General features: G+C 37.0%; 3 protein-coding genes across 3 annotated transcripts in view; all 3 read right to left on the reverse strand.

Moving 5' to 3' along the window:
• Positions 1 to 7,998: 7,998 nt before the first annotated feature.
• Positions 7,999 to 46,102, reverse strand: LOC125662165 (putative mediator of RNA polymerase II transcription subunit 26). Its single transcript, XM_056147830.1, has 5 exons — positions 45,892 to 46,102; positions 19,013 to 19,130; positions 13,607 to 13,693; positions 12,832 to 13,104; positions 7,999 to 12,364 (listed from the first exon to the last, which is right to left on the reverse strand). Exons 1-5 carry the CDS (start codon positions 45,931 to 45,933, stop codon positions 8,622 to 8,624), a joined length of 4,263 nt encoding a protein of 1,420 aa, XP_056003805.1. The 5' UTR covers positions 45,934 to 46,102; the 3' UTR covers positions 7,999 to 8,621.
• A 1,553-nt stretch (positions 46,103 to 47,655) lies between these two features.
• LOC125660949 (eppin-like) lies at positions 47,656 to 50,780 on the reverse strand. The gene is made up of 3 exons (XM_048892800.2): positions 50,648 to 50,780; positions 49,431 to 49,505; positions 47,656 to 47,866 (listed from the first exon to the last, which is right to left on the reverse strand). The coding sequence occupies exons 1-3, from the start codon at positions 50,709 to 50,711 to the stop codon at positions 47,676 to 47,678; spliced, it is 330 nt and encodes a 109-aa protein (XP_048748757.1). The 5' UTR covers positions 50,712 to 50,780; the 3' UTR covers positions 47,656 to 47,675.
• Positions 50,781 to 70,393: 19,613 nt separating this feature from the next.
• Positions 70,394 to 72,089, reverse strand: part of LOC125660946 (riboflavin kinase-like) — a 21,872-nt gene continuing 20,176 nt past the window's right edge. Inside the window, exon 4 of the mRNA XM_056147953.1 lies at positions 70,394 to 70,602. Coding sequence (XP_056003928.1) covers positions 70,421 to 70,602 — 182 coding nt within the window. The 3' untranslated portion in view covers positions 70,394 to 70,420. The remainder of the gene's footprint in view (positions 70,603 to 72,089) is intronic.

A 72,089-nucleotide genomic window follows, 5' to 3' on the forward strand; every position in this document is an offset into this window, starting at 1 on the left:
TATAGATAAATAATCAAAGATACGTTTCAAAGTATTGAATCCAAGGGCAATAACTCTGTTTCTATTGATTTCTTTATCAAGTCTATTATGCGATAGATTTTCTTTATTTTTTATAGATATTTTATATATTTTGGTGAAGATACAGTTTCATGAAATTGTTATGAATGTTACTATATGGTCATAACCAGTTTTTATGAAATTTTGATAACGCTGTTTAAGGAAAATTGCAATTTTCTGACGGTGATATATGATTCTTTTATGTATGTCTCACATCTTAAAAAGTGTGATGACCTATGTATTTTATTTGATAATTTGTTAGTTTTAACTGTAATGAATGGAAATAAATACATTTTTCAAACTTGTATCAGATAAAACTGAGAGTATGGAGTTACCTTAAAAGCGATACTTGCATCTGACGAAATTATCGTAAATATATTATCAGTGTGTTGTCTTATTTATCCTAGAGTTGAATGATAATTATAATAGTGTTGATAAATTTGAATGAAGCAATTAGTAGTACATATACATGTAAGTATTTACCGTTCATATCATTTGGACTCAAAGTCTCGTTAAAGTTGAATATTTCTTAAACTTTTTGGTTCTCCAAAGGGGAGGGGGGGTCCAGACGCCCTAGACCCCCCTTTCTGGATCCGCCCATGTCTTATGTGTTGTTTCTGCTAGGAACTTTCATTTGCGATTACAGTCACTTGCCCTTTAAAACCATCCCAATGCGAAGTAATATGAGCCCCGTCGGTTTTATTGACAACGCAATTTCTTTCTTTTGAAATGGGAAAGAAGTTCGAGTTATTGACCCTCTCTCTCTCTCTCTCTCTCTCTCTCTCTCTCTCTCTCTTGTAGGCAGTCGAAACGGTATGTAGTGAAAATGTAAGTTTAAACGATGAATTCAGTCATGTTTTGAAGATTTGGTATATCGAGGTTTGGCTTTAAGTACGTACTTTGTTTTAATAGCGTTAGGCCTAGTTGTCAAATTACTGAGTCAACTTCTTCATCCCCTTTTGGAACTGAGAATGCAATGACGTAGCCAAATCACACTGTGGCTTCTTTGCTAGTTAAACATTATAGGATTCAGCGATATAAAAAAAAAAAAGGAGGGGGGGTCCAGGAATCCAAAAAAAGAAGGAAAAAAATGAATCGATAAAAATAAATATACGTGTATCACCCAGTGCTAGTTTATATTTAACTTGTACATTAAAAATAATTGCCTACAAATATTAGCAGTATCATATTAAAAACAAACCAACTACAAAGATGTCCCAAAGAAAGGGGGGGTGCCAATCCCCGGATTCCCCTCTGGATCCGCCATTTGGACAGAGAGTACATTTAAAGGCAAACATTTACGTGCGGGTATTACTGTCTCATGACAGCATCTAGTTATTTATTGGTTATATACAACTATACCCATATAAATAGATCGGGTTCGGAATACCAAACATGAATCTTTGAAAACTGATTTTGACAGGAATAAAAGAAATAAAATAAATGAACAAATAAACTAACTGTAAATTACAAACAAATACACCAGGATAAGTACATATATATTATTTTCCTTCTACATCCTTATCTTCTAATGAAAAGGTAGTGTAACGCGATCATTTGGGAGAAAATGCCACGTACATGTAGTTGAGTTCGATTCTGACATAAATACATGTATAGAGAATATTGGAATAAAAAACCTATACACAAGATAAATCAGAAATATATGTATACAAAGGGATGCCATTGAGTATCACGTCCTTATATTTTTTTATGAAAAGGTAGATTAAAGCGGCTATTGAGGAAAAATGTCGAGACCGGGACCGGCTTTTAGCATTGTTTTTATTTCTCGGTCCCACCGGTCCCGGAGTTTTCACATATTATTTTACAAAAGAAGAAAATAATATGATCAATTTACTATCAGAATGCAGGCATGAGATGTCATACCTAAGTTATTGAGAAATGGGGCTCAAATATCCTGATATATTCTATTTTTATTGAATAAAAGTATATGGGACCGGGACCGAAGACCGGGTTTTAGTCACGGGACCGAGACCGAAGACCGGGACCGAGACCGGGTTTTAGTCAGTACCTCATGTGACTACTCATAAAGATGTAGATGGAGCTTTATGATAAAAAACGTAATTTTTCGGCCCCTATTTGCCCCCTGGGGCCAATATGAAAATTCCAAAACCTTATTGCACATCTACAGGACATTACTATTCAGCTTCTTGAATATCATTTGACTATTCCTAAAGATGTAGATGGAGTTAAAGTGACAAGTTTTGTGATAGAAACGTCATTTTTCGGCCCTTATTTGCTCCCTGGAGCCAATATGAAATTTCCAAAACCTTATTGCACATCTATAGGACATTACTATTCAGCTCCCTGAATATCATGTGACTATTCCTAAAGATGTAGATGGAGTTAAAGTGACAAGCTTTGTGATAGAAAACGTTATTTTCGGCCCCTATTTGCCCCCTGGGGCCAATATGAAAATTCCGAAACCATATTGCACATCTACAGGACATTACTATTCAGCTCCTAGAATATCATGTGACTGCTTCTAAAGATGTAGATGGAATTTAAGTTACAAGCTTTATGTTAGAAAATGTCATTTCAGGCCCTATTTGCCCCAACATTTGTTGGATAAAAACTGAATCCAAATCAAAGCATTAATACTGTACCATACAGAAAAATGCTATTCCACATTTGATTTACACCACAAAACATGTGAGGTTTCTAATTCACTTCATTAATATGTCAATGGAAATGTGGAGCACATACTGTTGGATGGTGCGAGTATATATGCAGTGTCATTTGGTACCTTGGGTACTCTAACTCCAGGCATCAGTGTAATTATGTGTGTGTTAAAAGCGTGAATCCTGGCGACACATCCCTGGGAGACTTGGTTCGTCTTGAATGCTGGTAATACTGCATTCGGTCGACTGCGTCCTGAACTGTCTTGGGCTGGTCGTCCAGGGCATAAAGTCCTGCGTCTCTATCCTCAGCACCGTAGCACAGCCGTGGGATGGCATACACATGAAAATCCAGCACAGACGGGAAAGCCTGGGTAGCCAGGGTAAGTACCCTGTCTGCTCAATGTCGCAATGACTCGCCAACATCCTGCGATGTTGATTGAAAGTTCAACTGATGCGTGAAACCTGGAGCAGATGACCCAAAACGTTTCTCACAACGCCCAATGATGTCAGCCAGAGAGAGCCTGTGGTCGGTTTCCATCAACAGGGTGTAGTAGTCGCTTGATGTCCCCTCCAATGAAAAGCAGAACTGGTCATGGTGCTCCATCTCATTCCATTGTTGGCTGCAGGCCAAGCGAATGAACTTGTGCAGGTAGAACTTCCAGCTAGACTTTCCATCGTACCGCAAATCCTTGTACTGGGGTGCGTTTCTACTGAAGGCTATCGACTGCTCCTCTACACAAGAGTACTGGGGGTCCTGGTACATGGTGTTAGATACTGGAGCTAGTTCCTGGGCAGAATGCTCAGAGAATGGTGTGTGTCGTTCTGGTTCACCTAACTGGAGATGAATGTGCGCTACTCTACCCCCTCCCTACCGCCGTGGTGGCCGAGAGGTTAGAGCGTTCGCCCCGCATGCGGAAGGCCGGGGTTCGAATCCCGGCCGCGACATACCTAAGTCGTGAAAACAGGTAGTGACGGTTCCATCGCCAAACGCTCGGCATTAGGTGTGAATGTCACGGGTCCTCGGAGATGACCTTAAAAACGGATGACCCGTGTCACAGTAGGTGTGGTACGCTAAAGAACCCTCACTGCTCAATGACCGTAAGCGCCGAGCATAGGACTAAATTTGAAGCTCTTCACCGGTCTTGGTGATGTCTCCATATGAGTGAAAATTTTTCGAGCGAGATGTTAAGCAAGAAACAATCGATCAATCAATACTCTACCCCCCCCCCCCCCATCCCCCAACCCACAAGCTGTGGTGCCAAGGTAGGCGGAGGGCCCTTGTTGTTGATAGGGGGAGACATCATGGTAGGGTAGGGTATAGGTATGCTAGCGTAACCGCCAGGCATGGGAGGTATCAAAGGCTGGGTGTGGGGGAAATCTCCCAGCCTAAGGGTCTTGCACATGGGAACGGTAGGCATGTGAGACTGGGGACCCTGTAAGCAGATCATAGCTCTGGCTGGGCTGTGGGGGCTGCTAAGGGGCTGGCGATTCTCGTAGGTAATCCCTGGCTCCTAAAATGGAGCAAGTGGGTAATACGGTCCAGGAGTGGGGTGCTGCAAGCGTGAACCCAAGTCCATCTTGGGCAGACAATGATGATAATGTCCTTTATTTATACAGGATAGCACAATTAGTTTAAAACTAGTTTACATTGTAGTCATGAAAACATATGCAGACAGCAGTATTATACAGATACAACATAAAATAGTATATGAAGGTATGTTGAAAACATACATGTACGCTATTTACATATTTAAAACTGAAAATAAATAGACAAATGAAAAAATAAAACTGAAAATAATAAAATACAAATCTATATGGTTTTAATTACCCGAATGAAAAAACTCTAAGATAAGCGGATTTAAATGTTTCCAATGTTGGGTAATATTTTTAAAATTCTGGCATATTATTCCATAACTATGAACCGTAAATTGTAAAAGATCTTCTAAAATATTGTTTTTGCTCTCTGGATATGTAAAACTTATACGGTGCCTGTCCTTTGATGTGTTTCATGTTTTATTATGACTTATGCCATTTTGGAAGGTTATTGTCAGTTGTAATGTATAACTTATACGGCACCAATTTTGATGCACCAGATGCGCATTTCGACAAATAATGTCTCTTCAGTGATGCTCAACCGAAATGTTTGAAATCCGAAATAACTATGAAGTTTTAGATATATAATGAATTACTTTGACTTAATCTGGTAGATCTACTGCTAATTTCATGAACATACTGAAAAACATCTAAATAATCGGGGGTTAGACCATTTAAAACTTTGAATACAAGAATGATGGTTCTATATAAAAATAGTATGACAGAGGCATCCATCTAAGTTGCTGCATCATTTCTGTTGTAGGTATATAAAACTCTCTATTCAAAATCACTCTAGCAGCTCGCTTTTGACGTTTGCATAATTTTTAAAGACCGTCCTTGTTTTTCATATTGCTCCAAACCGTACAACAGTAGTTAAAATGAGGAAAAACAATTGTATTAAAAATTTCAGTAATAATTCAGTTGACAAGAATGAACGCAATCTAGATAACACACTTATTTTGCTTGCAAGTTTTTTGGATAAAATTTCAACATGTTCAGACCACGTGAGACATCTGTCAATATAAACACCAAGTAGTTTTGCACACGATACATTTTCGATGGCGATATCGTCCACTTTTATCGAAAGTTTTCTACAATTTTTCAATCTTTTTCTGTACCAATTATCATGCACTGCGATTTCTTGAGATTGATTGTAAGCTTGTTTTTATCCATCAATTCCAAAGTATTTTTAAGATCCATACGTAATTTGTTTTCTATAACATTTATACCTTTATCCGAGACATCTTGAGTTGTATCATCCGCATACATATGGGCTGCAGAGTATTGTAAGCAATCTGGATAGTCATTTACATGTAGAAATAAAAAATAAAGGACCAAGTATTGATCCTTGAGGTACTCCTATTGTAATATCTGATTTGTCGGACTGAATTCCATTCCATCTAACACATTGTGATTTATATGTCAAATAAGATTTAAACCAATTGCATGGATTTTCACAGTAGTTTGTGAAATAATACGTCATGATTTACCGTGTCAAAAGCTTTACATAGATCTACAAATAAGGCACCTGTAAGTTTTCCATTATTAATGTTTCGTAACCATTTTTCAATTATGCTATAAAGAGCTGTTTCGCATGAATGCTTGGGTCTGAAACCAGACTGTTTTTCATTGACAAGATTGTGACGTATTCGGTATATGTAAAAATAATTGTGAACATGCCTTTCAATAATTTTGTTGAGAATAAGCAGAACAGACACTGAGCGGTAGTTATTGACCAAATAATTCTCACCAGTTTTATACAGTGGGGTAACCCGTACATCTTCCCACTCATCAATAAACACATTTGACTTAATTAAACAATTTATATGCATGATATGTGTCAAAATATCTCCTATTACATGATTGCTATTTTTAGAAGTTTAACAAAGACATCGTCTAAACCAGTAGATTTTGAGTTAGACATAGACAAAACCTCAGAACTAACAAAATGTTCGCTGATGAGAGGCATTGAGAATGAACGTTTCGGCATCTGTTGGTTAACACTAGGTAAAATATTGTCAAATTTAGCTGCATACTTGTGCCCGATATTAGAGAAAAAGTCATTAAATTTATTTGTAATTTCATGAGGGCACGTGATTGTCTCTCCGCCGACTTCTAAGTGTGATATTGAGGACTGAGTTCGCTTCGAAGGTAGAAATTCCTTTATACGGTCCCACAGGGGCTAAGCCCGCTTTGGGCCCGAACCCTGTGATACCATAAATATAGAAAGGGGTCTAACTTTGACCCAGATTAAAAAAATAACCACTCGCTTCAAATGCCTCAACATTCTTGAATTAGGTACGATATGCGTAATTTGCCGGTCTCCTTGCATATATTAATGTTTTAACTACTTGCATGCCAAATTTCAACTCACAGGTTCTTAAAATAACAAAGATATACGTCATCGTTCTTCCGATTTCACTTGTTTATTTTTACTAGAACATTTACCGGTCCAGGTCAAGGAGTCGTTTCTTGCCTATGACAGCAGTGGAATTCAGACTAGTGTGGAAGATTTCGGACCTGTCAATTAAAATTTCACATCAATTATATGTTTGGAAAACCGAGGTTCTCTGTGTCTAGGACATTTTAGAATAAGTGATTTGAGGTCCTCATTTTCAACGATATCAACATCACCAGTAATGACATGTCCAGCTGGACTGTAGTTGAAAGACAATGAAGAACAAGAACACGTTGGTGGATTACGTATAAGATGGTCTATATCTAGGCACTGCAAAGTTTGTTTATAATAAAAAAAAAATGGATGTAATAGTAGAAGTATATTTGTTACGAAATACAGAACTAGACCCTTTTGTGACGAAGAGCGTTGCTTATGTTGACGGCATCTATTTCTTTGTTTGTAAATTTGAGCTTAAGGAACTGGCGGCATGATTTGGAAGGAATATCACCTATGACCCGTGCTGGTTTAAAAAGCCTGTGATTGACAACATCCATAATCATAGAGTTCAGTCTATATTCAGGTGTTGAAAAATCCAATTATAGACTAGCTGTGGCTTCTTCAAATAACGTATGAACTCTCAAAGGAACAGAGTAAAGTTTTGTACGAATATGATGTGAACCTAATTGTCTGTTGACGTAAGGTTAGAGTGAAACAAACGTGACATCATTTATACTTGGTCTTTTATATGAACGATATCTATCACTGCGTTTTCGTCTTTGAGTATTGGGAAAGAGTCCACTCACATTCACGTTATTTCATTGTGAACTAGTCAGATTTCCCTCAACATATACATTATCATTGCATTCATATGGAAATGCAGTGCCTAGGGTCCTGATCCAATGGTATTATCGTTGTCTACGAAAAGCTGTGCATTTATAATAGATTTTTGTATGCATTTGTAATAGATTTTTGTATGCATTTATAATAGATTTTTGTATGCATTTATAATAGAGTTTTGTATGCATTTGTAATAGATTTTTGTATGCATTTGTAATAGAGTTTTGAATGCATTTGTAATAGATTTTGTATGCATTTATAATAGATTTTTGTATGCATTTATAATACATTTTTGTATGCATTTGTAATAGATTCTCTATGCATTTGTAATATATTTTTGTTCGCTTTTATTGATGGACTACCGTAGTACTTATATCACTATCAAGATTTAACACAAAAAGTGAAACGCATGTTCCATTAAAGGCAGTATTAAAGAATAGAACACCATAGCAACCAAAACACCAACACAACTGAGACGTTTGTATCATATTCCTCTATTTCATAATCTAACTGGATAAAGTGCATGCGTCTTCCATCATCATGAATATGCAGCAGAATTTCACATCAAACAATATCCTTGTGTTCTGTGCTTCGTTGAATTCAACAAGAGACTTCAATTGATAAGGTAAACACTGTTACATAATAGTTGATAATACAACACTGTTAACTCACTGTTGGTGATAAAAGAAGAAATATCTATAGCGAAAAAAAAACTCACTCCCTGTTTGGGGAAACAGTAGAAGTAGAAATTGAAGGCGTGTAATATTATGAATTATACATGAAAGGAAACACAGTTAGTCGTGTGGTGTATCATTTCATCACTGCATCAAGGAAATAAGCTCTTTGAGACCAGAGACAGACAATGCAATCTACAAACAGTCTTGGTCTATCGCCGACATTTACAAACAGAAAGAGACAATGAAATTTACAATCTTGGTTTATCGCCGACATTTAACAGAGACAGACAATAAAACCTACAAACAGTCTTGGTCTATCGCCGACATTTAACAGAGACAGACAATAAAACCTACAAACAGTCTTGGTCTATCGCCGACATTTAACAGAGACAGACAATGAAATCTACAAACAGTCTTGGTCTATCGCCTACATTTAACCCTCCCGTTTCTCTGGCATCTACATCGCTGTCCTTTGTTGTTCCTAAATCTTTTCCCAACTTTATAAACCTTCCCGAAATAAACACACTGTTTATTTTTCTTTTTTCTCTGCGATCTTGACGGAGGTTTTCTTCCCTTTTTTGGTGCCCGTCCTGTGTTTTTCGCAGCAGGCTTTTTCTGTACATCAGCGGCTTGTTTTGCGGCAGATGTTTGTTTCTTTATGTTGGGTTTTGATGACTCTTTGATGTTTGCAGCAGGATGTTCAAAAAAGGAAAACTCAGTGGCTCCTGTTGGCAGTGTGGGCTGTTCAGTTGTCGAGGTGGTGGTGGTTGTAGTGGTGGTGGTAGACGGTGGAGATAAGGTAGTTGTTTTGGGCACAGGTCGATCTTTCACAGTGTATAACTGCGCAACATTTTTTGCGGCCATGGGGTTTTGGTTGTTCTTTGGAAGTAATTTTATCAGATGAAGCATGTTAGAAGAAGGATTTCCATATTTCTGCAGAGCAGCTAGCGGATTCTGTCTCACTTCCATCTGACGTTTCAGATATATAATCCTTTCGAAGAAGGTTGCATTGGCGGGTAGAGTGTCTTGATTGCTAAGATTTGTAGGACGTTGTCTAGGAATTTGCACCTGATTCGGGTCAGTAGCTTTACCATCAACATGGGATGTTCTGGAGTATACAACTGGTGTTTCTTGATACCATTGTTCAGTACTCGCTGGTACAGCCCTTGCTGTGGTAGGACCACTATCCAGGAGTATATCCTTTGTTTGGTCCACCACATCCATTCGTTGGGTGGCGCTGTCCGTGAACTGGAAGTGAGAGAAGTGGGAATTAGTCGTCCCTCTACTTCTCTCACCCGCATGTTCAAAGTTCGGTGTTATCGAGGCAGAACTGACGGTCGTGTTAACCATGGTAGTGGTAAAGATCGGAGGTGTCGTACCCTCGGTCATGATTTTTATGCGCGGTGGTTTTGTTTCTGTTGAAGGCGGAGGATTTTCCACCAGGTCAGTTGTGGACCCACTCTGAGAGTCAACGTACTTAAATGTCGTAGTTGCTGGCGAGGTAGTTGGATTGATCTTGGATTTAGGAGTAGCATATATAATTGTTGTCTCACCCCGTTGGGATCCATCAGGGGAAGGCAGGATTTTTATCTTAACTGTGGTATGTTTCTCTATTCCGGCTAAAAGAGATCGAAGTGTGCGAGGAGTTTGATCTAAATCCAGCTTTATGGTCGATTTGTTTGTATCTCTGCGTTTTGTTGTTGCAATGGAATCGGTTATTGTTGTTGTGTAAATAGCTGTAGAAAATGAAGTAGTAGCAGAAGATGTGGTAGATGGTATTGCTGATGTCACTGTCAGTGGTATTGCTGACGTGGAGGTAGTCGTTGATGGGGCTTTTGTTGGTTTCTTGTGCGTTGTTGGTGATTCTGTGCTTGGCGACGTTGAGAGTGTTGTTGCTTTACTTTTTCCCATTTCGGTATGGTCCTCTATCGGAGATACTTCCATTTTACTCTTGACTAACTCCCTCTGCTCCAAAACTTCTTTCAAAAACTGTATGAAACTTTTCGTTGTAGTTGCTGGGGGGACTGTAGTTTCTATGATGATTTCTTTCATCAACTGTTTCCCCTGAACACCTGGTTTTGTCTTCGTGTACTCATTCTTACTAGAGTGTTTCACGGAGAAATCTAACTGAGAGGGGTCTTTTTGAGGAACGGAAACCGTATGATCCATTCGAGCCGGATTACTAGACTCAAAGGTTTTTAAAGAAAATGGGGTAGCCCTCGATTGTTGACGATTAAATATTCTTAAGTCATTCTCATTGCGCATAGCTTCAAAACTAATCGCTTTGTTGATATTGGTTTGCGGTCGTCCATTGTTAAAAGTGAATGTTTTCCTGCTGTTGTCGTTTAACATTTTATGTGCACTGATTTTGGAATTACGTGAAAATATCCCTTTCTCAGATTTTTCAATCACTTGGTTCACCTTGTCTGAATTCTGCCACGGGTTTCCAGTCTGGGGATTTGCAACCCTTCTCATTTGACTAAAATGTTTTGCATTATCATTTGCAGGGTTGGTCTCCCTATATCGATCATATTTGGACTCCAAACTCTGTTGTTTTTGAACTGGCTGACTCTGTGACATCTGTGGATAAAAGGGTTTACTCGTAAACTTTACATTTGCATTCAAATTATGTTGAAAATTTTGCTTTTGTTGCAGACGGTCGTTTTCACCTCTGATCTGACTTTCGGCATTGCTTGTATATGGTTTATTGTTATTAGGAATGTTGTCCCTTACTTGGACAGCTTGATTGTGTCCGGGAGTAAGGGATAACTGCTGAGTATTTCGAGGTCTCGATTGCATTTGTCCTTCTGTGTTTGTTCCAAAATCACCGAATGCAGCTCTGGAATCCTGCTGCATTGAATTGAAGTTTGTCTGTGCGTTTTGACCAAGTCCAGCGTTTCCCCCTGGTGAATAATTCTGGAACTGAAAGTTATTTGATTCCCTCCCACTTATTGGTTGGCCTTGATTGAGATCCTGCCCGCGTCTGGGAGGCTGGCCTTCTTTACGAACATTGTTGTGGTTGAAAGCCTGACCTTGGTTGAAAGTCTGACCTTGGTTGAAAGATTGGTCTTGGTTGAAAGATTGGTCTTGGTTGAAAGATTGGTCTTGCACCAACGTTTTTAAAGGCATTATTTCTTGTTGGACCTCTTGACGATTCTGTTGGTTTGGTGATTTAGCATGAGTTAGACTATTCACCTTATCTTGTTGCTGCTGAATGTTAGAAAAAGCATTGTTAGACCCAGCCTGCCTGGTTTCTAAGTGACCCTGATTGGATCCTGTCTCGTGTATACTTTGTTGTTGATTGACTTCAAATCCAAAACCGGAATAAGCTTCGGATTGTCCTGGTTCCTGAAGTCTCTGAATTTGCTCCTCGGGAAATCCTGAATTATGATTATGTTGTATGTGATTATCTTGATTTTGACCTTCTAGTAAACCAATGTCTATATGCTCCACAATATTTTTACTAACTCCTGTGTTGAGGTACCACGGTAAGGGAGTGGTGGTTCTTTCCCAGGTTTGGTAGTCCTTACTCACGCCGACTCCACTCGATTGCAGGTCCCCGCCGCCTGAGATCACAGTAATATCGGTGGTGAGCGGACCCTGGAATACATTTCCTCCATTCTCACTGGGTAACCCAAATTTTATATTTCCGTTCATAGGTTGATACATCCACGATTCTCCGTTCACATCCGATTTGTGCTCATTGGGTTGCACAGAACCAGATTTGTCCGACCTGGGGAAACCCTTTTCATACAGAGATTGCTGCAAACTGGCTGATCCATAAGGATTCTGAAAATATGATTGACCGTTTATAACGCTATTAGCTTGAGCCTCTTTTACTGGACTCGCTTGAAAGAAGGCTGGGCTCTGAGTACCAAGTATCTCCTCCACATTCTGGTATGTATTCCTGGAACTTTGCTGTGATCCGCTAATAATCTGCTTATTGTTAACATCTTGAATGTAGATTTGTGCCTGTTGGGGTGTAGCCTCCATTTGAGGGAGGATATTGTTCCACTGAGGTTCTGGAGTTTCCCATTGAGGTACCGGAGTTTCCCAATGAGGTACCGGGGTCTCCCACTGCGGTGCTGATGTTGTCCATGATTGCGGTGATTGCCATGTGTCTGGCCCCATACGAAAATTTGACTGGATCGGATTGGACATTTCTGTAATAAAAGTAATAACGATATTAATGATACCGGTATGATTGATACATACAAAGATGTGTAGTGATACAAACAAAGATATGTAGTGATATATACAAAGACGTAAAGTGGTATATACATTGTTAGACAATCCAGTAACCTCAAGAAATATTATTACAATGTCATTTATTACAGTTATTTAGAGAGAAGAAAATTAAAGATGAACGAGATTCTACACATCAATGAATCTAAAAACGTGATGTGGTGGTACGTGTCATCAAACAAATAACGTAATGTGCGGAGCCTGCGTGAGGGAACAACATGGAAATAGAGAATCAAATACTTGGCACTTTTATTCAGTGAGTGAAACATCGATACATTGTTCTCTATGATTCCCTAGTAAATGCACAGATTCCGAGCTATGTCGAAAATCTCCTATGATATAAAAATATTGATGGTAAGTGTATGTCATTTAATGAAGAACATACCCTGGGCAACGTTTTTGACCTGGTTGTTGTTGTTGACATGATTGTTGTTATTGACCTGGTTGTTGTTGTTGTTGTTGACATGATTGTTGTTATTGTTGTTTCCTTGTGAACAGACGATCTTGTCACGGTTCATACAGGTACAAACATTACCCTCCCTGCTGATCAGATTCTGTCCTGGATAGTACCACTGACTGTTGTAGTAACAGTGGTCAGGATATTCCACTGCAGTATCCTGCACAAACGACACGTGCAGCTGTTCATGGGGATGACTTACTGACAAAACATGAATAGTTGTCAATATGAAGTTATATTGTTAAATGTGACGTTATATTGATAAAGGCAAATTTTGAAACTTGAACCTATACATGACGGGTATAATCGTGTCAACTCTTACTACGATAGAGAACCTACATTTCAAAGCTCAAATCTGAAAGATCTTTGACTTGACATCAGATACCAGGCGGTCGATGAATATACCGTCTTTACCTATCTAAAATGTTTGTCATTACCACCATTACCTATGTAAAATGTACGTCATTACCTAAGTAAAATGTTTGTTAATACCTATGTAAAGTGTTTGTCAATACCTATGTAAAATGGTTTAAGTTTTACACAGCGTCGGAATCAAACACATGTGACGTGGGTAGGAATGGAACATTATTTTAATTTTTGTGTTGAATACATTAGACTTAGGCTGTTCGGAACTTCTCTGTATGGATAGATAAGATATTTGTACTGCTCAAAACGTTTTGGTATGAAGACATTAGATACTTACATTGTTCGGAATTTCTATGAAATTGTTCGGAACTTCTCGGTGGCATACACATAGATTTACCGCATTTGTTGGCGCAACATTTCATTTCTGTCATAAATGAATGAAAAGGAGATACTTAGATAAATTAACAGATACATAGTATATACTATGTCAATACATACTGGGTAATTTTTAAAATAAATGTAGATTTCATGAGAGCAGAAATTGTATTATTCATTCACTGCATCCATGCACGATCGGGTTGTAAACATTTTTTAAATTCTAAAAGGATTGTGTCTCCAACAATTGAAACTTCTGGATCTAATGTTCTAGTAGACTTTTCTAGGATTTATTGCAACGTCTACAAAGACATAATATAGTTTGAGTATGCAATTGTTAACAACAATTTTCATATTAAGGATTTTTCTTTCTTTCTGATTATATCAAGACAAATAACCTGGTTACCCGCATGAACCTCAAATTTTGTCATAAGTAGGGCCTCTTGCTGTTTTCCAAACCTAGAGTGTTACATGATATCATAAGGAGAATTTACAGTAGCTCAGTTACAGTCAACAAGGGTAGTGTCGTTTCAGTGTTTAACCCTAACAAGTCTAATGAGACCTGTTAATTTGAGGTGCAATTTCAGCCCATAATTATTGTGCATTTGACTATAAAAGCCCTTAACCTAGCTGCATAACGAACAGTAATTAATCTCGTAACTACTACAAAGGTGAAGATAACGAACAGTGGTCAATCTCATAACTCTAATTAAGGTGAAGATAGCAAACAGTGATTGATCTCGTAACTTCTATAAGGGTGAAGATAACGAACAGTGATCAATCTCATAACTCCTATAAAGGTGAAGATAACGAACAGTGATCAATCTCATAACTCTAATAAAGGTGAAGATAACGAAGAGTGATCAATCTCATAACTCCTATAAAGGTGAAGATAACGAACAGCGATCAATCTCATAACTCTAATAAAGGTGAAGATAGCAAACAGTGATTAATCTCGTAACTTCTATAAGGGTGAAGATAACGAACAGTGATCAATCTCATAACTCCTATAAAGGTGAAGATAACGAACAGTGATCAATCTCATAACTCCTATAAAGGTGAAGATAACGAACAGTGATCAATCTCATAACTCCTATAAAGGTGAAGATAGCAAACAGTGATTAATCTCATAACTCCTATAAAGGCGAAAATAACAAACAGTGATCAATCTCATAACTCCTATAAAGGTGAAGATAGCAAACAGTGATTAATCTCATAACTCCTATAAAGGCGAAAATAACGAACAGTGATCAATCTCATAACTCCTATAAAGGTGAAGAAATCGAACAGTGATTAATCTCATAGCTCCTATAATGGTGAAGATAACGACAAGTGATCAATCTCATAACTCCTATAACGAAAAGTGAAGATAACGAACAGTGATCAATCTCATAACTCCTATAAGCAATACAAAATAGAATAATCTTATTCAATTCTTTACAATTTTGTATCTTTGTGTATTTCATAATACGAGAAGTGTTGATAATCTCAATGCCTATAAATGATGATCATACCAGTAGACACACACGGACCCCTGGACATAACAGAGGTGGGATCAGGCGTGTAGGAGGAGTAAGCATTCTTGTTAATCGATTACATCTGCCGTTGACTTAATATCATCATCGGGTAAACGAAGTATTCCGTAATTAAAATTAGTATGTAAGAAACACCCAAACAATTGGCTTGAAACATCCTAGAAAGTATTCTACTTAAAGATAGGTTGTAATTAGATTGTTATGGCGACCATAGAATTTGCGAAATGTTGAGCTTTGAATACGGCTGTTGAAACTCCATCAACTTGTTTCTCAGTAGCTTGCCTCGATTTAAAACCTGACCATACGCAGAACAAGCTATTGTGTATCGAATCAGTTGAGAGATATAAACACCATATACATGTACAGGTGATAATGGAATATTGCTACATAGGTATGGGAAGTAGATGATGGAGAAGCTAAATCTTCCCGTTTATCATAAATTTGAATTTTACCGTTGATATTTACTTCTGGATTGAAAAATTGGCCATCCCGATCTGTGACGTATGATAATGGAATTTTACTACATGAATACTAAATACTGACAATTGTGATTGTTGATCTTTTTGATGGTTTTGTGACTAAATCAGTTGCTAGTGACCAGTGAAACTCGACCTATGACGTAATCTGTAAACATCGTAGTGACGTGGGAGGGGAAGCTGTAGATACATGTGATTTGTTAACATTAAACTGTAACTTCATCATAATGTAAGATTTTTCAAAACCATTGTATCACAATACAAGATTTCCTATCACACGTCAGAGTACCAGGTTCCCTAATCACACAGCATATTATCAGTTTCTCTAATCACACAGCATAGTATCAGTTTCTCTAATCACACCGTATAGTATCAGTTTCTCTAATCACACCGCATAGTATCAGTTTCTCTAATCACACCGTATAGTATCAGTTTCTCTAATCACACCGCATAGTATCAGTTTCTCTAATCACATCGCATAGTATCAGGTTCCCTAATCACACCGCATAGTATCAGGTTCCCTAATCACACCGCATAGTATCAGTTTCTCTAATCACACTGCATAGTATCAGTTTCTCTAATCACACCGCATAGTATCAGTTTCTCTAATCACACCGCATAGTATCAGGTTCCCTAATCACACCGCATAGTATCAGTTTCTCTAATCACACCGCATGGTATCAGTTCTCTAATCACACCGCATAGTATCAGGTTCCCTAATCACACCGCATAGTATCAGGTTCTCTAATCACACAGCATAGTATCAGGTTCTCTAATCACACAGCATAGTATCAGTTTCTCTAATCAAACGTCAGAGTACCACTTTTCCTAATCACACACCATAGAACCACTTTGCCTGATCACACGTCATAGTACAACTTTCCATAATCACACATCATAGTACCACTTTCCCTAATCACTCCTCAGAGTACCAGGTTCTCTACTCATAGATCAGAATACCAGGCTCAGGGATCATGTAACTGTCTTAAAGTTAAGAGTGATTGAAGCGATAATTTTATTAAATTCAATGCCTTTCTTTATTTTGTCGACTGTGTGCGTAGCAAAGAAGGATAACTCTAATTAATTTCAAATTCGGGCTCGAACTGCATATTATTCGTGTGCAAATGCAGACTGCAAGTAATGATTGTTTTCTTCTTTCACATTGTCAACAAACTCAGTCAGGTAAATACATGTACTTTTGTAGTCGTAACTTTTTAGTGAAACGACCATACGTGTACGTGCTACTTTCACGTTTACATCTACTTTAGGAACTACGATTAGGTAGTGAAACGGACAATCGGGCGATCAATCCTGCGATATTTTGATCACATAAGAAGTCATATTTATGCCTATATGTTTGAATACACCCGCTCTCAATCTTTCTGGGCTAGCGGTGTTACTTTTCGATTACAGGGATTTGACTTCTTTTCCTGTAAACAAACTTTTTACGTGAATACTTTGCTTATCGAAAAACAATTTTTTTTCATTATATGATTTTCAACGTCAAGATCCTGTGTTTTCGATGTACCGACGGTATATTTTTTCTTAAACAAATGACTTGTCCGCTTCTTGGTCGGGGCAGACGTCCTCAACGACGGATATTACGCTCATTTTCTCTTACTCGCCTCAAAAATGCAACCAGCGCGGCCATTTTGAACGAACTTAGCGACAGTCTTAGAAAGTTAAGACAGCTTAAAATTTAAACCAAAGTACCAATCTTAAGTCTAAGTTATTATTTTTTTTGTGATCCACTTTAAGACCAGTCTTAAGATTTTAGGGCAACTTTATTGATTTAAGACAATCTTAAAGTTTAAAACAGTTTCATGATCTGTGACCAGGTTCTCTAATCACAGATCAGAGTACCAGGTTCCCTAATCATACGTCAGAGTACCAGGTTCACTAGTCACAGGTCAGAGAACCAGGTTCCCTAATCATACGTCAGAGTACCAGGTTCCCTAATCATACGTAAGAGTACCAGGTTCACTAATCATACGTCAGAGTACCAGGTTCCCTAATCCTACGTCAGAGTACCAGGTTCCCTAATCATACGTCAGAGTACCAGGTTCACTAGTCATACGTCAGAATACCAGGTTCCCTAATCACAGGTCAGAGAACCAGGTTCCCTAACCATACGTCAGAGTATCAGGTTCCCTAATCATACATCAGAGTACCAGGTTCCCTAATCATACGTCAGAGTACCAGGTTCACTAGTCACAGGTCAGAGAACCAGGTTCCCTAATTATACGTCAGAGTACCAGGTTTCCAAATCATACGTCAGAGTACCAAGTTCCCTAATCATACGTCAGAGTACCAGGTTCCCTAACCATACGTCACAGTACCAGGTTCCCTAATCCTACGTCAGAGTACCAGGTTCCCTAATCACAGGTCAGAGTACCAGGTTCCCTAATCATACGTCAGAGTACCAGGTTCACTAATCAAACGTCAGAGTACCAGGTTACCTAATCATACGTCAGAGTACCAGGTTCCCTAATCATACGTCAGAGTACCAGGTTCACTAGTCATACGTCAGAGTACCAAGTTCACTAATCACAGATCAGAGTACCAGGTTCCCTAATCATACGTCAGAGTACCAGGTTCCCTAATCATACGTCAGAGTACCAGGTTCCCTAATCATACGTCAGAGTACCAGGTTCACTAGTCATACGTCAGAGTACCAGGTTCCCTAATCATACGTCAGAGTACCAGGTTTACTAATCACAGGTCAGAGAGCCAGGTTCCGTATTCACTAAGCAAGATTGATACATACGACATGCATATCTGAAATAGCACTGTTTATGGAAGTATCGAATCCACTGTATTTTTTTTATATTTAATAACTCAAATGTTTAACATAGTGGCATGCTATATATGCTATGTAAACATGTTATTAGTTTCGGTTATGGATCTATCACTGAGCTACCGAAACAGACTATAGTTAATTAGTGAAAAGAAAATCACATTTATCTGCATGATTTGGAGTTGCTTAATCTGTATTTTACAATTTGGCATTTTCATATATAGATATGGAAATATTTCATGCAGTTGGGTTTGCTTTTTTTCTGCTGACTGTAAAATACTTTTAATTTGTAGCGTCCCTTCCAGGTATGAAAATACAGGGACCTCCCTTAAACCAAGCGGGTTTATATCTTATCTTTCGATATCCTTGTTTAAGGAGAATAACTCATGACCTCTCTTCCCATTTGAGATATTTCATTTTTCTCCCTTCTCTTTTTATTTCCATTCTCTCTCTCTATCATTGCCATTCTTTCTCTCTCTCTCTCTCTCTCTCTCTCTCTCTCTCTCTCTCTCTCTCTCTCTCTCTCTCTCTCTCTCTCTCCTTCTTCTTTTTCTTCTTACCTCCAGGACAGTTCATATCACTCTGGCAGCCATTGTCGAATACAGACACACAGATATTTGTAGGACAGGAACCGGATTTCACAGCGTATTGCAGTTGACCATTCAGCTGTCCATTCACCTATAAAATATACTAGGGATAAAGTATCGAATCTTAAAACCAAAAATTGAAACAAATACAATTAAGATAAACCAATCGTAACCAACACACAGCTCCACCAAGATATAACCTGTCACTTGGTTGGATGATGTCTGACATGTTTTATACTAATTGTTAGGCGATCCTTTGTACACTGAGCCTTACATACTGTCTTTGACTACAGAGTTCTCCATTTTTATTTAGAGTAGTCATGTAAATATGGCATGCATAGCTCTCATCCTTAGACGAATTTGTCTCCTTATTTTGGCACTCTGTTTTCCCTAAAATAGATCTAGCAAGTGTATTGTTATTTCGGATTTCAAACATTTCGGTTGAGCATTAATGAAGAGACATTATTTGTCGAAATGCGCACCTGGTGCCTCAAAATTGGGACCGTATAAGTTTTACATACTTAAGCGCGTATAATTGTCAGTTTATGATAGAAATGGTTCTTTTGTAAACACCCAAAATAGTTTTTAAAATATAACATATTCCTTCCGTTGTGGAATTTAATTACTGAACAATTTACGTACATGGAACATCATTTCTTAACATTGATTTTGACTACGGATTATCCGTTTACCTGATTAAGATATAGGGCTCACTGTGCGTGTGACCGATCAACAGGGAATGCTTATTCCTCCTAGACACCTGGTCCCACCTCTGTTGTTCCGGGAGATGGGCGTGTCTGCCCAATTCTTTATTTTGTGAATGGAATTCATGAAACTGATCACTATTCGTTAACTTCACTTTTTCATACACTATTATGTACTCACAAACAAAACTAGAGAAACTGGGAAAATACATAGAAAGGTCAACCGTAACGTGCAGTTGATCAACGCAAACAAAAGTTAGAAAAACTAGCAATCGCTTGCATGCATTATGTCCGTTAATAAACAGGAAAACACAAACAATAAACAAAAGAACTAGTTTAGCACAAGTCAGAGGAGGGAACCAAGCAAATTAGAAACTGGAAAAACAGAATAAGTAATTCAGCGTGCTGAATCATGTAAAATATGATTTGTGGAAATTAGTCTGACAGGCATAACAAGCTGTCATTTGCTGTAATCGTACTACGCCTTTCAAAATTTTAATATTCTATTTTTGCCATCTGCGAGATTTAAAGTCTCATTGCAGAGGCGGATTAATGGATTCAGTACGGAAGGGCGCGTCATCATAGAAAACGCCTGATTGTCTGGATTAATGGATTGTTTATATTCCTAAATGGTTGTTATAGGGGACCACGATGAGTGTTCTTTATATACCCCATGGAAGTTTCTTTGCATGAAGACGCTTTAAAGACTGATTTACCCTCTGTATTGCCCTTAGCCATTTTATTTTGCTAGAGCTTGTCAAAAGTTTTCATTCTCCACAAGCTTGATGTCAATAAACCCTGAGAGAAGTCTGTGTATCCAATCAAAAAGCGTCTAACAAAATGTAAACACTGATATTAGACAAAAACTAGCAAATTCTGTCGCGAAACTCTGCTCGTGAAAAACACTACTTAAGCCCCTTTCACACATTTACAGATGAGGCACTGGGTAATCCCGAATTGACAAATGTGATGGTCCATGACAATCGCCCATCACCATGTGCAAACGGTAGATGCATCCGGCGACCATCCGGCTTGTTCAAACTAGGAAGAAAATTAAAGCCCCTTTTACACACGGGATAGATATTAACGGGGAGAAAATTAAACTATCTTGATATTTATAGTCAGCAATAACCGAAAATGAAATTATCTCAATATTTAGAGTCATTAACAAAAGAAAGTGAAACTACCTCAATATTTACTGTCGACAATAAACAAAAGTGAAACTACATCAATATTTACTGTCAACAACAAACGAAAGTGAAACTACCTCAATATTTACTGTCGACAATAAACGAAAGTGAAACTACATCAATATTTACTGTCAACAACAAACGAAAGTGAAACTACCTTAATATTTACAATCAATAACAAACAAAAGTGAAACCACATCAATATTTACAATCAACAACAAGCGAAAGTGAAAGTAACTCATTATTTACTGTCAACAACAAACGAAAGTGAAAGTACCTCAATATTTACTGTCAACAACAAACGAAAGCGAAAGTAACTTAATACTTACATATATACACTGCGACATTTACACTTCATGTACACCTAGGTCAGACCAGACATGTTAATGCATGTTCTAATTTCTAATGTCTCTTCTGTACAGTTTACATACGTTTTGATTCTTTCTTTATAATTGGTATATGAAAGGTGAAGATAACGAACAGTGATCAATCTCATAACTCATATAAGCAATACAAAATAAATAGTTAGGAAATCATGGACCCCTGGATACATCAGAGGTGGGATCAGGTGCCTAGGAAGAGTAAGCATCCCCTGTCAACTGGTCACACCCGCCGTGATATCTATTGCTTTATTTCTTTACAGTTTGCGTAAGTTTTGGTTGATATTTCTTTACAGCTTGTATATGTTTTGATAACCTTTTTATAGTTTGTATATGTTGTGGTATATTTCTTTATAGTTTGTATATGTTTGAAACATTTCTTTACAATCTGTTTATGTTTTGGTTTATTATTTACAGTTTGTATACCTTTGGTTTATTTTTTACAGTTTGTATATCTTTGGTTTATTTTTTACAGTTTGTATATGTTTTGTTTATTTTTTACAGTTTGTGTATTTTTGGTTTATTTTTTACAGTTTGTATATCTCTGGTTTATTTTTTACAGTTTGTATATCTTTGGTTTATTTTTTACAGTTTGTATATATTTCGGTTTATTTTTTTCAGTTTGTATATCTTTGGTTTATTTTTTACAGTTTGTATATCTCTGGTTTATTTTTTACAGTTTGTATATCTTTGGTTTATTTTTTTCAGTTTGTATATCTTTGGTTTATTTTTTACAGTTTGTGTATATTTGGTTTATTGTTTACAGTTTGTATATCTTTGGTTTATTTTTTACAGTTTGTATATCTTTGGTTTATATTTTACAGTTTGTATATCTTTGGTTTATTTTTTACAGTTTGTAGATGTTTTGATCATTTCTCTACAGTTTGTAGATGCAAGGTGAAGATAACGAACAGTGATCAATCTTATAACTCCTATAAGCAATACAAAATAGATAGTTGGACAAACACGGACCCCTGGACACACCAGGTGCCTAGGAGGAGTAAGCATCCCCTGTTGACCGGTCACATCCGCCGTGAGCCCCATATCCTGGTCAGGTAAACGGAGTTATCCGTAGTCAAATCAGTGTGCCAAGAACGGCTTAACAATCAGTATGAAACACGTCAGACAGCATTTGACCCAATGCGAGGTTGTATTGACGAACTAGATCGTATGCATATGTCTTGTGTACGGCGTGTAGTTTTAATATCCTAGCTAAGCTAATGCTTTTGCAATTTGTTCTATCTTTACCGACTCGAAATAAACTTTGTTCACCTATTTACCACACAACAGGAGTTATTATACAGCGTATTCGTAATGTATTGTCCTTTAGAAATTATTTATTCAGGTTTAATTGATATTTTCATATCTATCTATGCTTCAAACCATAAATGTATCGCCATATATGAAATCTGATTTTCATATTCATACATGCAGTCCTCTCAGAATATCCTATACTAATGAGAATTTGAAATGTACCTTTTCCGACAGATTCTGCATTTGAATTAGATTTATGTCAAACTTGGTGACAAGGCCTGAAGTCTTAAACAATACAGGCACATGTAGGATTTGACACGGACTTTAATTTATAGAAAAATATTTCGGTCTACTGACATTTGCCAAACTGTAATGATAATTGTAATAATAAGAACTGCTATACAAATGGGAATTTACTTTTACTGTGGCATTTCACAGTTTGGGCTGACCAGAGTTTGCTAATATATGTCTGTCCACATATCACAATTGTTATCATTGATTACAAGCCAAAAGTCATCGCGGATATACCAAGAGATTAGCATTAATATATCACAAATACTTTTGATATTTTTTATTTTCTCTTGTATGCTCCATAGGGCACCCTTAATATATTTTCTGTAAAATAAAGATGCAAGAAAAAAAACAACATATTTATCTGTCCTTATCAAGCATTCACAAGGAGAACAGTACAAACCAGGATAAGTATTTGTAGCTCTTGACTATGCAGCATTTTCATCAATCTGTTCACTCTAATGCCATAGGCTATCCTTTTAAAAAATGTATGTTTGCTATTACGCGACCGACCCACTCAAAATATTGCGACTCATTTTTATGGCTACTTCAAGATAGTTTTTATCATCGAGATCAAGTTTCGAGAAAACAATTCAACATGGCGGAGAAGTCCATGGTCACTTCTTCATAAAACTGTCAAATCAGCAGGTTATGTCGATTCATGAATTAATGTCTTCCTGACAGTTATTCGTGTTAGTAATCACCGATGTGCATTAACCTCGGATGTCCTCAGGCTCAGTTGCTGCCAACCCACAGTGACCCACACACTGATTCTACATGTTCAAATTAGATTCGTGACGGACTTTGAAAACTAAATTAGAAATATACACCACTGTAAGGGCCTTGATTGGGTCATCATCTGTCTAAGTTAGAACTAGACCTAGAGGAAATGTGTTCAACATCGTGATGCAGCCGCCAAGTATCTAAAAAGCGCCTATGGTTTGGGTTGACAAACCGCGATTCACAGGTGAAATTGAAGGTTTCTAAACATTTGAATATATATGAGATTATTTCAGTATCCGGTGAAGACTGATAAGTATAATTACAATAGTATTAGCAATCCTTGTCTATTGCCTATGTAATGCTCCCCATGTTTTGTGTACTTTCATTATGTAGCAGTAAACACACTCAAAGTGAGATTTAGCATTTACTAAGGATGAAACGTTATACCGATACTAGACGCTTACACGGGCCATAGGGGCATCGTATCCGCTCCGTTCTCTATCACACATAAATGAATATATGTATTTATACATGTGTGATAGATATAATGCCTGTATATCCCTATATAATTATAAAGTCTGAATGCTGTCCTTGTCTTGTGTACTTTCAGTGTGTAACAGTAGGCACATTCAAAGTGAGATTTAGTATTTACTTAGGGTGAATTGTTTTACCTATAAACCACAAAACACACAAATGTAACGTATCACATTACAAATAAGGAATGCCTGTCTTCTTTGAGTGGGTTCTGAGTTCATATTAAACATTTTTGCGTACAAATACCATGTCCGACAATCGTTTTATCAACTCATCACCCTCTCTAACAAGACTAATAGAATCCTTCATTAGTACGAGTGTGGGATAGGAAAATTCCGCCGAGGGTACAGGATTCGCAGCCTAGGACGAGGCTTTGCCGAGTCCTAGACAGCGAATCTTGTTCCAGAGGTGGAATTTCCCTATCCCACACGAGTAATTAATAATGAAGGATTATTTTTCTCACATTTTATCTACAGTTTAGTGCATAAATGTAGGAGCTTTGAGAAAATTCTAAATTATCAAAATCCTCATTTGAACTTCGATGCAAAAACTAATTAGATAGGCAGAAAGAGCATACCCGAAAATGGTTTATACTGTAAGTGTAAACTAAAAAACCCAAGGTTGTCCAACATAAAGCTATATACACTAAAATTTAAAGATAACGATGCAAACTTTTTACTTCACCGTGTAACGTAAAACGTCAGCGTGTAACGTAAATCATAGAAAATATATGACGTCACAATCAAATGACGTCGTAGCAGTGTGAGACATATATATTATTACTACAGTAACTTGATCCGAAGAGTCGGATCACGTGGAGTTGACAGGCGCGGATCATCAGATCACACGAGACGCGAAGCGTCGAGTTTGATCTGATGATCCTCGCCTGTCAACGAGACGTGATCCAACTCTTCGGATCAAGTTACTGTAGTAATGATAAATTTATTATATACCCCCTATGCATTTTAAATCCACATTTATATGATACTAAATGTAATCCAAATTATCAAAAATACAGACATACAGTGAAATTATGTTTTGTTTGCAGTTTTGTTTGTGACGCGGCCAATATTTTAAGCAAAAACACGTTGCGTTCATGCATTGTGACGTCATTGTGACGGCATCAGTTTCAGAGGATACTGATACAAAATCAGAAAACCACAGTGTGGTGATCCGGAAAACTGGATCACACGGTGTGAAATCCACAGTATCAACAAACGATACATTGATGGGTATATAATAAAGAAAAATCTCACATGGCTGGCTCACGTGGGTAAAGTCGATCTCACACTGGTGAAAATGTGAGGAAGTTACAACTTACATTATACTCTAAATATAGGAAATTTCAGTAAGGTTTATTTATAATTCTTTCTCGATTAATGGTAAAATTTGTCTAACCTTCGGCTGAAGCTAACTTCAGTGACGTTACAATGGCAATCAACAATGGTGATTTGTGACGTCATAAAGCCATTGTCTACTTCGTAGTGTTATACAGTTACATGTACATGTATATAGAACAGAACGTAAATATAAACATACATCGATACCCGTTTATCTGTATTGAGGACTTTCCTCGACTTAAATTCAGTTCTTGAAATCTTTGATAGAGTGTTTTAGTATCCATCACAATTTTGTTTGTTTACAAATGAAATAGTAAGTGGTTATAAAAAAAACAAAGACCTACCTACCTACTCACACTGAAAATTCGCAGTTGTGTTACAGCAAATTGTATAAGTTTTAGGGGTGGCCCTATATAAATTGTTGCTTAAACAGCCAAATATATCAAAAGTTGGACTCACCAAAATCAATAACCAAACCACAGAACAAATATAATCCATAATTCATTTACAAATCTCCCAAAAAGGTGGCGTGCTGGTCTTGTTTAGAACAAATTTATGTGCGACATCTGACTTAAATATTCATAAACAATTCGTTAAAAAACATTTGGTAGACCGAAAACTAATTTATGTCACATATTTATGTAGATTGAAATAACATATACACACAATGGTTTAGTATGTTGTTGTTAGAATGGGGGATGCTTGTTTTAGATGGTTTCGTTTTATAGAAAAGCCTTACATCAACTTATAATTACATGTCCAGGAGACAGACGAATACAACGGACACAAATCCAGATAAAGATAAACAACGAAAACCAGTCCAAGCAAATCCAGATAAAGATAAACAACGAAAACCAGTCCAAGCAAATCCAGATGAGAATTTTTCAAGAAAATCATTCCAAACAAGATAAATATAATGCAAAAGAATTAAGCCAGATAAGACGAAAACAATCAAATCAGGCTGATTCAAACCAAATAAGAATGGTGCAAGAAAACCCCTGTAAATGAATACAGAAAGGGGGAATAAAAAGAAACTAAGCTGATTTAATCCAGGTAATCCAGATAAAGATGGTGCAAGGAAACCCCTTCAACAAATCCGGAAAAGAGGAATATAAAGAAGCTAAATTATTATAATCCAGATAAAGGAAATCATGATAACTAAATACAGATAAGAACAATGCAAGAAAGCAAATCCAGATCCAGGTAGCGAGACATGCTACACACACAACTCTAGTCATTCATTGATCAGTTCTTGTGGAAAGAAGCTTAAGATCAATGAAACATTGCATATTGAGAAAAAAATCCATTGTAAAAGGCTGAAAGAATACTTGATCAATAAATTGACTTGATGTTTGCACTGTGACAAAGATTGAACAATGACTTGATGATTGAATAATGACGTAATGTTTCAACTGTGACGAAAATGTTTATACAGTGATTTCAGAATTGAATAATGACGTGATATTTCAAACGTCATATATTTATATGTAGTACGACTCATTTTCCCTAGAATGCAACATTTTGTTCCAGCTACACATACGTAGATACACTACAGGTATTTTGAGAAAATATATTTAATCTTCTCCTTTTTCTGTTTAATGTATTCATGAAATTTACACATCATTAACATATCTAGCAGCATATACATTACATTAAAGTGCTAAACATTTGTGTTTAAAAAAAACCTGAATTAAAGTTACGATCGGTTCGATATCCGATATAGATATCCGATATAGATATCCGATATAGACAGTGCTATTTCGAATACCATGAAGTAAATATTATTCTTTTTTGGTTCCTTTGTTTCATGTCTACGAACGCATTTCATGTCCTTTATACCATTGAATCGTTGATATGTGTGTGAGTTTTACGCTTCAGCTCTAGGTGAAATACACCATTGACCTGTGCATATCGGTTACCGTAGTAAAGGTTCTCTCTTGTTTTCACACAAACCATTACAAGGGACTTCCGTTTTAATCAGATGACCCAATTGTAGAGCCCTGCCCCTACAATGGTCGCGCATCAAACCTCAGACAAAGCTTGTAACAACATTGTCTAAACAAATCAACAACACCAATATGTAGGATTTTTCAACACTTTACACGACCATTCCTTTTGATAATTTAAAGACTAGACTTTGTGACATCATAGACAGTTGCTTCTTCAACAAGAACTGGAAAACGGAAAATTTCATATCTAGTGATGAAAGGTGAAGATAACGAACAGTGATCAATCTCATAACTCCTACAAGCAATACAAAATAGATAGTTGGGCAAACACGGACCCCTGGACACACCAGAGGTGGAATCAGATGCCTAGGAGGAGTAAGCATCCCCTGTCGACCAGTTACACCCAGGAGCCCTATATCCTGATCAGGTAAACCGAGTAATTCGTAGTCAAAATCAGTGTGCCAAGATCGGCCTAAGAATCGGTATGAAACACGTCAGACAGCAATGATCATTCATCTAAACTTGGTTAAACACCACTCTGATTCCACGCACAGGTATTCTGAAGTTGAAATTAAAGATATGCTGGAGATCCTCATTAACAATATATTCGCAGGCTTTGGTGATCAGGTCTTCCAACAGTCTGCTGGAATTGTCATGGGAACAAATTGGACTCCTTTGTTAGCTGCCCTGGTTTAATATACTTGTGGCCTTTGCTACGACATTATGTTTCATCTTCGGAATTGATAGACCCAATTTTAAAGTTTACACCCCCACATTTTACCTGCATTGTGATCAATGGTAGGCCGCCTGTCAATCAAACTTTTAACAATATATCTCAGGTGGAGTAACATTTGCTGAGGCTATGGTCTGGAGCTACCCAAGAGAGGTATTTAATAGCAATAACTGCCAATAACTTTTTTTATAGCATTGACCTGTCCACAGCTGCTATTTTCTCTTAATTCAAAATTTTGAGAAAGACCCTTGAACAACACAAGTTTAATATAATTGTATCAGTCCCCTCTATATACATGCATTATAAATTACACAATCAAAAAATAATTTCCACATTAATTTGTGAAAATTTGTAACTTATTGAAATAATTCATATTATCAATTTATGATGCCTCTGTATATCTAAAAGAAATTATTCATTGAGTCAATCACTGAGAGTAAGAGAGAGAAATAGGGTGGGCGGGTGTAAATTGTGTGTCAGCTACCCTTAGTAAAACAACCATTATACAATCACTATGACCACAGAAACTTTGCAGAGCGCCCTGAGACATGCCCTGTGTATGTCAAAGATGCTCTCTTGAACAGGTAAATTCCAGGTAAATAACATGACCATAGATGTACTCCGCCCACCGTACGGTATTTTGGGGGTCTTTAAGTATAAAAGGTGAAGATAACGAACAGTGAGCAATCTCATAACTCCTATAAGCAATACAAAATAGACAGTCGGGCAAACACGGACCCCTGGACACAGCAGAGTATGTATTTTAAAAAAAACTTAGGTACTTTTTCCTTCTTATATTTACAATGTTAACTCAGTTTCAGTATTATTTTAGGTCCTTTTCTGTGTGTTTAATGATCTTTGTTTTTAATTCTTTTGGAGTTTTAGCTTTAGAAGTATGTCTTAATTAAATGAAGCTTAATTAGATGAAGCTCAATTAGATGAAGCTCAATTAGATGAAGCTTAATTAGATGAAGCGCTATATAAATGTACAAGAATGATTATAATATACTCAATAAGTTTAGATGATGCACACAAATAATTCATTAAATGTTTAAGAGCAAGTGACAAAAAATCAAGTTCTGCCAATATTCATTCTCAAAACTGAAAACTATAAAGACAAATGTTTTAGAATGACTTTCACCTTCATCATTTGTTAATCGATTTGACAAACTTACGTGCTTGGTTGGAGTAAGACATAGAAATGCGTTTGATTGGCCTAACAAGGACTCTTTCACCTTTTCATTGTGATGCAAATTACCACCAGTTTTTGCACATGTCACAGAAAAGGATGAAAATCGCAGACATATAGATGAATATGTCAAGCTGGAAAACATTCGTTGAGGAATATATATTTATCAAAATCTGTTTGCCAACAGTATACGTAATCATTCATTTTTTTTCATTATAAAAAGAACCTCAATCGATACTTTACTTTACAATATAAACATGACAACACACATGAGATTTTGAGCAATCATCGTCTATCTTTCTACGTAGGTCACTGATCAATAGCACGAATACCGAAGTAAGATATGACCTTCACCTTGTCAAGCAATAGGTCGTTATTCTTATCCGATTACTGTCAGAATAGACCTGTCAAGGTGTGCGTCTCTCGTGCGTGTCTTTTCTTTAATGAGTGTATGAAGTTATGATCGAAGTTTAGGATTTTTCTACCAGTCACAATGGAAGGCATGCTTAGATTCGGGTTCTGTACCTCCCCCCCCCTCTCTCTCTCTCTCTCTCTCTCTCTCTCTCTCTCTCTCTCTCTCTCTCTCTCTCTCTCTGTAAATTGGTCTACTGTATACAATTTGTTTCGTGAGTTCAATCTCCGCTCGTGCCTTGATTGTCTCAAACTTAAGACGTTAACATAAGAAATAATTGTCCCTTCACCAAACACTCGGCATTTAGAGGTGAGAACTAATGGGGATTACGGAGAGACGTTAACAAACGCTGGGTATTCAGAAGTGAGAATCAGGGGGAGGGGGCACTGAGAGACGTTAACATAGGAAATGTTGACTCCTTCACGAAACACTCATCATTTAGAGGTGAGAATTAGGGGGAGAGGTTACAAGATTACTCAGGAATTACCTTACTAACAGAGTAACTGTGTGGCGGCCTAACCGTCATTTTAACGAAATCCTAACATCTAGCCTAACACAGTGTATATACCAGTTAAGGGTTGATATAAGGGTATTGCTTATAGGAGTTATGGGATCGATCACTGTTTGTTATCTTCACCTTTTACCAGTATGCAATGTACTATGTTATAGCAGACAGGTTGCTTCAGGAGAGAGGTATCTCCCTTTTTTGATAGCAAAACATTTACTGTTATTTTAAGATCTAAAGTTGTTATCTATACAAGAACCTCTAAATTTATACATTGGACTTTTGTTACCTATAGGTGTAAAGTTTATTCGTAGATGTAAAGTTCGTTATTTATACATGTAAAGTTCGTTATTATACATGTAAAGTTTGTTATCTATACATGTAAAGTTTGTAATTTATTCATGTACAGTTTGTTATTTATACATGTAAAGTTTGTTATTTATTCATGTAAAGTTTGTAATTTATTCATGTAAAGTTTGTTATTTATACATGTAATCATGTAAAGTTTGTTATTTATACATGTAAAGTTTGTTATTTATTCATGTAAAGTTTGTTATTTATACATGTAAAGTTTGTTATTTATTCATGTAAAGTTTGTTATTTATACATGTAAAGTTTGTTATTTATTCATGTAAAGTTTGTTATTTATACATGTAAAGTTTGTTATTTATTCATGTAAAGTTTGTAATTTATTCATGTAAAGTTTGTTATTTATACATGTAATCATGTAAAGTTTGTTATTTATACATGTAAAGTTTGTTATTTATTCATGTAAAGTTTGTTATTTATACATGTAAAGTTTGTTATTTATTCATGTAAAGTTTGTTATTTATACATGTAAAGTTTGTTATTTATTCATGTAAAGTTTGTAATTTATACATGAAAAGTTCGTTATTTATACATGTAAAGTTTGTTGTTTATACATGTAAAGTTTGTTATTTATACATGTAAAGTTTGTTATCTATACATGTAAAGTTTGTAATTCATTCATGTAAAGTTTGTTATTTATACATGTAAAGTGTGTTATTTATACATGAAAAGTTTGTTATTTATACATGTAGAGTTTGTTATTTATACATGTAAAGTTTGTTATTTATACATGTAAAGTTTGTAATTTATTCATGTAAAGTTTGTAATTTATACATGTAAAGTTTGTTATTTATTCATGTAAAGTTTGCTATTTGTACATGTAAAGTTTGTAATTTATTCATGTAAAGTTTGTTATTTATACATGTAAAGTTTGTAATTTATTCATGTAAAGTTTGTAATTTATTCATGTAAAGTTTGTTATTTATACATGTAAAGTTTGTAATTTATTCATGTAAAGTTTGTTAGTTATACATGTAAAGTGTGTTATTTATACATGTAAAGTTTGTAATTTATACATGAAAAGTTTGTTATTTATACATGTAGAGTTTGTTATTTATACATGTAAAGTTTGTTATTTATACATGTAAAGTTTGTAATTTATTCATGTAAAGTTTGTTATTTATTCATGTAAAGTTTGTTATTTATACATGTAAAGTTTGTTATTTATTCATGTAAAGTTTGTAATTTGTACATGAAAAGTTTGTTATTTATTCATGTAAAGTTTGTTATTTATACATATAAAGTTTGTTATTTATACATGTAGAGTTTGTTATTTATACATGTAAAGTTTGTTATTTATACATATAAAGTTTGTTATTTATACATGTAGAGTTTGTTATTTATACATGTAAAGTTTGTTATTTATACATGTAAAGTTTGTAATTTATTCATGTAAAGTTTGTTATTTATTCATGTAAAGTTTGCTATTTGTACATGTAAAGTTTGTAATTTATTCATGTAAAGTTTGTTATTTATACATGTAAAGTGTGTTATTTATACATGTAAAGTTTGTAATTTATACATGAAAAGTTTGTTATTGATGCATCTAAAGATATTTATAAATGTAAAGTTATTAATACATGTAAAGTTTGTTATTTGTACATGAAAAGTTTGTTATTTATACATGTAAAGTTTCTTATTTACACATGTAAAGTTTCTTATTTATACATGTAAAGTTTGTAATTTATACATGAAAAGTTTGTTATTTATACATGTAAAGTTTGTAATTTATACATGTAAAGTTTGTTATTTATACATGTAAAGATATTTATAAATGTAAAGTTATTTGTACATGTAAAGTTTGTTATTTATACATGTAAAGTTTGTTATTTATACATGTAAAGTTTGTTATTTATACATGTAAGGTTTGTAATTTATACATGAAAAGTTTGTTATTTATACATGTAAAGTTTGTTATTTATACATGTAAAGTTTGTTATTTATACATGTAAAGTTTGTAATTTATACATGAAAAGTCTGATATCTATACATGTAAAGTTTGTTATTTATACGTAAAAAGTTTGTTATTTATACATGTAAAGTTTGTTATTTATACATGTAAAGTTTGTTATTTATACATGTAAAGTTTGTTATTTATACATGTAAAGTTTCTTATTTATACCTGTAAAGTTTGTTATTTATACATGTAAAGTTTGTTATTTATACATGTAAAGTTTGTAATTTATATATGTAAAGTTTCTTATTTATACATGTAAAGTTTGTTATTTATACATGTAAAGTTTGTTATTTATAGCTAAAAAGTTTGTAATTTATTCATGTAAAGTTTGTTATTTATACATGTAAAGTCTGATATCTATACATGTAAAGTTTGTTATTTATACGTAAAAACTTTGTTATTTATACATAAAAAATTGGTATTTTCAAAACAATTCTGTGTTATAACTACACGTAGGATATTTTATATATCTATACACGTGATGTTATAACTACGCTGTTTTTGGCTAGTATATTTATATCTAAAACTTCATAGTTATTTCGGATTTCAAACATTTCGGTTGAGCATAACTGAAGGGACATTATTTGTCGAAATGCGCATCTGATGCATTAAAATTGGTACAATATAAGTTTTACATTATGACCGCTGGGTCGAGGCCTCTGCTTGTGGACTGTTAGTCCCCGAGGGTCTTTACAGCCCAGTAGCTAAGTACTTCGTTACTAGCTTGAAAATACGGATGTATCTTTAATTGTTGTTATAAAATTTAGAAATTCATTTCAAAATTAAGGATTATCTCCCTCATGCATAGCTCTTATCCTTGGACGAATTTGGCTCCACTTGTTTGGCACGCTGTTTTTGGCTAGTATATTTAGATCTAAAACTTCATAGTTATTTCGGATTTCAAACATTTCGGTTGAGCATCACTGAAGAGACATTATTTGTCGAAATGTGCATCTGGTGCATCAAAATTGGTACCGTATAAGTTTTACATGTAGGATATTTTTATATTAGTATCTAAAACAGTTGTGAGATGTACGTGGTTATTATAGCTACATTTATAATATTTGGTACATTGGTTAACAATTTTCGGTTGACGTAAAAGTTTTGTCAAGATTAGCTCGTGTCGAATTGTAGAAAACTCGTATGAAATTAACGATGATCATTCAGTGATAATTCTGTGTGCGTTCAGTGATATTTCAGTAACCATTCAGTGATATTTCAGTAACTGTTCAGTCACAATTTTATGACATGATAGTTACCATTAAGAATTTATTACAATCCTTTCAATAGCTTCTCAAAAACTAGTTGATGCTACATACATGAGATCCGCACACAGTCGTAGCGAGAATCAGGAAACATCCACACAACACGTGTGACAGCTCATTTCTCTCCGCGAATAAATGTAATAAAATAATGCTATGCCTGCAGCACTTACAAATATTATGAATACACGCTTCATGCGCTCCAGTCAGTTTTAGTTTTTTTTAATCATTTTTATTCATTTCTGTAATTCAATCCTTTTCTCCAGCGGCGACGTCTTTAACGAAATATTTTTTTCCTGTCCATAAGCTGTTAGACTCATTCACAGAATTGTTGAACTTTTTGTCAATTTTGACCAACATTTTCTTAAAAAAAGTTTTGCTCTAACCTATACCATGCATTAGAGAATTTTATTGTTTTGTTCTATCCTATCTCATGCGTTAGAGAGTTTTATTCTTTTGTTCTAATCTATCTCATGCATTAGAGAGTTTTATTCTTTTGTTCTAATCTATCTCATGCATTAGAGAGTTTTATTCTTTTGTTCTATCCTATCTCATGCATTAGAGAGTTTTATTCTTTTGTTCTAATCTATCTCATGCATTAGAGAGTTTTATTCTTTTGTTCTAATCTATCTCATGCATTAGAGAGTTTTATTCTTTTGTTCTGATCTATGTCATGTCTTAGAGAGTTTTATTGTTTTGTTCTGATCTATGTCATGTCTAGAGAGTTCCGTTGTTTTATTCTGATCTATGTCATGCACGGTGAAGATAACGAACAGTGATCAATCTCATAACTCCTATAAACAATACAAAACAGATAGCTGGGCAAACACGGACCCCTGGACACACCAGAGGTGGGATCAGGTGCCTAGGAGGAGTAAGCATCCTCTGTTGACCGGTCATACCCGCCGTGAGCCCTATATCCTGATCAGGTAAACGGAGTTATCCGCAGTCACGTCTTAGAGAGTTATGTCGCTTTTCCTCTCACCTATAATGTTTCCGTAGTGAGTTCGAGCCCCACTCTTGCCATGGCTGTGTCAAACCTAAGACACAAACATGGACAATGAATGCTCCCTTGCTAAACGCTCGACAATTAAAGTCTGGCATTTAAAAGTGAAAAACCCGCGTCCTGTCTCATAAAACGTTACAAATGCCGCGGTAGGCGTTGACAGGTTAACGAACCATCAGTGATACGGCTAGCTGTAGTTCTTTACACACTGAATTTGACTACAGATTACTCCGTTTACCCATTGGAGATATAGGGCAGGGATCGAGGCCGGGATTGCTAGTCGTCAGGATACGCTTACTCCCCCTGGACACCTGATCCCACCTCTGGTATGTCTAGGAGTCCGTGTTTGTCTGATCCCGCCTCTGGTATGTCCAGGGGTCCGTGTTTGTCTGATCCCACCTCTGGTATGTCCAGGGGTCCGTGTTTGTCTGACCCCACCTCTGGTGTGTCCAGGGGTCCGTGTTTGTCTGATCCCACCTCTGGTATGTCCAGGGGTCCGTGTTTGCTCTGTTATGCCTAGTGGTCCGTATATGCCTCGATCTTTATTTTGCATTCTTAATAGGAGTTATGAAATTGATCACTTTTCGTTATTTTCGCCTTTACTTCTAGGAGTTACGAGATTGATCGCTGTTCGTTATACAGGAGTTGTGAGATTGATCGCTGTTTGTTATAAAGGAGTTATCAGATTGCTCACTGTTCGCTATCTTCACTTTTCCTTATAGGAGTTATGAAACTGATCACTGTTGGTTATATAGGAGTTGTGAGATTAATCATTGTTTCTTATATAGGAATTATGCGATTGATCGCTGCTCGTTATATAGGAGCTATGAGACTGATCACTGTTCGTTATATACTAGCTATGCGATTGATTGCTGCTCGTTATATAGGAATTATGCGATTAATCACTGTTGGCTATATAGGAGTTATGCGATTGATCGCTGCTTGTTATCTTCAACTTCTCAAGCAACTGGTGACATCTTAACATGAATGAAAAAGTATATTAAACAAAAACCCATAAAACAAATAAACAAACAAATAAACAAACAAATAAACAAACAAAAGTCACTGTCATGAATCTCTCAGACATTAAGTAAGCCTTATAAAAACTGTTGCTGGGTTTTATGTATATCTCTCTATAACAATGTTTTATAGCTTAATTCCTAATGTATGGGAAGGCGTCCAGAATGTTGTAGAATACCAAACAAGGAAACACAAAGTCCCCCTAATATATGGGGAGGCGTCCAGGATGTTGTAGAATACCAAACAAGGAAACACGAAGTCCCCCTAATATAAGGGAAGGCGTCCAGGTTGTTATAGAATACCAAACAAGAAAACACGAAGCCCCCCCCCCCCAATATAAGGGAAGGCGTCCAGGATGTTGTAGAATACCAAACAAGGAAACACAAAGTCCCCCTAATATAAGGGGAGGCGTCCAGGATGTTGTAGAATACCAAACAAGGAAACACGAAGTCCCCCTAATATAAGGAGAGGCGTCCAGGATGTTGTAGAATACCAAACAAGGAAACACGAAATCCCCCTAATATAAGGGAAGACGTCCAGGATGTTGTAGAATACCAAACAAGGAAACACAAAGTCCCCCTAATATAAGGGGAGGCGTCCAGGATGTTGTAGAATACCAAACAAGGAAACACGAAGTCCCCCTAATATAAGGAGAGGCGTCCAGGATGTTGTAGAATACCAAACAAGGAAACACGAAATCCCCCTAATATAAGGGGAGGCGTCCAGGATGTTGTAGAATACCAAACAAGGAAACACGAAGCCCCCCTAATATAAGGGGAGGCGTCCAGGATGTTGTAGAATACCAAACAAGGAAACACGAAGTCCCCCTAATATAAGGGGAGGCGTCCAGGATGTTGTAGAATACCAAACAAGGAAACACGAAGTCCCCCTAATATAAGGGAAGGCGTCCAGGATGTTGTAGAATACCAAACAAGGAAACACGAAGTCCCCCTAATATAAGGGGAGGCGTCCAGGATGTTGTAGAATACCAAACAAGGAAACACGAAGTCCCCCTAATGTAAGGGAAGGCGTCCAGGATGTTGTAGAATACCAAACAAGGAAACACAGAACTGCGGACATGTTCCCTTGTTAGATTTCAAGTTAAGGTACGAAACAATTGTCGTGCATATTAATTGTTACACGCAAATGGTACAAACAACATTCGTATATTTATCAATAATTTAATCTTACTCCGTTTTCCCATAATATTCCTAATACCTGAAGCAATGGGTTAATATCTCATTCAGCTTTTGACACAGGCTAATCATTGTGCATGAATACACTTCACCTAAAAAGTAGGAAACTGGTTTATTAGCAAAATTCATTTTAAATGTATGAAATATTGATATGACGCGCTATATTCAGAAGAGACTCGGGGTATATCGGTATGGGGAGACTTGGGATATACCGGTGAGGAAACACTCGGGGTATACCGTTGAGGAGAGACTCGGGGTATACCGGTTAGAAGACACTTGTTGTACATCATATCATATACTTTCAAAAGCTGAAAGACTTTTCTTAATAAGCAGTAGAATTTGTCACAAAAAATATGCAATGTTTCTGACAAGTAAAAAAAAAACACATCGCGTGGTCTGTGCAAAGTTTGTGCATGAATTATTAAAATGCAATATTCATAAAATGAAAGCTGACAATTAAGAGCTAATCCTGCAGGGATGGAAAATTTTAATTATGCATTTAAAATATACAGTACGTAATTAAAACTCAGGTGTTTCTGATTGTGTGAATATGTCTACAGTAAACAGGATACAGCGAACAAAATAATGAATTACAGTAAACAGGATACAGCGAACAAAGCAATGAATTACAGTAAACAGGATACAGTGAACAAAATAATGAACTACAGTAAACAGGATACAGCGAACAAAATAATGAATTACAGTAAACAGGATACAGCGAACAAAGCAATGAATTACAGTAAACAGGATACAGCGAACAAAATAATGAATTACAGGAAACAGGATACAGCGAACAAAATAATGAATTACAGTAAACAGGATACAGCGAACAAAATAATGAATTACAGTAAACAGGATACAGCGAACAAAATAATGAACTACAGTAAAAACAGGATACAGCGAACAAAACAATGAATTACAGTAAACAGGATACAGCGAACAAAATAATGAATTACAGTAAAGAGGATACAGCGAACAAAACAATGAACTACAGTAAACAGGATACAGCGAACAAAATAATGAATTACAGTAAAAACAGGATACAGCGAACAAAACAATGAATTACAGTAAACAGGATACAGCGAACAAAACAATGAACTACAGTAAACAGGAACAAAACAATGAATTACAGTAAACAGGATACAGCGAACAAAACAATGAACTACAGTAAACAGGAACAAAACAATGAATTACAGTAAACAGGATACAGCGAACAAAACAATGAATTACAGTAAACAGGATACAGCGAACAAAACAATGAACTACAGTAAACAGGATACAGCGAACAAAATAATGAATTACCGTAAACAGGAACAAAACAATGAATTACAGTAAACAGGATACAGCGAACAAAACAATGAATTACAGTAAACAGGATACAGCGAACAAAACAATGAACTACAGTAAACAGGAAACAGCGAACAAAACAATGAATTACAGTAAAAACAGGAAACAGCGAACAAAGCAATGAATTACAGTAAACAGGATACAGCGAACAAAAGAATGAATTACAGTAAAAACAGGATACAGCGAACAAAATAATGAACTACAGTAAACAGGATACAGCGAACAAAACAATGAATTACAGTAAACAGGATACAGCGAACAAAATAATGAATTACAGTAAACAGGAACAAAACAATCAATTACAGTAAACAGGATACAGCGAACAAAATAATGAATTACAGTAAACAGGATACAGCGAACAAAATAATGAATTACCGTAAACAGGAACAAAACAATGAATTACAGTAAACAGGATATAGCGAACAAAATAATGAATTACAGTAAACAGGATACAGCGAACAAAATAATGAATTACAGTGAACAGGATACAGCGAACAAAACAATGAATTACAGTAAAAACAGGATACAGCGAACAAAATAATGAATCCACGCTTATAGCGAAGCGATTTACATTTCCTGTAGATTTCAAAAGATGAAATAAATGGATATAACGAATTACGCTCATAACAAATCAAAATAGTTTGTCCCCCAGCACTTGGTTATACGCAAGTTGTACTATATTTGTTTATCCCCAGCACTTCATTATCGGCGTTTTCCCAGCACTTCGTTATAACCTTGATTTACTGTAACAATTCTTCCCCGGTACATAATTATAAGTGTGTTTTACTGTAATGGTCCGTCCCCAGCATTTCACTATAAGTGTGTTTTACTGTAATTGTTTGTCCCCAGCACTTCACTATAAGTGTGTTTTACTGTAATTGTTCATCACCAGCACTTCACTATCAGTGTGTTTTACTGTAATGGTCCGTCCCCATCACTTCACTATCAGTGTGTTTTACTGTAATGGTCCGTCCCCAGCACTTCACTATAAGCATGTTTTACTGTAATTGTTTGTCCCCAGCACTTCACTATAAGCATGTTTTACTGTAATTGTTTGTCCCCAGCACTTCACTATAAGCATGTTTTACTGTAATTGTTCGTCCCCAGCACTTCACTATAAGCATGTTTTACTGTAATTGTCTGTCCCCAGCACTTCACTATAAGTGTGTTTTACTGTAATTGTTTGTCCCCATCACTTCACAATAAGTGTGTTTTACTGTAATTGTTTGTCCCCAGCACTTCACTATAAGCATGTTTTACTGTAATTGTTTGTCCCCAGCACTTCACTATAAGCATGTTTTACTGTAATTGTTCGTCCCCAGCACTTCACTATAAGCATGTTTTACTGTAATTGTTCGTCCCCAGCACTTCACTATAAGTGTGTTTTACTGTAATTGTTTGTCCCCATCACTTCACAATAAGTGTGTTTTACTGCAATGATCCGTCCCCAGCACTTCACTATAAGTGTGTTTTACTGTAATGATCCGTCCCCAGCACTTCACTATAAGTTACTTTTACTGTAATGATCCGTCCCCAGCACTTCACTATAAGTGTGTCTTACTGTAATGATCCGTCCCCATCACTTCACTATCAGTGTGTCTTACTGTAATGATCCGTCCCCATCACTTCACTATAAGTGTGTTTTACTGTAATTGTTCGTCCCCAGCACTTCACTATAAGTGTGTTTTACTGTAATTGTTCGTCCCCAGCACTTCACTATAAGTGTGTTTTACTGTAATTGTTCGTCCCCATCACTTCACTATAAGTGTGTCTTACTGCAATGATCCGTACCCATCACTTCACTATAAGTGTGTTATACTGTAATTGTTTGTCTCCAGCACTTCACTATAAGTGTGTTTTACTGTAATTGTTCGTCTCCAGACTTCACTATAAGTGTGTTTTACTGTAATGGTCCGTACCCATCACTTCACTATAAGTGTTTTATTGTATATACTTGTCATCTTAAGAGATTCATACATGAAATTTGTTACACTAATGTTAAAATTTCTGTAATAATTTGTAGATTTGACACGGGATAATTTCTTACACTGTTAAAGTTTCTGTAATAATTGAAGATTTGACACGAGATAATTTGTTACACTAATGTTAAAGTTTGTAATAATTGTAGATTTGACACGAGATAATTTGTTACACTGTTAAAGTTTCTGTAATAACTGAAGATTTGACACGGCATAACAAACATCCATTCAAGGGTTTAAACTCTTCTTTGTTCCGGTGCCGTAGCGGTATATCGCTCTCGCTTGTACCGCTGCCACTCGACTTCGATTCCCGTGATCGGCAGTGGTTGTATGTGAGAGGGTATGGCGGTCGCCCGCTCGGACACGTGGGTTTCCTCCCACATAAATGACCCCCTAGTGCAAACATCCGTGCATCAAAGAAGCGCATTGGAAATAAGCTTTCGAGCTTTTAAGGATTACCCTTGGTATTTTTAATGAATATGTCTGTATGTATGTATCTACCGAATAAAAATTCATTTTATTCAAAGTGACTCAGGTAATCATTGTGACCATCAACCGCTTGTTTAACAATGAAATGTGTTTCTGGCGGATGACTTCATCATTGTCAAGGTTCGTGCGACTACGAAAAATATTTATAGCCCTGTTGATGAAATGTCGTCAATTGAAGTGAAAGTATGATTTCAGAAGAGAAGAATAATTACTATGAAATCTGTCTGCTCTAGGGAGGTAAATTTTGTGTCGGGTTATACAGGAAGTCGGAATACACCAGACTGGGATTAAATTGGATAACGGCGTATCTTAGGATCTGATTTTAATTAGACTGACCTTCAAACATTCATCAAAGCCACCGAAAACTCAAAGCGTCCATAAATACCACACAGTGCACGATCTCCATGACGTCCCGCATGTTAGGAATTTTAGAGAACACAATCTCCACATCACAACCCTCGTGTTAGGGATTTTAGAGAACACGATCGCCTTCAGGGCCCTCAAATGAAATTCTGGTGCAAGTTTCCTATATTTATTTAAAATTTCAAACGTAGAAAACATTGGAATCACAGTAATAGCCTAACAAGACAGCGAGACAAGACAGGGAGACAAGACAGGGTGATGTCCATGCTTCACAGTGATTATTTATTTAACCTAACAAGACAGGGTGATGTCTATGCTTCACAGTGATTATTTATTAGCGGTTTGTGGTTAACAATAATTAATGCAGACGACAAATTACGCTGTTCAAAAAATCACGCGGTAAAAAGATCAACACAAGTCTGAAACAAATACAGTGGTATTGTTGTGAAATCTTTAACCTGTTAGACTAAATACCGGTAAGTGATTTCATTGTGAATGCATTTTTATTGTGTTTGATATTTTAGTCCATTAAAGGAAATCTTTGACCTGTTTGATTAAAGCAGTTTTATTTTGAATACATTTTATTTACAGTGCGTTTTATGATTTAGTCCAGTAGGGTAAATATTTCTATAAATAGTAGCATACAAATCTTTGATTTCGGTTGTTACCAGGGCCGTAACTGCCGATGAGGCAGACGAGGCAACTGCCTCGTCTGATTTTTTGGCAAAAAAGAAAATAAAATTATATAAATGTTATATTATAGGATATATGTTTAAAATGAAGACAAGCACCTTTGTCTTTGACACCATATTACGATTCTTTACATAGTACAAATGAAACACAAACATGATAAATTGGGATTTAAAAAGTGTCATTTTCAGTCGTAAAGTCAATCGGCGGCCCCCAATCCCCTGCCTCCCCTGATTTAGAACCCTACTTACGGCCCTGGTTACATATGAAAACTTTGTCAAAATACAACGCTGAACTATGGTAAACACTTTGATCTTTTCATTTGATTTTTGAATCAACTATAAATAACAGAAACCTTTACATAATGTATTTCAATTTACTATAATGAAAAGAGCTATATGAATTACTTAAACACTGTAGTGTGTTATTGAAAGAAATTATCATCTCTCGCACTAACACGGCGGGTGTGACCGGTCGACAGGGGATGCTTACTCCTCCTAGGCACCTGATCCCACCTCTGGTGTATCCAGGGGTCCGTGTTTGTCTGATCCCACCTCTGGTGTATCCAGGGGTCCGTGTTTGTCTGATCCCACCTCTGGTGTGTCCAGGGGTCCGTGTTTGTCTGATCCCACTTCTGGTGTGTCCAGGGGTCCGTGTTTGTCTGATCCCACCTCTGGTGTATCCAGGGGTCCGTGTTTGTCTGATCCCACCTCTGGTGTGTCCAGGGGTCCGTGTTTGTCTGATCCCACCTCTGGTGTGTCCAGGGGTCCGTGTTTGTCTGATCCCACTTCTGGTGTGTCCAGGGGTCCGTGTTTACCTGATCCCACCTCTGGTGTGTCCAGGGGTCCGTGTTTGTCTGATCCCACCTCTGGTGTGTCCAGGGGTCCGTGTTTGTCTGATCCCACTTCTGGTGTGTCCAGGGGTCCGTGTTTGTCTGATCCCACCTCTGGTGTGTCCAGGGGTCCGTGTTTGTCTGATCCCACTTCTGGTGTGTCCAGGGGTCCGTGTTTGTCTGATCCCACCTCTGGTGTGTCCAGGGGTCCGTGTTTACCTGATCCCACCTCTGGTGTGTCCAGGGGTCCGTGTTTGTCTGATCCCACTTCTGGTGTGTCCAGGGGTCCGTGTTTGTCTGATCCCACTTCTGGTGTGTCCAGGGGTCCGTGTTTGTCTGATCCCACCTCTGGTGTGTCCAGGGGTCAGTGTTTGTCTGATCCCACCTCTGGTGTATCCAGGGGTCCGTGTTTGTCTGATCCCACCTCTGGTGTGTCCAGGGGTCCGTGTTTGTCTGATCCCACCTCTGGTGTGTCCAGGGGTCCGTGTTTGTCTGATCCCACCTCTGGTGTGTCCAGGGGTCAGTGTTTGTCTGATCCCACCTCTGGTGTGTCCAGGGGTCAGTGTTTGTCTGATCCCACCTCTGGTGTGTCCAGGGGTCCGTGTTTGTCTGATCCCACCTCTGGTGTGTCCAGGGGTCCGTGTTTGTCTGATCCCACCTCTGGTGTGTCCAGGGGTCAGTGTTTGTCTGATCCCACCTCTGGTGTGTCCAGGGGTCAGTGTTTGTCTGATCCCACCTCTGGTGTGTCCAGGGGTCCGTGTTTGTCTGATCCCACCTCTGGTGTGTCCAGGGGTCCGTGTTTGTCTGATCCCACCTCTGGTGTGTCCAGGGGTCCGTGTTTGTCTGATCCCACCTCTGGTGTGTCCAGGGGTCCGTGTTTGTCTGATCCCACCTCTGGTGTGTCCAGGGGTCCGTGTTTGTCTGATCCCACCTCTGGTGTGTCCAGGGGTCCGTGTTTGTCTGATCCCACCTCTGGTGTGTCCAGGGGTCCGTGTTTGTCTGATCCCACCTCTGGTGTGTCCAGGGGTCCGTGTTTGTCTGATCCCACCTCTGGTGTGTCCAGGGGTCCGTGTTTGTCTGATCCCACCTCTGGTGTGTCCAGGGGTCCGTGTTTGTCTGATCCCACCTCTGGTGTGTCCAGGGGTCCGTGTTTGTCTGATCCCACCTCTGGTGTGTCCAGGGGTCCGTGTTTGTCTGATCCCACCTCTGGTGTGTCCAGGGGTCCGTGTTTGTCTGATCCCACCTCTGGTGTGTCCAGGGGTCCGTGTTTGTCTGATCCCACTTCTGGTGTGTCCAGGGGTCCGTGTTTGTCTGATCCCACTTCTGGTGTGTCCAGGGGTCCGTGTTTGTCTGATCCCACTTCTGGTGTGTCCAGGGGTCCGTGTTTGTCTGATCCCACTTCTGGTGTGTCCAGGGGTCCGTGTTTGTCTGATCCCACCTCTGGTGTGTCCAGGGGTCCGTGTTTGTCTGATCCCACCTCTGGTGTGTCCAGGGGTCCGTGTTTGTCTGATCCCACCTCTGGTGTGTCCAGGGGTCCGTGTTTGTCTGATCCCACCTCTGGTGTGTCCAGGGGTCCGTGTTTGTCTGATCCCACTTCTGGTGTGTCCAGGGGTCCGTGTTTGTCTGATCCCACTTCTGGTGTGTCCAGGGGTCCGTGTTTGTCTGATCCCACCTCTGGTGTGTCCAGGGGTCCGTGTTTGTCTGATCCCACCTCTTCTTGTTCGTTATCTTCACCTTCTTTATCTACGACCACAGGTATCACGTGACGTGGATAAACGAATCAGAATCGGACTACATGACGCAAAACCACGGATATTGACCTGCACACTAATAACAAAAACCAGACAAAACAAAACTTCACTCCACGAACAATGACGTACTCGGGAAATTGTGGACGTTGACAGTGCATCATATAAAGCGCAGCATGCTCTAAATATTAGGACAGAGAAAATTCCAGTCTACACAAAGTTCGATGGATCTGCCCGTGTATATACATGGCTGTGCTCGCCTTAACGGTAAAACCAACAGTTTATCATATAACACAATACCAATCGTCGTATGTTCTATGATCGGCAAAATCAACCGCATATTCAAGGTATTACTACGCTCCATCACGTGCGCTGGCGGGGAGCGTTGCTGATCATACCCTCATGATGTAATTTTAAAAAAAAATGAAATATATCTAATTTCATTTTCATTTCTGTCGCGGAATGTTTCAAGTCGTGCTATGTTTATCACGATTCATACGCACCTTCTTCACATTCATAAAGAAATGGCTACATGTAACATTCCCATTGGTAAAGATGTCCAAGGTAAAAAAAAAATTAAAGATGTAAACATTATATAGTGTTATATAAATAGTTTTACTTTCTACTAACAACAGAACCCACAGTGTATCATATAACTCAATGCTAACAGCTCTACCTTCTGTTATCAATCTAACATACACATTTTTTTCAAGTCAAAGAAATTCATCTTTTAGAATTCCACGCTGTGATTTTCTTTATAATTCGATATAAAGTTTTAGCGACGCCTAGTCTGTAGCGGTTAGGTTTGAGTCTATAATTATGTTCATGTCTGCGCATGTGTGAAAAGTGGGGAAGATAACGAACCGTGATAAATCTTAGAAATCCTACACAGAATTCAAAGTGAGGTGTGTGTGTGTGTGTGGGGGGGGGGGGGGGACACGGAAACACCATACTGACCGGGAAAGGAATCAGATAATTTTAGTTTGCACCTTTTCTACTTGATCATATGATGTGGCAAGAAATGACCTTTTTTTTTTTGTAAAACAGTTTTCATCCACAGGGGGCGTTTCAATAAACGTAACCCTTTTCTAAATCTCTACTGGGTATGTAAAGAAATATTGGTGAATTACATTATATCGCTTCAAACATGCTATGATAGGTATATCCAGGGGGGGGGGGGGCTGTCTGTGTTTACCCAGTTCTAATTAGTGTATTTTCTATAGGAGTATTTAGATTGATCACTGTTCGTTATCTTCATCTTTTCAATTAAACCTACAAAAATTGATTCACGTGTTTCAAGAAAGAAACTTCTTTTGTATTTGAATTTGAGGTTGGACTTGTGATCTTAATTAAAAACTAAAAGAAAAATCAAATTTTTTTTTACACTTACCGAAATGCAGAACAGAATGAATACAGTAAACAAAGGCGCCATCTTTTATCCGCACAGAATTTCACAGAAATCACTGAATATGAATACAATTCACAAAATTACATTTCTTCCCAGCAAAATTGTGCCCTGCCTCACGTGAAAATTTTAAGACGTCAGACTTTCACTACTGAAATAACGCGAGAGCAGACTAAAGAACCGCGAGAAGAGGACTGACTGTCATCTGCAGTAACACATCTCCACATTAATCCGGTACAGATTAAATTTAATAAACGCCAGAGGACAGGGATAAAAATAACGAGAAAAGACGTTCTTAATTACGCAGAACGGTGTAGTGTTTTATAATTAATATAAATCGTGCGCATTAATTTGATGTTGCCGACGTATCAAAGACTGCTTAGAATAAGTGTTTACGGCTTATGCTATGTATATCATTGGAGGATGAGTAACTGGCACGAAGGTCTCTGTTATTGATTGATTGATTGATTGATTGATTGATTGATTGGTTGATTGATGTTTTCCGCCACACTCAACAATTTTTCAGTTATCTGGTGGCGCCCAGTCTTTATTGGTGGAAGAAAGAATCCAGATACAAAGTACCTGGGAAGTAAATTGGGAAACTTTCTCACTTACCGGTGCGAGCGGGATTCAAACCCGCGCCGACCAGAGGTGAGAGGCCGTGTGATTTTGAGCGCAATGCTCTACCCACTCGGCCACGGAGGTTCATGTCATGTCTCTGTTACAAAGGAGTATCATAGGGACGCCAATTCAATACTTTTAAACGTTGAATTGGACATGTATTGTCCATTGTACTATCCGTGTGTATATACATGTAACAGATGTCACACACATCTCGCGAGATACGCCACCATATCTCGCGAGATACCCCACCACATCTCGTGAGATGTCCCGCCGTATCTCGTGAAATACCCTACTACATCTCGTGAGAAACCTCATCGCATCTCGTGAGATACCCTACTACATCTCATGAGATACCACCCACATCTCGTGAGATACCCTACTACATTTCATTAGAGATGCAACCATTTTTTCCAAAACAATTCGCCGCCATATTTCGTCATTGACTCCAACTATGTTTCTCAGAGATGCCACCGCACTTGATGATAAATGTCACCATATTTTGTGCCGAGCACCAGCATATCTCATAAGATCCGCCACAACATAAAACATTATAATTATCACCAGCATACCTCATAAGATCCGCCACAACATAAAACATTATAATCATCAGCAACATACATCATAAGATCCGCCACAACATAAAACAATATAATTATCAGCAACATATCTCATGAGATCCGCCACAACATAAAACATAATAATTATCACCAGCATACCTCATAAGATCCGCCACAACATAAAACAATATAATTATCAGCAACATACCTCATGAGATCCGCCACAATATAAAACATTATAATTATCACCAGCATACCTCATAAGATCCGCCACAACATAAAACAATATAATTATCAGCAACATATCTCATGAGATCCGCCACAACATAAAACATAATAATTATCACCAGCATACCTCATAAGATCCGCCACAACATAAAACAATATAATTATCAGCAACATACCTCATGAGATCCGCCACAATATAAAACATTATAATTATCACCAACATATCTCATAAGATCCGCCACAATATAAAACATTATAATCATATGCATACTTGCATAGAAAGTTTGGAATATTCAACTCTACAAATATAAACGCTTGCGACATGCATTTATTTCTTTGACAAAAATAGCACAGTTAACATTAAAATCCTGGTGAACACGTGACCTCGCAATCTTCCTTACTGATGAAATTGTTCAGGTTACCACAGCATCCTCCGTATCTGAAGAGCTCACACTGACCGGAAACAGGGTTATACCACCATCGGGGGATGGCTGCTATACAAGGTCCGGGAATTCTGGGTAATTGACAGACGGAAACCAATGGAGGAGGTACTGAAATGGATGAATGTTTCATGTCATTGAAAACGTAATACAGCTGTGATTATTCACCCTTAACTGAGTAAGTAAATACTATATTCCAAAAAGTGCCCATGGGGGCATTATATAGGGAGCAGTGTCAATTGATTTCGCTTTAAAACTTTATATTAAAAACGTTTAAAGCTGCACTACATGTCGTCAACAATCTGTATTACTCCGCTGTAGAACGGAAGCTTTCGGGGGTGGGAGGAGCTACAGATCCGCCCCTTTCTATTGATATTGCACTTTTTACGCACGATTCTAAAGGTCTTATATATCCGTATATTTTTGGTCCTGTGGGGATCCGAGTTAGTTCAATAAGTCCTCAGTACCCCTTGCTTGTCGTAAGAGGCGACTAAATGTAGCGGTGTTTCGGATGAAACCGCAAAACTGAGGTCCCGTGTCACAGCGTCCGAACACTCTCTGTTCAAAAACACTGAGCATTGGCCTAAATTTTGCAGCCCTTCACTGGCAATGATGACGTTTACCTATGAGTAAAAAATTATCGAGCGGGACGTTTAAAACAATATTCAATCAATCGAACTTGATAAGAGAAAGTACAATTCAAAAGCCAAAGTAAATGAAATCGCAGAATATAAGATATAAAACCCCACGGGATTCTATCATTCTCTACCCAGAGTTCCGTGCGCTCCTCGCACTACACCTCTGTCAACGGATTTTTACAGAAATCTTGTAAAAGTTTCTTTGATCCAACATTTATGTTTTGGACTAAATATTTAGTCATATTATGATATGTTTTTGGTGCAATCAAATTGATGCTTACTGTAAATTGTTTAAAATCGCCGTTTTCTGGTCATAAATTTGGAACTACTTCGTAATATGCGTATGAATGTAGAATATACACGTGGTGGAGATTTAAATGTAAACATGGAATCAAAAGTAAGAAAGGCTGTAAAAATACGATAAAACTTGTAAAATAAGACACAAACAGCTAAATGGTAAATATGCACTTATTAAAGTGTCAGTCGGCTATGAAAAGAGCCTGATGTATCACCTGTTGTCTGAACTTTTAAAGGGAAAGGAAACCGAGAATGACTGTTTATATCATGTGATTATATTATCACGTGGTTCCAAGCGTTGACAGAGGTGTATGTGAAGCTTGCGTAACGCGCCCTCTGGTGAGAGAATGGGATTCTATAACAACATACGTTGTTATTTGTTAACTCGTTCGTCTGATAATTCTCTCTTCAAGAAAGAAGAGACAGTAAATTGATATATTAGAACAGTGATTAATATCAATCTCAAATGATCTCGACTCGTTATCTTCACCTGTACATAAATCTTATAAAGAATACAAAATCAAACGTTGGGCAAACACGGACCCCTGGATACACCAGAGGTGGGATTATGTGCCTAGGAGGAGTTAGCATGCCCTGTTGACCGGCCACACCCACCATGAGCCCTGTATCTTGATCAGGTAAACGGAGGACGCTGAATTTAAATTACAGTGGATAAATGTTTGAGGGTTATTCTGGTTATTCTGATTATTATGATGATTTCAGTATGTTATTGTGCTTACAGATAATGACTCCAGTAACATCCGGCTTCAGACACATAGTTCTACATCTACAGCCTGCGTAACAGCACTTCTCTCCTGAAATACGTAACATAAAATACAAGATCAGAGGCGGGTACAAGATCAAAGGCGGAAAAATACAAGATCAAAGGCGGGTAAATACAAGATCAAAGGCGGGTAAATACAAGATCAAAGGCGGGTATAATACAAGATCAAAGGCGGGTAAATACAAAATCAAAGGCGGATAAATACAAAATCAAAGGCCGGTAAATACAAGATCAAAGGCGGGTAAAATACAAGATTAAAGGCGGGTAAAACACACATCATTTGTTTGTTTCCCTAGATTAAATATACTAGTAAAGGTTTCGTTTAAAGCGGAATTTTACAAGTGAATTCTGAACACAGTTAATGAGTTTTTGTCACATCTCATTTTGTTGTAAACATACTATTTTCTATCAAGCAATATAAAAGTAAACAAAATCATGTCATGAATCTTGTTTACTCAACAAAGAAATGTGAATGCTGTATCTCACTTGAAACTCAACAACTGACATTCAAATTTTGGTTGACCATTAGAAAAACTTTAGTTAACCATTGTAAACAATAAAAATGGAAAAATTCAATTTGAAAATGTTCCTCTTATATCGAGTTCAGGGTCCTTTTGTTTTAATGGATATTGATTGATTGATTGTATTGTATATTGTTTAACGTCCCTTTCGAGATTCGAATCTTTCCTTCATATCGAGACGTCACCTTTGCCGGAGAAAGGCTGCAAAATTTAGGCCTATGTTCATCGCCTATAGTCATTCAGCAGGGAAGGTTATTTATCGTGCCACACCTGCTGTGACAGGGAAGTCGATTTTTGCGGTCTCCGCCGAAGGAATAAGTAATACTTCTATATTTCTCTTCAGTTTGGTGTTAAACGCCGTGGTTTGAGGAGTAATTTCCTTCGGTTTAGTGCTTACCGTAGTGTTTTGGGGCAAATTTCCTTTGGTTTAGTGCTTACTGTGGTGTTTTGAGGCAAATTTCCTTTGGTTTAGTGCTTACTGTGGTGTTTTGAGGCAAATTCCCTTTGGTTTAGTGCTTAACGTAGTGTTTTGCGGATTAATGTCCTTTGGCTGGGTGCTTAACGTAGTGTTTTAATGAATATTACACTTGTAGAGCCGCCGTCAGATTGGTGATTAATGTTGATAGGAATTCTCTTTGAAAATGAAACTTACTTCCGGGGCAGTCCTTATCACTATGACACCACCTGCTTTCTTTATGACAATCGCATGCCGTCATTTCCGGAAATATGGGACAGACGCCGGACTTGGATGGAAAGATGTCCGGGCAATAAGATGGCGAATATTTCATCAGATGACACGCACAAGACTAAAATAAGTAAAGGGAAGAGTTAAGAATACGGTAAAAGTCATTATGTCCTTGTTTGCTTTATGTTCATATTGGATAATTTCTATCGCTGCTATACCCAGGGGTCCGTGTATAGGAATTATGGGATTGATTGCTGTTCGTTATCTTCGCATTTCATACATAAACTCAATGAAAGGCGAAGATAACGAACAGCAATCAATCTCATAACTCCTATAAGCAATACAAAATAAAGAGTTGGGCAAACACGGACCCCTGGATATACCAGAGGTGGGATCACGTGACTAGAAGAGGTTGGATCACGTGACTAGGAGGAGTAAGTATCCCCTGTTCAACATTTATTTCTTATATCCATTTTTGTTTTGAATTACACGTTTTCTTTTCTGGTACAGACGTCACTGTATTTCGCTCGTAATTAGTGGCGAGAATTTAGTGAATGTTGATATAAGACAAAACATATATAAATGGATGTACCCAGAATTCCAAGGAAGATGAATATTCATAAAACTGAAAATCAATGAATATTCATAAAGGTCAGATTGACAACGAATCATTGAGTCTGAAAGCTAAATGATGTTTTAACGATTCAAACATGGTCATTGATGTGCAAAGATATGAAAGGTGCACATACTGCTGAACATGTTTGTGAAGAGTCTGAACGTGAAAAGATGCGAAATGTGAAAAGATGTGAAATGTGAAAAGATGTGAAATGTGAACAGATGTGAAATGTGAAAAGATGCGAAATGTGAAAAGATGCGAAATGTGAAAAGATGTGAAATGTGAAAGGATGTGAAATGTGAAAGGATGTGAAATGTGAAAGGATGTGAAATGTGAAAGGATGTGAAATGTGAAAAGATGCGAAATGTGAAAAGATGTGAAATGTGAAAGGATGTGAAATGTGAAAAGATGCGAAATGTGAAAAGATGTGAAAAGATGTAAAATGTGAAAAGATGTGAAAAGATGTGAAATGTGGTGACAGATGAAAACAAAACATGACGATAATTTATCTAAGAGATGACGATCGGAGACACTTTAAAAGAAAAGTAGAGGACGGGTATTCAGCGATATCAACTTTCGTTTCGAATGTTCACAAATGTGTGTGAATAAAAGTAATTTGAACACATGAATTTCGATTGATTTTGAAAATATTTTGTCATTTTAAATAAATGCAGCCACTGATGTTATACGATAAATGATACTTGTATGATTTTGAAAAATGGACACCTTCATTTACTAGTATTACGTCAAACATTTAAAAACGATTTTGGTACAATCATGATTTTCTCATTGTAAATTTTATTCAATGTAAAGGGGAAGATAACAAAGAGGGAACAATCTTACAATTCCTATAAAAACCACGAACCTCTGGACACATTAGAGATGGAATCGAGTGTCTAGAAGGAGTAAGCATACGTTTTTGATCTGTCGCATTATTCGTTATTTTCAATTTTCCATTTATACTTTAATTCTCAGACAGAGGATAACGAACAAAGATCGATCTCATAGATGTCATGAACTTCAGAAGAATACATAGATGTCATGAACTTCAGAAGAATACATAGATGTCATGAACTTCAGAAGAATACATAGATGTCATGAACTTCAGAAGAATACATAGATGTCATGAACTTCAGAAGGATACATAGATGTCATGAACTTCAGAAGGATACATAGATGTCATGAACTTCAGAAGAATACATAGATGTCATGAACTTCAGAAGGATACATAGATGTCATGAACTTCAGAAGGATACATAGATGTCATGAACTTCAGAAGAATACATAGATGTCATGAACTTCAGAAGAATACATAGATGTCATGAACTTCAGAAGAATACATAGATGTCATGAACTTCAGAAGAATACATAGATGTCATGAACTTCAGAAGAATACATAGATGTCATGAACTTCAGAAGAATACATAGATGTCATGAACTTCAGAAGAATACATAGATGTCATGAACTTCAGAAGAATACATAGATGTCATGAACTTCAGAAGAATACATAGATGTCAAGAACTTCAGAAGAATACATAGATGTCATGAACTTCAGAAGAATACATAGATGTCATGAACGTCAGAAGAATACATAGATGTCATGAACGTCAGAAGAATACATAGATGTCATGAACTTCAGAAGAATACATAGATGTCATGAACTTCAGAAGAATACATAGATGTCATGAACTTCAGAAGAATACATAGATGTCATGAACTTCAGAAGAATACATAGATGTCATGAACTTCAGAAGAATACATAGATGTCATGAACTTCAGAAGAATACATAGATGTCATGAACTTCAGAAGAATACATAGATGTCATGAACTTCAGAAGAATACATAGATGTCATGAACGTCAGAAGAATACATAGATGTCATGAACGTCAGAAGAATACATAGATGTCATGAACTTCAGAAGAATACATAGATGTCATGAACGTCAGAAGAATACATAGATGTCATGAACGTCAGAAGAATACATAGATGTCATGAACGTCAGAAGAATACATAGATGTCATGAACTTCAGAAGAATACATAGATGTCATGAACTTCAGAAGAATACATAGATGTCATGAACGTCAGAAGAATACATAGATGTCATGAACTTCAGAAGAATACATAGATGTCATGAACTTCAGAAGAATACATAGATGTCATGAACTTCAGAAGAATACATAGATGTCATGAACTTCAGAAGAATACATAGATGTCATGAACTTCAGAAGAATACATAGATGTCATGAACTTCAGAAGAATACATAGATGTCATGAACTTCAGAAGGATACATAGATGTCATGAACTTCAGACGAATACATAGATGTCATGAACTTCAGAAGAATACATAGATGTCATGAACTTCAGAAGGATACATAGATGTCATGAACTTCAGAAGAATACATAGATGTCATGAACTTCAGAAGGATACATAGATGTCATGAACTTCAGAAGAATACATAGATGTCATGAACTTCAGAAGGATACATAGATGTCATGAACTTCAGAAGGATACATAGATGTCATGAACTTCAGAAGGATACATAGATGTCATGAACTTCAGAAGAATACATAGATGTCATGAACTTCAGAAGGATACATAGATGTCATGAACTTCAGAAGGATACATAGATGTCATGAACTTCAGAAGAATACATAGATGTCATGAACTTCAGAAGAATACATAGATGTCATGAACTTCAGAAGAATACATAGATGTCATGAACTTCAGAAGAATACATAGATGTCATGAACTTCAGAAGAATACATAGATGTCATGAACTTCAGAAGAATACATAGATGTCATGAACGTCAGAAGAATACATAGATGTCATGAACGTCAGAAGAATACATAGATGTCATGAACGTCAGAAGAATACATAGATGTCATGAACTTCAGAAGAATACATAGATGTCATGAACTTCAGAAGAATACATAGATGTCATGAACGTCAGAAGAATACATAGATGTCATGAACTTCAGAAGAATACATAGATGTCATGAACTTCAGAAGAATACATAGATGTCATGAACTTCAGAAGAATACATAGATGTCATGAACTTCAGAAGAATACATAGATGTCATGAACTTCAGAAGAATACATAGATGTCATGAACTTCAGAAGAATACATAGATGTCATGAACTTCAGAAGAATACATAGATGTCATGAACTTCAGAAGGATACATAGATGTCATGAACTTCAGACGAATACATAGATGTCATGAACTTCAGAAGAATACATAGATGTCATGAACTTCAGAAGGATACATAGATGTCATGAACTTCAGAAGGATACATAGATGTCATGAACTTCAGAAGGATACATAGATGTCATGAACTTCAGAAGAATACATAGATGTCATGAACTTCAGAAGGATACATAGATGTCATGAACTTCAGAAGGATACATAGATGTCATGAACTTCAGAAGGATACATAGATGTCATGAACTTCAGAAGAATACATAGATGTCATGAACTTCAGAAGGATACATAGATGTCATGAACTTCAGAAGGATACATAGATGTCATGAACTTCAGAAGAATACATAGATGTCATGAACTTCAGAAGAATACATAGATGTCATGAACTTCAGAAGAATACATAGATGTCATGAACTTCAGAAGGATACAGAAGTGAGAGGAAACACAGATTTAGGAGGAACAAGCATACGTGGAATTTGAAAACCGTTTTGTTTTATTTCCGATTTCATGACAGCAGTTTTCCCCTTTATCTAATTTTTGTTAGAAAATTTAAATGCACCACCTACTAAATTCATCCAATTTGGAAAGGACCAGAGTGCGAATTTCAATGTACACAAATTTCAATGTTCACAAATTTCAATTCTATTTTGTCAAAAAGAAAGATCATGCCCCCCCCCCCCCCCCCCCCCAAATACACACATCGTTATTTCAGTACTCACATCTCGCGGGCACCTGCTCCTTCCTGTCAATATTTTTAGGGACCCGTGTTTACCTTTTTGTTCTGGAAATACTTATTCACTCAATATCTGAATTCTAATCAGAAAACTCGCTGAAATCTTATGGAAACTCACCTCGAATATCACCAGAAACAGAACGTGACGAAGTGTTGTCCACATCTTCTGTGCGTTTGCAGTGAAAAAAGCTGCATCAGTTCGAGGATTTACAGAGCCCTTACCTTCATAATCAACACGATATGCTTCCTGTTGTTTTATTAATCATAAAAGACTTCAAAGGAAATTTACCTGTGGGTAATTAATATTAGCTGACTTTGAAATTCATAAAGAAAATTAAGTTGACAGATGTCGTTCTGATGATCATGCTCTTTTCAAAAACAGAAAAACATTCTAGTAAATTTAAGAGGTTCGCACCTGAGATCTGGAGTAATGTCAATTTTTGGGGGGAAGCGTATTTTTGATTTCTACATTGAACGAAAAGTGGGAAATTTAAAACAAACACTGGGGTCGCAATACACGACCCTTTTGCACTTAAAATTGACTTATTCATTTAAGCTTGATTTGTCTATTAGTGTCAGCACAACGTAAGCAACACATTTTATTTCGGTGAAAATTTTCTCCCACCCCAAATCATCTTATTCCTTTCTAATATAAATTTAGCTGCAGAACTGTAGCTCTCTGAAAAAATATTTTGACATAACAGAAAGCGACAGATCCATCCCTTATAAAAACCTTCGATTTACGGCGCACAAAAAGTTGCGCACGGTTGAGGCCTTATATCGTTGTATTCTTGAGTTACTGTCTCATAAATTTAATATCCAAAAATTCTTAGCATATTTTCCTACTATACTTGTGTCTAAACATACCTTCAAATATTGATTAAGGTAGTACTCTACATCGGCATAATGGCTGACTTCCTTGAAGAACATGGATGAAAAAAAAATCGATATCAGCAATATTTGGCTTTTCCTTTTCGATTTAAATAACTTGCTGAGTAGCTCAGTAGGTTAGAATACCGACTGCTGACCTGTAGGTCGGAGGTTCGAGTCCAGCAGGGGTTCTAATTTTTTTTTCAGATTACCTTCCACTAAAACTGTATTTTTTGACAAAATAAAGTAAATTGGAAAATTTTCAACTTCAAAATATTATTGTACATATCCTCCACTTTTCATCTACGTCAAATTTCTCTGGTGTAGCACACCTCCTTTAAAGTTCCATACGACCCCAAAACTCCCAGCTATTGAGCATAGGACGTGGACAGAACAAGAACGGGGGAAAGTTGTATTTTCTGATGAAAGTATATTTAAAACCTATACTGATCGGAAAGTTAGTCGTGTTTGGAGACGAATAAATGAAACGTACCATCCCAAATGTCTCCTCTGTAGAGTGAAACACTTTGGGTCATTTTGGGGGGTTATTTAGCGTGAATGATGTTAGTGTATGTAAATCATTCAATGGAACCCTAAATTCAAATCGATATTAGGAGATACTGGTAGATGTAAAAGTTTAATATTTCCCAGAAAGAGGATCACATTTCAACAGGACTTAGCACCATACCAAACCCCAAACATACACAATAATGCCCCTACATGTGTTTTTGTCTGGAAATGTCCTGATTTAAATTACATTGAGAACAGCTGGGGTTGAATAAAGAAAGACCTTGGTCACAACATGTCCTATAATAAAACAGGTATGTGGAAAGCACTTCTGTCAGAACCTAATTCAGAGCATACCTAGACACGACTAAGCTGTTATTACAAAGGTGTGCAAGAAAGTATTAGGGTGCTTTATGAGTTGTATAATGTGCAAAGAAGAATAAAATTGTTGGAATTCATAAAAACACTTCGTTGTTTCTTCGTATAGAAGCAATTAGTTTCTTTTGAAAATCTTAAATTGTTTAGAAAACCATGTAAAGTTAAAGCGTTCCAGCAGCTGTTACTTCCAGGTGTAGAATCCATGGATTGGGATTATTGGGAAATCAGGAGTGCGTAGTCTATCCTATTTATTATATGTATTGACAAATCTATGTGAGATTCTAATAGTCTAGTAGTTTATCCTATTTATTATATGTATTGACAAATCTATGTGAGATTCTAATAGTCTAGTAGTCTATCCTATTTATTATATGTATTGACAAATCTATGTGAGATTCTAATAGTCTAGTAGTCTATCCTATTTATTATATGTATTGACAAATCTATGTGAGATTGTAATAGTCTAGTAGTCTATCCTATTTATTATATGTATTGACAAATCTATGTGAGATTCTAATAGTCTAGTAGTCTATCCTATTTATTATATGTATTGACAAATCTATGTGAGATTCTAATAGTCTAGTAGTCTATCCTATTTATTATATGTATTGACAAATCTATGTGAGATTCTAATAGTCTAGTAGTCTATCCTATTTATTATATGTATTGACAAATCTATGTGAGATTCTAATAGTCTAGTAGTCTATCCTATTTATTATATGTATTGACAAATCTATGTGAGATTCTAATAGTCTAGTAGTCTATCCTATTTATTATATGTATTGACAAATCTATGTGAGATTCTAATAGTCTAGTAGTCTATCCTATTTATTATAGATTGACAAATCTATGTGAGATTGTAATACTCTAGTAGTCTATCCTATTTATTATAGATTGACAAATCTATGTGAGATTGTAATACTCTAGTAGTCTATCCTATTTATTATATGTATTGACAAATCTATGTGAGATTCTAATAGTCTAGTAGTCTATCCTATTTATTATATGTATTGACAAATCTATGTGAGATTCTAATAGTCTAGTAGTTTATCCTATTTATTATATGTATTGACAAATCTATGTGAGATTGTAATAGTCTAGTAGTCTATCCTATTTATTATATGTATTGACAAATCTATGTGAGATTGTAATATCTAGTAGTCTATCCTATTTATTATATGTATTGACAAATCTATGTGAGATTGTAATAGTCTAGTAGTCTATCCTATTTATTATAGATTGACAAATCTATGTGAGATTCTAATAGTCTAGTAGTCTATCCTATTTATTATAGATTGACAAATCTATGTGAGATTCTAATAGTCTAGTAGTCTATCCTATTTATTATAGATTGACAAATCTATGTGAGATTCTAATAGTCTAGTAGTCTATCCTATTTATTATATGTATTGACAAATCTATGTGAGATTCTAATAGTCTAGTAGTCTATCCTATTTATTATATGTATTGACAAATCTATGTGAGATTGTAATAGTCTAGTAGTCTATTCTATTTATTATAGATTGACAAATCTATGTGAGATTCTAATAGTCTAGTAGTCTATCCTATTTATTATATGTATTGACAAATCTATGTGAGATTCTAATAGTCTAGTAGTCTATCCTATTTATTATATGTATTGACAAATCTATGTGAGATTGTAATATCTAGTAGTCTATCCTATTTATTATATGTATTGACAAATCTATGTGAGATTGTAATAGTCTAGTAGTCTATCCTATTTATTATAGATTGACAAATCTATGTGAGATTCTAATAGTCTAGTAGTCTATTCTATTTATTATAGATTGACAAATCTATGTGAGATTCTAATAGTCTAGTAGTCTATCCTATTTATTATAGATTGACAAATCTATGTGAGATTCTAATAGTCTAGTAGTCTATCCTATTTATTATATGTATTGACAAATCTATGTGAGATTCTAATAGTCTAGTAGTCTATCCTATTTATTATATGTATTGACAAATCTATGTGAGATTGTAATAGTCTAGTAGTCTATTCTATTTATTATAGATTGACAAATCTATGTGAGATTCTAATAGTCTAGTAGTCTATCCTATTTATTATATGTATTGACAAATCTATGTGAGATTCTAATAGTCTAGTAGTCTATCCTATTTATTATATGTATTGACAAATCTATGTGAGATTGTAATAGTCTGTAGTGTATCCTATTTATTATAGATTGACAAATCTATGTGAGATTGTAATAGTCTAGTAGTCTATCCTATTTATTATAGATTGACAAATCTATGTGAGATTGTAATAGTCTAGTAGTCTATCCTATTTATTATATGTATTGACAAATCTATGTGAGATTCTAATTGTCTAATAAGCGAGGTAACACACTAGCGATATGGTAGAGTCTCTCTCTTGGTCACGCAAGTTAAGCAACGGCCAGCGTGATCAGCACTTGGCTGGGTGACCGCTGTACTTTTTGTACAAAATTGATGGCAGCGTAGTGACTGTGGTGTTTAGCGGGAGGCCTGCTTCTTGTAGAGTCTCTTCAGAGCTCTGGGTACGGACGTGAATTCGCTCGGGGACAACGGTAGTTGTCGTCGGGAATGGTGGATGCCGTTACTGAGCAGGCGCCAAACACGCGGAGAGGACTCAACCAAAGCTTTGGGACGAAGCTTCCCCGAGTGAGGGGAAGTGTAGTGGACAGTGTAAGAGAGAACGGTCTTACTTGTGAGCTAGCTTTTATGGCGATGTGGTAGAGTCTCTCTCTTGATCACGCAAGTTAAGCAACAGCAAGCGTGATCAGTACTTGGATGGGTGACCACTGAACATTACAAAATGATGACAGCGTAACTACTCTGATGTTTGGTGGGAAGCCTGTTTCAGGTAGAGCTGAGGCAATGAATCGACCATTGAATCGAGCGTTTATATTGAACAGTATCAATATTTTGGTGAATCGTTTCAGCCTAAGTGACTCTGATGTTTGGTGGGAGGCCTGCTTGTAGAGTCTCTTCGGAACTCCAGGACTTTGTGTTCATGTACGGACGTGGTTTTGTCCGGGGACGACGGTGAATGTCGTCGGTAACGGAGGATGACGTTTGCTGAATAGGTGTCAAACATTCAGAGAGAATTCGTGCTCAACTTAGGGACGAATCTCCCCTGAGCGGGGGAGGGGGGGGGGGGGGGTAATGGAGAATGTATAGGTGACTTATACTGTCTCGTTGGTGAGCTAGCTTTTCCCGTAATGTACGTCTCGTGATCACGAAAGTTAAGCGAGCGTGATCATTCCCTGGATGGGTGGCAGGTGCGCGTTACACTGATCACTGTGAATAAATCAGCTGTCAACAGAAAAAGACTTGCCTTCATTGTATGTGTATCCATATTCGCAGAATGTTATTGAAAGAAAACACATACATGTAACACAAATATTTTGCAAAGCATATTTATCCACTTATATCACAGGCACTTGTTTCTGTAAATGACTTATGACCTCTGTATACTAATAACAACACATGGTACCTAGCTTCAAATGACACAGAATGGCACCCCCTGAGAATGTCGGCCTTTTGAGCCTCCAAGGAATATGCGATGCTAATGTATTTACTACCGTTGTATTGTACAATCATTCAACTTAAAAACCATGTAGGACATGATTGCATTCATTGCCTCTTATATCGCCAAAACCTGCAACAAAAAATGGCTTTTCCGTTTTATACCACAAAGTTCTATGTACTGATACCGCACAGAATACGTGGTCGATTTTGACTGGCTAGCGCGCTCTTCTAAAATTACGTTTGGAATTCTTTAGAGTTATTTATAGAAAGATAGAGCATCAGAGATGAATTAAAAATAACAGGCAAAAGGATGATTTTAATGGTGACCATTAACCACAATTGATCTTATTTTATATAATTTAGTTACTAACGTTAGGGGGGGGGGGATGCTACAAAAAATAAAGGGGACTCCATCCCCCCATATTTTTTTCCACAGACACCTGATAACTATAATCCCCCCTTCTGATTTTTTTTTTTTTTTTTTGCGGTGACAATTCCTCCAAAATGTGTGGATTCCTTGTCTCTCTCAACCCAATTTCGATTGAGGTAGTTGTTTCACGCTTTTCACAAGCTTTAGAGATTGGCCTTCTACTGGACTGGTATAATATAGAATATACTTATTATAAACAGTATAAGGTATTTAAGGTAGGTAAATACTATTAGAAATTTCTGTCAATCAAATTTTTTTTCATTTAAATAACTTTACCAACTCATAAACTAACTAAAACACCCATATTAGACATACCTTTGCGGGTTTATTTTTATACTATGTGCTACAGAGCACATATACCCCCAAATGCAAAAGCCAAATTTTGATACAAGAATGCATGATCTCATATTTTATTAAAAATATGCACCAAAGCACATCATATTAAGCTATAATATATAAAAACCAATAGCTATTCATTTACTGAGAGAATTTTTAAAGATATTCAATTGAAAACATACACAATTGCTGTTTAATCTGCTCACATCCTTCAGAAAAAAATCACAGAATATCGCAATTTTGAAAAATTCTCAAAATCTAAATTGTTCAAATGCCAGTTTTTCTTTAAAAATATTTAGAATTATATCTAAGTTTAACAAAAAAAACCAACATATTTTACCATAGTTGACCAGAGATATTTTGCAAAATGGTCTCTTGAATACGTAAACCCCCATTTTTAAATTTAGGTTTTACAATTATTCTCTGCACACTTTGAAAATAGTAATTTGTAACAGCAAATACAGTCTTAAAATCAAGATTAACAGAATATGACAATATATATATATATGTAAAACATATACTGAAAATTTTGTCCTACCAGACAATTAGAACACAAGGAGTGTGTGTGTGTGTGTGTGGTGGGGGGGGGGGGGGGGGGGTGGGGGGGAGGGGGGCACCCGGCCCCACCCGTTCCTTTTTCTCACAATTTTTTTTGGTGTGTGTGTGTTATTCTTTTTTTGTTTGGCTATCAATCATATCATACATAAAAATACCTGCATGCTATCTCATACTTGTAGAAAAAATAAATATAGTGTAACATATGTGTAGATTCTAGCAACTACAGCTCATGTAATTTTATTTCTTGAAAGTACTTGTGAAGAAGAGTTCAAATATTCAACAACTTTGCTGATGATTTTCTGAGGCTTTATAATTCTGGGTTTCTTTGGATCAAACACAAACTCACTAAAAACAGTTTGAATTCCACTGTGAGGCTTCACGCCTATGTATGATTTTTAACTTGTTCAGGCTTAGATTGCAAGCTATGAGCCTTTTAGAGATCAATGTAGATCTTACATTGCTTTGTACCATTGGAGCTAGTGAGGGCTTAATACTATAATAATTCATGGTAAATATATCTAAGATTCACATTTGAATGCTAAATTTGACTCGTACAGTTCTCGTAAACTACAAACATCAGACAAAGAAGTTATAACTGGAACTTTCTAGTAGGTGTTTAAAATTTAAAACCGGATACGTAAAAGCACGGACTTTCCTTAAGGCTTACAAAAAAAGCATGTTTACGATTACATAAATCGAAATTAGGATGGAATAGACGGGGAATCCACACATTTCGGAGAAATAATCGCCGCCCCAAAAAAATCAGAAAGGGGGGGGGGGGGTGTCCATACTTCAGATGCCTGTGAATTTTTCCATATCGGCACAGATCCGTAATATTAGGGATGCGGGGGAGGGGGTTCGCCGGAGAAGTTGTAAGTTACACATGGCTTGTTTAAATTTCGTGACAGACAATGATAAAAATATGATAGTCATGATAAAGACCTTCAGAACCTTAATCAGTGTGTGCATGGGAGGGGGGGGGGGGTATATAGTGTTCGTCATTGCTGTCTCAATTTTTTCCCCTCAGGCTGGGAGGGGGTCATTCTTTGCTCCAGGGCTTCAATTCATAACTTTCAAGCTTACATGCATTAATATCTTCTCATTCACTACTACATAGTACTATCAAAAATAGTGGAGGGGCCATCTTCATTTGCATGCATGAAAATAACAGTTAATGTTAAGGGTTGGCCAGTCGCCTCCGAAAAACATTGATATGTGCCTGCAGCGTTCTTAGTACTTATGGTGGGTTTCATAAAACTTCACTGTAACAACAGGTACTTGCCACATCAATACATACCACAAAGTCAATAACACATCACTAAAAAAAACTTTCCTTGCTCTATTTTGCATGCTTCCAAATAATCTTCTCTGACTTTCCATAGATCTGCATGAAACATGCAATTGGCAGAAATATTTCTCATACTAGTTAACGAAGTTGTATTTACAGTGAGTCATAATTTCATTATTATCTTCATCAGAAATGATTCCGACACGAAACTATTTTTAAATCTTCACTCGGGAAGTCTTAGCTTCTATCTTCTGATGACATGTAAAATCTCGAAACGTACGAACAGCTTTGGTTGTTTTGAGTAACTAAAAATAGCGTACAGCGTCTTCAATTCAAAATTTTTATTTTGTTAAGAAAGCAATATGTTCAAGATTTTTTGGTAATAAACATCGTATCAATTTATTATGATAATAAAACAAAGAGACTTTATTTTTCAACACAACGAATATACAATTTTCATTCTGTGCGGTATCAGTACATAGCACTTCGTGGTATAAAACGGAAAAGCCATTTTTTGTTACAGTTTTCGGCGATAAGAGGCAATGAATGCAGTCATGTCCTACATGGTTTTTAAGTTGAATGATTGTACAATACAACGGTAGTAAATACATTAGCATCGCATATTCCTTGGAGGCTCAACAGGCCGACATTCTCAGGGGGTGCCATTCTGTGTCATTTGAAGCTAGGTACCTTGTGTTGTTATTAGTATACAGAGGTCATAAGTCATTTACAGAAACAAGTGCCTGTGACTTATATGCAATGACAACCGACCTCAGGGCGACAACTCTTACAGAAAGTCTATAGCCATGTTTATATCGTTAAGAAAATTCAAACATCAAAGAAAAATGAAGAGGTAGTTAGCTGCATTTGTAGATAGAAGATATTTTTAAAACCGTGCACAAGTATGGGAAAGTCTATACTGCATCCAAAGTTTAAACAATGGGTTTGCATGCGTACATGTAAATATATATGCATACAACTGATTATAGGTTTTGTGTAAATCACGTGACACTACCGTATTCACATCTCTGTATAAAACAAAATGCGATAGTAACACAGCGATGCCTCCGTGAGGCAGGAAATCAATTTTGGCGATAAAAAGAAAATCGTATAAAGAATACCAGTATACATGTCAACTATGAAAGCCAATCACTATGCATTCAAACGCTATGGCCAAAGTGTGGACAGACAGACGAACGATTACATAAACATTACGGACCTTAAAACTCCAATCGATTTGTCCCTTAAATGACCTGTCAAACTTTCAAAAAATTAATTTTATCCATGCGCTTTTTTTTTTTTTTTTTTTTTTGGATCGCCTGAATCCCGTGGGTATCCGGGATAGAATAGGCCTTCAGTACCCCTTGCTTGTTGTAAGAGGCGACTAAATGGGGCGGTCTTTCGGATGAGACCGCAAAAATCGAGGTCCCGTGTCGCAACAGGTGTGGCACGATAAAGATCCCTCCCTGCTTAAAGGCCATAAGCGCCGAGAATAGGCCTATAAATTTTGCAGCCCTTCACCGGCAGTGGTGACGTCTCCATATGAGTGAAATATTATAATAAAGAATACAAAATTAGGAGAAGGGCAGACACGTACCTCTGGAAGAGGTGCCGAGGAGGAGTAAGATTCCCATGTTGACCGGTCACACCCCACCATGAACCCTAAATCTTAATCAGGTAAACGAAGTAATCCGTAGTCAAAATCAAAGAATGGTACAGTAGAGGTGTCGCTGGAAAAAAAGAATTCCTCCCCATTTGAATAAACCTTTTATTTTGCTACAGTATTTTGAGAATCAGACCTGGAGGTTATAAAACTTTCACCGTAGTCCTATCTTTGGTTTGAGTACTGCTCTGAGCAAGCTCCGAAACATTCTCTAAAAATTTTGAGCTCGTACTCCATTTGAGTGTGCGAATGATTTTATAAAAGTTTTACAACCTTAATTTTTGAGTATGAGTACGATTTAGAGCACATAGAGTTTTACAACCTCCAGGCCCGGAGCCATCATTGAACCGAAAGTTCTACACGGCAACTCGTGGTAACCAGGTGGCGGATGCCCAGCAGGCCCGGGTTTGATTCTCAGTCACAGCGTAAGAGGAAAGATGTTTAACATAAGAGGTGCCTGACTGTTCCTTTGTCAAGCCATGGAGGTCCTGTATCTCGCTTAAAACATTGGAATGATAGAGAATCCCTACTGCTAAAACCATTACACCAAGCATACATTGTACATGTAGGTCTAAAACCACTACACTAAGTATACATTGTACATGTAGATCTAAAACCATTACACCAAGCATACATTGTACATGTAGGTCTAAAAGCTTCAGGCTGGTGATTTTTCTACACGAGGGAAGGAAATCTGAAATGTGATGTAAAACAACCCAAACACAGGAATGTGTATACAGGCAAAGAAAAATTCTGTCAGAAACGAGACTGCAAGCCAGAAACAAGACTGCAAGCCAGAAACGAGACTGCAAGCCTGTCCAGAAACGAGACTGCAAGCCCGTCCAGAAACGAGACTGCAAGTCGGTCCAGAAACGAGACTGCAAGCCGGTCCAGAAACGAGACTGCAAGCCCGTCCAGAAACGAGACTGCAAGCCCGTCTAGAAACGAGACTGCAAGCCCGTCCAGAAACGAGACTGCAAGCCAGAAACGAGACTGCAAGCCCGTCTAGAAACGAGACTGCAAGCCAGAAACGAGACTGCAAGCCGGTCCAGAAACGAGACTGCAAGCCCGTCCAGAAACGAGACTGCAAGCCAGAAACGAGACTGCAAGCCCGTCCAGAAACGAGACTGCAAGCCGGTCCAGAAACGAGACTGCAAGCCCGTCCAGAAACGAGACTGCAAGCCCGTCCAGAAACGAGACTGCAAGCCGGTCCAGAAACGAGACTGCAAGCCCGTCCAGAAACGAGACTGCAAGCCGGTCCAGAAACGAGACCGCAAGCTCGTCCAGAAACGAGACTGCAAGCCCGTCCAGAAACGAGACCGCAAGCCCGTCCAGAAACGAGACTGCAAGCCCGTCCAGAAACGAGACTGCAAGCCAGAAACAAGACTGCAAGTCAGAAACGAGACTGCAAGCCGGTCCAGAAACGAGACTGCAAGCCAGAAACAAGACTGCAAGCCCGTCCAGAAACGAGACTGCAAGCCCGTCCAGAAACGAGACTGCAAGCCGGTCCAGAAACGAGACTGCAAGCCCGAAAGAAATTGCAAACCCGTCCAGAAACGAGACTGCAAGCCCGTCCAGAAACAAGACTGCAAGCCCGTCCAGAAACGAGTTTGCAAGCCGGTCCAGAAACGAGACTGCAAGCCCGTCCAGAAATGAGGCCACAAGTTCAATCCAGAAATGAGGCCAAGACCTCGGTCTAGAACAAAACTGCAATTGACAACACAGTTGAGGCCTATACAATACAGATGATCACTATACGATGGTCGTTAGACATACTCCAAGGTCTTAAGGTTAAAACCTTTGGTAGCAAAGAAAAGGTTCGGTCACAAGAAACGCGAAATCCCATTTACTAACGACTCAAAAGTTAGTTAAGCAAAGTTCAAGTTTCGGACAGACAGGACAAATTATGCCCTAAACTATAGTCGCAGGGGCATAAAAAGACCTTGAATCCACGTATAACTTCAGAACATTTGAATTACTATGGCCTACTACTTTTGAAAAGAATGTTTTAATTAATTTGTATATATTCCCATATAAAACTTTGATCCCCTATGGTAGCCTTATCCTACCCCCAGCAGGGGAACATGATCTAAAGATTTACCCCATATATCAGGATGTATAACTTTTATCCTACCAATGCAGGCCATAATTTCAACTTTTCTGGTGCAGTGGTTCCCGAGATTTTCAAATGACACCAACCTATTTTTGTCTTTTCTTGAATATCTTCCCTTTGGAGAGAGCAAGGCCCTTCATTTGAACAAACTCAAATCCCCTTCACCCGAGAACGATTTGTGCAAATAATGATTGAAATCAGCATTTCACAAATTCTATGGTTGTTATAATGATCTAGTTCGTCAATACAACCTCGCATTGGGTCAAATGCTGTCCGAAGTGTTTCATACTGATTGTTAGGCCGTTCTTCGCACACTGATTTTGACTACGGATATTTCTGTTTACCTGATCAGGATATAGGGCTCACAGCGGATGTGATCGGTCAAGGGGGGATGCTTGTTCCTCCTGGGCACTTAATCTCACCCCTGGTTTGTCCAGGGGTCCCTGTTTGTCCAACTCTCTATTTTGTATTGCTAAAAAATATGAGTTATGACATTGATCACTGTTCGTTATCTTCGCCTTTCATTGAAATTGGGCCAGTGATTCTCGAGAAGAAAAGTTTACAGACAGACGGACAGACAGATAGAAAATCTCACTTGAGCTTTCAGCTCTGGTGAGTTAAACTGTGAACCGAGAGTTGTACTTTGTTCCCATTTCAATCTTCAGCTTAGGTGCGCGAAAACAAGTAAACACAAACTCAACAGAGAGAAATCATTCAATTGTGTTATTCATAAATAAATTCATAGTTCCACATCTGAATACCTATAGATAGAAATCATTCAATTGTGTTATTCATAAATAAATTCATAGTTCCACATCTGAATACCTATATATAGAAATCATTCAATTGTGTTATTCATAAATAAATTCATAGTTCCACATCTGAATACCTATAGATAGAAATCATTCAATTGTGTTATTCATAAATAAATTCTTAGTTTCCACATCTGCATACATATATCATATTGCATGAACAATTAAACATATTCATGAACAATTGAACATATTCTGATTAATTGGAGAGATAACAAATATGAACTTTAGTTGACAGCACAAAAAAAACCTGAAGGTCATTTTAAAAACCCTGAAAGTCATTTTCATCATGCTACAGTATCCGATTACCTGTAACTTACACACCTGTCTCGTGATTACCTGTGTCTGTCTCGTTATTACCTGTGATGTCTGTCTCGTGATTACCTGTGATGTCTCGTGATTACCTGTGATGTCTCGTGATTACCTGTGATGTGTATTAGGATCACATTTATTACACATGCTATCCTCATGGTTTATTTACGCTCATAAATCCACAGCCTAATACATTTGTTCCTTGCATCAGATATTTCACAAAAAAAGAAAAATAACGATTTCTATGTTCTGAATAATTAGCCACACAAGTAAAAGAAGCCTCTTGGTGACAAAAACTACTGCGAACATGTAGCTATTGAACTAGTACTGCGAACATGTAGCTATTGAACTAGTACTGCGAACATGTAGATATTGAACTAGTAAATGTTTATTAAAGACAAAACGTAAACAAAGGCACTGAACAGCTCTAAATAAAATAAATGAATTTGAATACTTATAATGTACACAAAGAAAGTGTAAAGTGGAAAGTCCAAATGATCTTTTATTGTATTCAAAGCATTGCTATATATATTAATGTAACTCAGACACAGGCACATTCAGGTGACATAGCGGCTTATAATCAGTACAAAGCGGTGTGATTGTAGTAAGTGGTATATTTGTATAAGTGGTATGTTTGTATAAGTGGTATATTTGTATAAGTAGTATGATTGTAGTAAGTGGTATATTTGTATAAGTGGTATGATTGTAGTAAGTGGTATATTTGTATAAGTGGTATATTTGTATAAGTGGTATGATTGTAGTAAGTGGTATATTTGTATAAGTGGTATGGTTGTAGTAAGTGGTATGATTGTAGTAAGTGGTATATTTGTATAAGTGGTATGATTGTAGTAAGTGGTATATTTGTATAAGTGGTATGGTTGTAGTAAGTGGTATATTTGTATAAGTGGTATGGTTGTAGTAAGTGGTATATTTGTATAAGTGGTATGGTTGTAGTAAGTGGTATGATTGTAGTAAGTGGTATATTTGTATAAGTGGTATGATTGTAGTAAGTGGTATATTTGTATAAGTGGTATGATTGTAGTAAGTGGTATATTTGTATAAGTGGTATGGTTGTAGTAAGTGGTATATTTGTATAAGTGGTATGGTTGTAGTAAGTGGTATGATTGTAGTAAGTGGTATATTTGTATAAGTGGTATGATTGTAGTAAGTGGTATATTTGTATAAGTGGTATGGTTGTAGTAAGTGGTATATTTGTATAAGTAGTATGATTGTAGTAAGTGGTATATTTGTATAAGTGGTATGATTGTAGTAAGTGGTATATTTGTATAAGTGGTATGGTTGTAGTAAGTGGTATATTTCTATAAGTGGTATGGTTGTATAAGTGGTATATTTGTATAAGTGGTATGTTTGTATAAGTGGTATATTTGTGTAAGTGGTATGGTTGTAGTAAGTGGTATATTTGTATAAGTGGTATGGTTGTATAAGTGGTATATTTGTATAAGTGGTATATTTGTATAAGTGGTATGATTGTAGTAAGTGGTATATTTGTATAAGTGGTATGTTTGCATAAGTGGTATATTTGTATAAGTGGTATGATTGTAGTAAGTGGTATATTTGTATAAGTGGTATGATTGTAGTAAGTGGTATATTTGTGTAAGTGGTATGGTTGTAGTAAGTGTTATATTTGTATAAGTGGTATGGTTGTATAAGTGGTATATTTGTATAAGTGGTATGTTTGTATAAGTGGTATATTTGTATATGTGGTATGATTGTAGTAAGTGGTATATTTGTATAAGTGGTATGTTTGTATAAATGGTATATTTGTATAAGTGTACGGTTGTAGTAAGTGGTATATTTGTATAAGTGGTATAATTGTAGGAAGTGGTAGGCAGTGGTTCATCCAATTTGAATTAATAATTCATTTTGCAGCCATTCACCGACAATGGTGACGTCATTAGTTGCCATAGAGTGATTAGACAGTTCTCATTAGTGTAAACATTGTATTTCCAGCTAAAATACTCAGAATAATTTGTTATAAAAGCATGATTAAAGAAATTATAAAATAAAGGAAAGAAAATTAGAATTACAGTTCCACACAGAAATAAGATCTCTAAATGTACTGCTATCATTACTAATAAATAGAATTACAGTTCCACACAGAAATAAGATCTCTAAATGTACTGTAGCTACCATTACTAATAAATACAAGTTTATGCAGATCAAGTTAATCATCATCACTTTTTGGAAATAAGCATGTAAACAAAGCAAAAATGTAAAGTACAAAATTTCAAAATATAAAACCATACAAATTCTCTTACACATTGCTTACATACACAGGTAAAAAAATCAAATACTCTCTGCCTCTCTCTCTCTCTCTCTCTCTCTCTCTCTCTCTCGTGGTCCCCTAAACTATCTCCTGTGTCAATGTTGACTGGGTCCATCTTTAACTGGTTCTTCGCTATTTTGTCTGGCTCCCGTTTCCACATTTTCCTTGCCACCAGACGGAGAAAAGAAATTGTTTGTTTTGTACACTAAATTTTCTGGTTGATCCAACCTCTCCTTGGCGACGTATATGTCATTTTCTATGGCTTGTATTAACTCGTCTGGAATAGAAAATGACGACATCAGCAGGTTAACAGACGTGTAACGGTGTACTGGAATAATCTAATTATTTAATTACCGGAATCAAGTTATAAAACACACATTGACTGGTGCACTGTATATATGTAAAACTTATACGCTACCAATTTCAATGCACCAGATGCGCATTTCAACAAATAATGTCTCTTCAGTGATGCTCAACCAGCAGAGGCCTCGACCCATGGGTCATAATGTAAAACTTATATGCTACCAATTTCGATGCACCAGATGCGCATTTCAACAAATAATGTCTCTTCAGTGATGCTCAACCAGCAGAGGCCTCGACCCATGGGTCATAATGTAAAACTTATATGCTACCAATTTCGATGCACCAGATGCGCATTTCAACAAATAATGTCTCTTCAGTGATGCTCAACCAGCAGAGGCCTCGACCCATGGGTCATAATGTAAAACTTATATGCTACCAATTTCGATGCACCAGATGCGCATTTCAACAAATAATGTCTCTTCAGTGATGCTCAACCAGCAGAGGCCTCGACCCATGGGTCATAATGTAAAACTTATACGCTACCAATTTCGATGCACCAGATGCGCATTTCAACAAATAATGTCTCTTCAGTGATGCTCAACCAGCAGAGGCCTCGACCCATGGGTCATAATGTAAAACTTATATGCTACCAATTTCGATGCACCAGATGCGCATTTCAACAAATAATGTCTCTTCAGTGATGCTCAACCAGCAGAGGCCTCGACCCATGGGTCATAATGTAAAACTTATACGCTACCAATTTCGATGCACCAGATGCGCATTTCAACAAATAATGTCTCTTCAATGATGCTCAACCAGCAGAGGCCTCGACCCATGGGTCATAATGTAAAACTTATATGCTACCAATTTCGATGCACCAGATGCAAATTTCAACAAATAATGTCTCTTCAGTGATGCTCAACCAGCAGAGGCCTCGACCCATGGGTCATAATGTAAAACTTATACGCTACCAATTTCGATGCACCAGATGCGCATTTCAACAAATAATGTCTCTTCAGTGATGCTCAACCAGCAGAGGCCTCGACCCATGGGTCATAATGTAAAACTTATACGCTACCAATTTCGATGCACCAGATGCGCATTTCAACAAATAATGTCTCTTCAGTGATGCTCAACCAGCAGAGGCCTCGACCCATGGGTCATAATGTAAAACTTATACGCTACCAATTTCGATGCACCAGATGCGCATTTCAACAAATAATGTCTCTTCAATGATGCTCAACCAGCAGAGGCCTCGACCCATGGGTCATAATGTAAAACTTATACGCTACCAATTTCGATGCACCAGATGCAAATTTCAACAAATAATGTCTCTTCAGTGATGCTCAACCAGCAGAGGCCTCGACCCATGGGTCATAATGTAAAACTTATACGCTACCAATTTCGATGCACCAGATGCGCATTTCAACAAATAATGTCTCTTCAGTGATGCTCAACCAG

This window comes from Ostrea edulis, chromosome 8, assembly GCF_947568905.1.
Source record: "Ostrea edulis chromosome 8, xbOstEdul1.1, whole genome shotgun sequence".
In the NCBI taxonomy this organism is placed as follows: domain Eukaryota; kingdom Metazoa; phylum Mollusca; class Bivalvia; order Ostreida; family Ostreidae; genus Ostrea; species Ostrea edulis.

What these genes read in the sequence shown, in the direction of transcription:
- LOC125662165 (XM_056147830.1), bottom strand. Translation starts at nt 45,933, where the DNA reads ATGGCGCCTTTGTTTACTGTATTCATTCTGTTCTGCATTTCG. An exon ending in TGATATGAACTGTCCTGGAG is followed by an intron (nt 13,694 to 19,012) that starts GTAAGAAGAAAA and finishes CATTTATGACAG; the next exon opens with AAATGAAATGTTGCGCCAAC. An exon ending in TCATAGAAATTCCGAACAAT is followed by an intron (nt 13,105 to 13,606) that starts GTAAGTATCTAA and finishes ATGTTTTGTCAG; the next exon opens with TAAGTCATCCCCATGAACAG.
- LOC125660949 (XM_048892800.2), bottom strand. Translation starts at nt 50,711, where the DNA reads ATGACGGCATGCGATTGTCATAAAGAAAGCAGGTGGTGTCATAGTGAT. An exon ending in TGATAAGGACTGCCCCGGAA is followed by an intron (nt 49,506 to 50,647) that starts GTAAGTTTCATT and finishes TACGTATTTCAG; the next exon opens with GAGAGAAGTGCTGTTACGCA. An exon ending in TGTTACTGGAGTCATTATCT is followed by an intron (nt 47,867 to 49,430) that starts GTAAGCACAATA and finishes CATCCATTTCAG; the next exon opens with TACCTCCTCCATTGGTTTCC.